This window comes from Capricornis sumatraensis, chromosome 23, assembly GCF_032405125.1.
Source record: "Capricornis sumatraensis isolate serow.1 chromosome 23, serow.2, whole genome shotgun sequence".
Lineage (NCBI taxonomy): Eukaryota > Metazoa > Chordata > Mammalia > Artiodactyla > Bovidae > Capricornis > Capricornis sumatraensis.
This window is the reverse complement of record NC_091091.1, coordinates 2,828,121-2,900,209: the sequence shown is the minus strand read 5'-3', so window position 1 is coordinate 2,900,209 and position 72,089 is coordinate 2,828,121.

The following is a 72,089-nucleotide window of genomic DNA, read 5'->3' as shown; positions in this document are numbered from 1 at the left end:
ATATACATTATAGGCTTTTCTGGTGGCTCAGTGGTAGAGTCTGCCTGCCAATGTAGGAGACATGGGTTTGATCCCTGGGTAGGAAGATCCCCTGGAGAAGGAAATGGCAACCCACTCCAGTATTCTTGCCTGGAAAATCCCATGGACAGAGGAGTCAGGTGAGCTACAGTCCATGGTGTCACAAAGTGTCAGATATGACTTAGTGATTAAACAACAAGAAGAACAAATACATATTACAGTATGTATTTTATACATCAACAAAATTTAAAATGTTTTTTTTAAATCATAACCTTTTGACTGGAGGAATTTTTTTGTAAAATAGTGATGTAATAGATATAATAGAATAGAATGATGTAATAGAATGAAAATAGAAAGAGTAGGCTTATGTAGTCTCTCTCTTTTTTTTTTTTTTTAGAAGACTCTGATCTTCATAAAGCCCTTTATCTCCCTTGATCTTGTTTCCATATTTTGAAATAAATGAACTCTTAAGTTTCTGAGCCTGATCCTCAAGCTATTCACTACAAAACCAAGTGTAAATTGGGCAAATATCAGATCAATTTTATTCAGGTGAAATGTAGTCCCAATCCCTTTACAATCAGACATGAAAAGGTTCCATATTTTCTGTTAATGCCTTCTCAGATTTTATTATTACATGAAATTCATGAATAAAATATTTCTTGTAGACAGCAATCTACACTTATGCATAAAACAAACCAATTTCTATTCTTTCAAAGGATTACATTTTTGAGAATTCCTTAAAATTATCTTACAATTTATTAGTAACTGGATATAGCAACATACGTTCTGGGATGCTTTGATTTTGCATCAGCCTTTTTTTGTTAACAGAATGTGACTATGCTGCCTTATATGATATCCAAGACAATAAGCAAATCAGAGAGGAAAGGAGACTTTGGTAAAAATTGGCATCTAATATCCCGCTCATTCACTTATTCATGTGTTTAAAGAAACTAGGAGGAGCACCAAACAGCCACAGGTAGCAAGAAAGGATCTGGAAGGCCAAAGAGTAAGATGCAGAAGTTTCCCTCAAGTAGCTCACAGTCTTAATTAATAAGTTTTAAAAACATTACAATTAATAAATGATGTAAACTCATAAGTAATAGGTAAGGGCTTCCCTGGTAGCTCAGCTAGTAAACCATCCACCTGCAATGCAGGAGACCCGGGTTGATTTCTAGATTGGGAAGACATCCTAAAGAAGGGAACGGCTGCCCATTTCGGTATTCTGGGCTGGAATTCTTGAACTATGTAGTCCATGTGGTTACAAAGAGTCAGACACAACTGATCGATTTTCACTTTGAAGGGAATATAGGAAACAATCAGTTCAGTTCAGTTCAGTTCAATCGCTCAGTCATTTCCGACTCTTTGCAACTCCATGGACTGCAGCACGCCAGGCTTTCCTGTCCATAACCAACTCCCAGAGCTTGTTCAAACTCATGTCCATTGAGTCGGTGGTGCCATCCAACCATCTCATCCAATGTCATCCCCTTCTCCTGCTTTCAGTCTTTCCTAGCATCACGGTTTCTTCCAATGAGTCAGCTCTTCACATCAGGTGGCCAAAGTATTGGAGTTCAGCTTCAGCATCAGTCCTTCCAATGAATATTCAGGACTGATTTCCTTTAGGATGGACTGACTTGATCACCTTGCAATCCAAGGGACTCTCAAGAGTCTTTTCCAACACCACAGTTTCAAAGCATCAGTTCTTCACTGCTCAGCTTTCCTTATGGTCCAACTCTCACATCCAAACATAACCACTGGAAAAAAACACAGCCTTGACTAGACAGACCTTTGCTGATAAGTAATGTCTCTGCTCTTTAATATGCTGTCTCTCATTGTTTCTCCATTTATTTGCCTTGAAGTGATGGGACCAAATGCCATGATCTTAGTTTTCTGAATGTTGAGTTTTAAGTCTAATTTTTTCACTCTCCTCTTTCACTTTCATCAAGAGGTTCTTTAGTTATTCAATTTTTGCTATAAGGGTGGTGTCATCTGCATATCTGAGGTTATTGATATTTCTCCTGGCAATCTTGAATCCAGTTTGTGCTTCTTTCAGCCTGGCATTTTGCCTGATGTACTCAGCATATAAAATAAATAAGCAAGGTGACAATATACAGCCTTGATGTACTCCTTTTCCTATTTGGGACCTGTCTGTTATTCCATGTCCACTTCTAACTGTTGCTTCTTGACCTATATACATATTTCTCAGTAGGCAAGTAAGGTGGTTTGGTATTCCCATCTCTTTCAGAATTTTCCACAGTTTTTTGTGATCTACACAGTCAAAGGCTTTGGCGTATCAATAAAACAGAAGTAGATATTTTTCTGGTATTCTCTCGCTTTTTCAGTAATCCAACGGATGTTGGCAATTTGATCTCTAGTCCCTCTGCCTTTTCTAAATCCAGCTTGAACACTGGAAGCTCACAATTCACATCCTGTTGAAGCCTGTCTTGGAGAAATTTGAACATTTATTTGCTAGCGTGTGAGATGAGTGCAATTGTGTGGTACTTTGAGCATTCTTTGGCATTGCCTTTCTTTGAGATTGTAATGAAAACTTACCTTTTTCAGTCCTGTGGCCACTGCTGAGTTTTCCAGATTTGATGGCATATTAAGTACAGCACTTTAACACCATCATCTTTTAGGGTTTGAAATAGGTCAACTGGAATTCCATCATTTCCACTAGCTTTGTTCGTGGTGATGCTTCCTAAGGCCCACTTGATTTCGTATTCCAGGATATAATAGACATACTTATTAGGCATATAGTTACAATGGTGTGTTAGTTTTAGAAATAAACCTGCCTTTTGTTATGATTTCAGAGCTTTTTGCTAAATTATAAAAATAATAATGAATGAATTATACATATTCTAATGGAACTTCTTCGTTGGTAAAATAAACTAATCATGCAAAGACTATAAGTCATGTTAGGAATAAATATATCTAAATCATATTAGAATCATCAGTCATTTAATTCAAATTATTATAAAAGTATAAAGATTTGTTAGCTCCAAATTTCATTACCAACTTCATTAGCTGGCATTTCATTTTTGATAAGAACTAGCTTTAAATTTGTATTGCATATTGAATAATTCTGTGCACTCAAGAGAACTCCTTTACAAGAGATAAAAATTCTGAAAATTACAAAGTTTTTATTGTTGCTAGGAATTTGTTAGGATAATATGTTAGGATGTCATATTAGTACAAAAGATAATAAGATCATAGTCCAGTTAAAAGTGTGTAGGGAGACGGGCATTCCTGGTAGCCAGGAAAGAAATAATCTCAGGTTTTTATGATTTAAGAGTGCTCAGTGTGTATGATGTAAAGTTTATCACTTCAGGTAAGTTTCAGATCCTGCCTTCATAGGGATCAATCCTGGGAGAGAGTCAAAGCTGAAGTGTCATAGAAATGTAATAGTCATCTGCAAATTAAATTATGATTTTAATGTAGATTTATAGAGATAATTTGTTACAACTAAAGCAAAGGGTATATAACTACCAAAGGAAGTAAATAAAATACTCATGTTTGATAGACTGATCTATCAAAAGAAAATCTACTTTGGAAAATTAGGACCTAGTCAAAAATTTAAAAAATTAAATATTTTAATATTTTTTCATTTGCTTTAATATAATTAATATAACATTTAAAATATATCATTTATATATGTAGACTCATATCTCCACCTTACTTTTGTGGATTTTCTGTCATAATGGGTTCTCAATCTTAATGTGATCTTTTCAAAGGTTTTAGATTTTATGCTAATAACCTTATCATAATTCTCTCAGATTCTAGGTATACTCCCTGGTGGCTGAAACTGTAGAGTGTCAGTCTACAATGCAGGCGACCTGGGTTTGATCCCTGGGTTGGGAAGATCCCCTGGAAAAGGAAATGGCAACCCACTCCAGTATTCTTGCCTGGAAAATCCCGTCGATGGAGGAGCCTGGTAGGCTACAGTCCATGGGGTCGCAAAAACCTGGACATGACTGAGCGACTTCATTTTTACTTTCAGGTATACTCACTGCAATTTAATATTCAGTGAGTTTTAATGTTAGACATAAGTCTCTAATTTAAAAATTAACTCCACACTATTAAATGTACATTGCTGCAATATTAATTAACATATACTTGATCAGTGCAAGTATATTGATTTCAAAAAATTATTCAACTCAAAAAATGAAATATTATTTGATTTGTTTTTCTCAGTGATACAATAAGCAATTGAAAGCTTTTATTATATTTGTAAAATAAATACATTTGTTGAATTAATAACAAAAATAAATAAATGGAATCTAAATTTTATGTATAACAAACATAAGAGTGAACATAACATGTATACATAGCTCAATTGTTTTAATAAACTGATCAACACATTATAGGACCCATATCAAGAAATAAATCATTATAAATACCCCCAGAAACTCATCTCATGTTTCATTCCAGTCAACATCCTGACCTCAATGGTAACTACAAATCAATGAAATATTAATAATCATTTTTCTTTAAAAATAACATTATAGCTTTAAGCTTCAAATCTACTATACAATTTCATGTACTCCCTCAGCATTTACCTCCTTTATTATCAGCTCATGTGTTGCTCCAAATCTGGGCATTGTTCAAACAAACTTCATAATGGAGCTGGACCTCCCTGTTATTATAAGTGCTTTAGGAGAAGATTTCAAGTTACGAGGTATCTGAAAATATTAACACCTTGCAATTTCTGGATTAGTAAAATGTGTTAGGCACCTTAATGCGCACTTTACTATGTACTATTTAAATCTTATGACAACCTTCTGAGATAAATATTATACTAAATTCTATGTGAGAGAATTGACAATCAGAGAGAATATATTACTTCCTTACAATCAAACATGTATTAGGATGTAAGGTCAAGATTCAAGGCAAAATCTACCACAAGTGTCTTAAGTGAAAGTCGCTCAGTCGTGTCCGACTCTTTGGGAATCCAGATCGTGGTTTCCTGTATTGCAAGCGGATTCTTTATCAGCTGAGCCACCAGGGAAGCCCAAGAATACTGGAGAGGGGAACCTATTCCTTTTCCAGCAGATCTTCCTGACCTTGGAATTGAAATGGGGTCTTCTGCATTGCAGGTGGATTCTTTACCAGCTGAGCTACTAGGGTCTTAAATACTATACTAACTTCCCTCCATTTAATGTTTCAAAAAATAAGAATATCACATATATAAGACTCATTGTCCCATAACAGACTTAGTTAGCACTATACTTTAATATTCTCTATTTTCTCTGATAAATTAATTTTACCTAATTGGATATAATTTAAAAATGAAAATGATGACTCACTGTAGTCTTTATTTTCCTTTCATTTGACATAGTCATTTCAATTAGCTAAAAACAAAATCTATTTTGAAGCACCCATGATATAATTTGTTTCATGTTTTTATTGTCTGAAGTGTTATTGATCAGCGTTTTCACAATTTAATTTTTCTTTGTCCTAACTATTATATGTAGGTGGAATCATATTTTATAAAAGTAAAACACACATCTTTCTCTCATCTTAAAATTTAAGACATAAAGATGGATGAGGTGAAATTAAATGTTTAGGAACTATGTATTTTAATATCATAAAAGCACTAAATCTTTCTAGACCACTTCTATCATTATTAATGATAGCATTAACTTTTTCTTGAGTACATCAGTTTTTGGAGGTTCTTTACCTTTTGTATACAGAGAAATTCATCACAGTGTGGATCTCAACAGAAATTCAGCCTACATCACAAGCTATAACAAGCAGAATAAAACAATATGTGAGAATATATGCGCTGTGCAAAACAGTTGCTCTAAAAGATTCTTCAGGCCACAGGGTCTTAGGGAGGGGAGAGCCTTGCTGGTACTAGCTATTCGGGAAGGAGCACTGAGGAGTTGGGATAAAGCTAGAATTTCTAAAGTAAAAACTTAAGGTACAGCATTCCAGAAAGAAGGAACACCGGGGTGGCTCTTTTAACAGAAAAAATGGCAATGGCTTTAGCCAAATTTTAATGTTAATCTGACAAGCATCATAAGAAACAGACTGGAAGAGGAAACACTTTAGACAAGGCATTGGTTAGAGAATTATTATCGTTACCTTGCTATGACATGAAAAGGTGAGGATATAATTACTTTTCAAAAGGATGATTTATCTGAATAAGTAATAGGTGCCCCTTGGCTCTTTTCTTTTCAAAATTCTAGTTGAATAAAATAAATAAATTTATATATATATATAAAAAAAAAACTTTCTGGAAGGCCAAACATTGTAATAGGGTAGAATAAAATAAAAATAAAAGAAACTTGGTAAAGAACTAAGAATTTGGGGGCAACATTTAAAAAAGTGTTTCAGTCTGAAATGAAAGGTAACCATAAGCAAATAATTCTGGATATTACATATATACTTGTAGCATATATGTATGCTACAAGCATAACTTGTAGCCTAAGAGTGTCCTTAATGGATGATGATGTATCTTTACAGTCCTGTTAGCACAATACCTGTCATGTTGTACATGCTGAAGAATTCTTAGTTGCTGAAATGAATTAAAACCAATGACTCCTTAAATGATGATAAAGATTTTCCTTTCATGATGGAGAGATGCAATATGTACAACAGAGTGGGTGTGTACAATTAGGGCATATAAAATGTGCTGTGGGCACCAAAGGAGATAAGGAAATGCTATGTTAGGGATCTAGGGAAGGTTAGATTAACAGTGTAGATTTTAAACTAATTCACTAAATACAAATAAGATGGAGAAATTGTAGACCTGAGTTACAGAGCAGATATTTCATGATGAGGTCTATTAATGTGAATGAAAAGTTTATTATTAATTTTCTTAATGCATTAAATGATCATCTCTCTCATTTTATAGTCCTTAACTTAAAATATAAAGACCACAGCAATGAAAAATTAGAATATGTCCTGATTTTGATATTTTTCTATCAAAAACAGTCTAGTTCATTACTAATGTTCTATTTGTGTGATAAGAAAGGGAAAATATCACTGAAGTTCAAATTAATAAAATTTACAAATGAAAATAAGGAAAGCAATTTAACAATGACTAAAGAATGACTGAAGTATATCTGGGATTCCCTTCTAATCATTTAATAAATAATGACCAATAAATTTTGTTAAGAACCACACTAAGTACTGAGGATTAATCCTTGAAGAAAAAAAAAAAAAAAGGTAAGAATGTTACAGCCATTGACCCTGACCTCCTGGTGTTTTAATTACTCTGTAATGAATCTCTACTCCTTCTATATGCATCTATTCCTCATTTTTCACATGATAGAGCTTCATACATATTTATGAATCCTCAAGCAAGATACCAGGATAGGAAGCATCTGGAGTTGAGGCATCTTATTGCTGCCATCAACATTCCGCTCATGAATTTTGAATATTGAAATTCTTAAAATGAGTGGGAATTCTTAAAAATGTATGAAAGAAAACCTTCAGTGAGAGACTGTAAGGAAAGTAGAATTAAAAAATCGAGGGATAGAATGATAGACTCAGTGTTAAGATAGTGTGCAAGAGACCTTGTTTAAACACTTAGATATGACAAAAGAGATATTGTAAATTAATTAACCTCCAATTTAAAAAATACATTTATATTAAAAAATAAATAAATAAATGAAAAAAGTTTTAATGAAAACTTAAAAAAAAATAAATAAAGGCAGAAGTACTGCTAAAAGACCAAGTTAAAAAAAAAAGAAGAAAGATACAGCACCATTCCTGAACGTTCTATTTACATGAAGCCATTAATCAATAAAGCCCCTCTGTTCTTAAACTATTATGAATTAGATTTCTACCCTCAGAGACTAAAATATCCTTGACTTATAAAATTTAGGGCTTCCCTGGTGGTAAAGAATCTGCCTGCAACGTGGGAGACCTGGGTTCAATTCCTGAGTCAGGAAGATCCCCTGGAGAATGGAAGGGCTACCGACTCCGGTATTCTTGCCTGGAGAATTCCATGGACATGGAGCCTGGTGGTTTACAGTGCATGGGGTCACAAAGAGTCAGACACAACTGAGCAACTAAAACTATAAAATCTAACATATGCTATATGCTATTCACACTTATATACAATAAGTTAACTTATTAAGTAGAATAAACTTAAGGAAACAATGAAGACTTACATGAGGAAGTGACATTTAAGCATAGAACTTGATAACATTAAAATGGTACCAATTTATTTGTTCTGACCAATCGTTGCACAACTTTTGCTTAACCTAGTTCTTGGATTTCATATGTTATGATGTGATTTCCAATAGTTTATGTTTCTATTGAATTTTCCAATGATTTTAATAGTATATACATATAAAGAGTTGATTCTGTGTATTTTTCATATATGATGTGAACATTACTAAATTAACTGTTCAGTTATAGTACTGAGATAAAACCCACTTGGTCATAAGGTTTTATCAATTTTGCTTTATCCTAGATTTAGTTTTCTAAAACTGAATTTAAGAATTCTGTATTGATCTGTAACTTTCTTTTCTTGGAATGTTTTAGCAGGTTTTGATATCGCTGGTACACTGGCCTCAGAAAATATTTATTCCTTCTCTATTTTCTAAAAAAGTTTGAGTTAGCTTGTTTTTATTACATTATTAGATGTTGTATAGAACTAAGCAATGAAACTGTCTAGTGCTAGACTTCAGTTTGTGTAAAGTGTGCAATTACAGATTCAATTTCCTTAAGAGATCATGGCCACATTTCTTAGGATTTTATTCCAATTTCATAAAATGGTGAATTTCAAAGAATTTATCCATCTGTTTATGTTGTCAGCTGATTGATTTATAATGATTCACAATCTACCTCCACAGCATGATATCTTCATGAGATATTGTGGTTTCCTTTTTCTTGTTATTAGTTATTCCTCTAGATCATTCTTGCTAGAAATTTTCTCTGACATTTTCTTTCTACATTTAACATACATTTATTGAGCCCATTATGTGCTCTGGAGTCTACAATAGGTATTGATATAGCCACACAGTAAGTGAGTGGTTGTGATTATATTATATAACTTTTTTCCATATAAGTCTTATTACCTTTTAATTATGTGAATAGTGAAACACTGAGTGTCAAGATGATATTAGAGGGTAACCAGGCAGTACTGTTTCATTTTTATAATTTCAACCTTAAAATATCTGTTATAATTTACTTTCCATATTAACACCAGATTAAAAGTATGCATTAATATAGAGAAATCTATAAAATGTTTTTTTTATCAAAAACACTTTTCAAATCATGTTTTCTTGCTGCAAATCTATTTTCATCCTATGTTTCATAGTCAGAATTCTTCAACTTTAGTTTTATTCAAATTTCTTATTCCTCACTTACCATTCCCTTCCTAAATGTATGACCTCACTAGTTCAGTTCAGTTGTTCAGTGTGTCTAACTCTTTGTGACCCCATGGGTTGCAGCATGCCAGTCTTCTCTGTCCTTCATCATCTCCTAGAACTTGCTCAAATTCATGTCCTTTGAGTAGGTAATACCAACCAACGTCTCATCCTCTGTCGTCCCCTTCTGCTCCTGCCATTTATCTTTCCCATCATCGTGGTCTTTTCCAATGTCTTGGCTCTTCTCATCAGGGTTGATTTAATTTCAAATTGATTGATTTAATCCCTTGCTATCCAAGGGACTCTCAAGAGTCTTCTCCACAAACACAGTTCAGAGGCTTCAATTCTTCGAGCTCAGCCTTCTGTATAGACTGACTCTCACATCTATACATGACTACTGAAAAATCCATATCTTTGACTAAATGGACCTTTGTCAGCCAAATGATGCTGCAATCACCATCTGCATTGATTTTAGAGCCCAAGAAAATAAAGTCTGTCATTGTTTCCATCATTTCCTCATCTATTTGCCATAAAGTGATGGGACTGAATGTCATGATCTTAGTTTTTTTAACGTTGAGTTTTAAGCCAGCTTTTTCACTCTCCTCTTTCACCTTCATCAATGGGCTTTTTAGTTATTCTTCACTTTCTGCCATAAGGGTGGTGTCATCTGTATATCTGAGGTTATTGATATTTCTCCCAGCAATCTTGATTCCAGCTTGGGCTTCATCCAGCTGCATTGTGCATGATATACTTTGCATATAGATTAAATAAGCAGGATGACGTTATGCAGCCTTGCTGTACTCCTTTCCCAATTCTGAACCAGTCCATTGTTCCATGTTCATTTCTCAATATTGTTTCTTGAACTGCATACGGGTTTCTCAGGATACTAGTAAGGTGGTCTGGTATTCCCATCTATTTAAAAATTTTCCATAGTTTATTGTGATCCACATAATCAAAGGCTTTAGCAATGTCAAAGAAGCAGAAGTTTATTTTTTTTCTGGAATTTTCTTATTTTTTCTATGATCCAATAGATGTTGGCAGTTTGATCTCTGGTTCCTCTGCTTTTTTCTAAATCTAGCTTGAAAATCTGGAAATTCTTGGTTCACATACTGCTGGAGCCTAGCTTGGAGGATTTTGAGCATTACCTTGATAGCATGTGAAATTAGAGTTATTGTGCAGTAGTTTGAACATTCTACAGCATTGCCTTTCTTAGGGATTGGAATGAAAACTGACATTTTCCAGTCCTGTGGCCACTGCTGAATTTTCCAAATTCGCTGGAATCTTGAGTGGAGCCCTTTCACAGCATTGTCTTTTAGGATTTGAAATAGCTTAATTGAAATTCCATCACCTCCACTAGCTTTGTTTGTAGTGATGCTTCCTAAGGCCCGCTTAACTTTGCACTCCAGGATATGTGGCTCTAGAGGAGTGACAGCACCATCGTGGTTATCCAGGTCTTTAATATTTTTCTATCTAGTTCTGTGTATTCTTGCCACCTTTTCTTAATATCTTTTGTTTCACTTTCTTTTCCAATGAGCTGCTTCTTCACATCAGGTGGCCATAGTATTGGAGATTCAGTTTCAGCAACAATCCTTCTAATTAATATTTAGTGTTGGTTTTCTTTAAGATTTACTGGTTTGATCTTGCAGTACAAGGGACTCTCATGAGTCTTTTCTAGCACCACAATGTGAAAGCATTAGTTCTTCTTTGCTCAGCCTTCTTTATGGTCCAATTGTCACATTCATACATGACTACTGGTCATTTATATATTTATAATGACTACTGGTCATTTACAAACCATAAATTTGATTATATGGACCTTTGTGAGTCAAGTGATGTTTATGCTTTTAATATACTGTGTAGGCTTGCCATAGCTCTCTAGGCAGGGAGCAAGTGTCTTTTAATTTCATGGCTATGGTCACCATCCATAGTGATTTTAGAAAGAAGAAAAGAAAATCTGTCATTATTTCCATTTTTTCCCCTTCTACTTGCCATGAAGTGATGGGGCCAGAATCTATGATCTTGGTTTTTTTGAAAATTGAGTTTCATGCCTGCTTTTTCACTGTCTTCTTTCACCCTCATCAAGAGACAATTTTGTTTCTCTTCACTTTCTGTCATTGGAGTGATGCCATCTGAGGTTGTTGATATTTCCCTTCTTGCATTTCTTTTCCTTTGGGATGGTTTTGACTATTGCCTCCTATACCATGTTATGAACTTCCATCCACAGTTTTTCAGACACTTGGCCTACCATACCTAATCTCTTGAATCTGTTCATCACATTCACAGATTATTGACCATCCATCTGGTGATGTCCATGTATAGAGTCATCTCTTGTGTTATTGGAAGAGGGTATTTGCTATGAGCAGTGTGTTCTCTTGGCAAAACTCTTTTAGCCTTTTCCCTCCATAGAACCATTCAATTTCAGCATCTTCAGCATCACTTAGGGCATAGACTTGGATTACTGTGATTTTAAATGCTTTGCATTGGAAATGAAACGAGATCATATTGTCTTTTTTAGGATGGAGCAAAAGTACAACATTTTGGACTCTTTTATTGCCTATGAGGGGTACTCCATATCTTTTAAGGGATTCTTGCCCACAGTAGTAGATATAATCAGTTCAGTTCAGCTCAGTCACACAGTCATGTCTGACGCTTTTCGACCCCATGGACTGCAGCACACCAGGCCTCCCTGTCCATTACCAACTCCTGGAGTTTACTCAGACTCATGTCCATTGAGTCGGTGATGGCATCCAATCATCTCATCCTCTGTCATCCACTTCTCCTGCCTTCAATCTTTCCCAGAATCAGGGTCTTTTCAAATGAGTCAGTTCTTCACATCAGGTGGCCAAAGTTTTGGAGTTTTAAATTCAGCATCAGTTCTTCCAGTGAATATTCAGAATTGATTTCCTTTCGGATGAACCGGTTAGATCTTCCTGCAGTCCAAGTGAATCTCAAGAGTCTTCTCCAACACCACAGTTCAAAAGCATCAATTTTTTGGAGCTCAGCTTTCTTTATAGTCCTACTCTCAAACTCATACATGATTACTGGAAAAACAGTAGTTTTGATGAGATGGAACTTTGTTGGCAAAGTAATGTCTCTGTTTTTTAATATGATGTCTAGGTAATAGCTTTACTTCCAAGGACCAAGTGTCTTTTAATTTCATGGCTGCAGTGATTTTGAAACCCAACAAAATAAAGTCTGTCACTGTTTCGATTGTTTCCCCATCTATCTGCCATGAAGTGGGAGATAGATGGGACCAGATGTCGTGATCTTCATTTTCTGAATGTTGAGCTTTAAGCCAACTTTTTCATTCTCCTCTTTCACTTACAACAAGAGGCTCTTTAGTTCTTCTTCACTTCCTGCTATAAGGGTGATGTCATCTGCATATCTGAGGTTGTTGATATTTCTCCCAGAAATCTTGATTCCAGCTTGTGCTTCATCCAGCCCAGCATTTCTCATGACATATTCTGCATATAAGTTAAATAAGCAGGGTCACAATATACAGCCTTGACACACTCCTTTCCCAATTTGGAACCAGTCTGTTGTTCCATGTCCAGTTCTAACTGTTGCTTCCTAACCTGCATACAGATTTCTCAAGAGGCAGGTCAGGTGGTCTGGTATTCCCATATCTTTCAGAATTTTCCACAGTTTGTTGTGATCTGCATGGTCAAAGGCTTTGGTATAGTCAATAAAGCAGAAGCAAATGTTTCCCTTGAACTCTCTTGCTTTTTCCATGATCCAACGGATGTTGGCAATTTGATCTCTGGTTCCTCTGCCTTTTCTAAAACCAGCTTGAACATCTGGAAGTTCACGATTCACATACTGTTGTAGCCTGGCTTAGATAATTTTGAGCATTAATTTGCAACCGTGTGAGATGAATGCAATTGTGTGCTAGTATGAACATTCTTTGGCATTGCCTTTCTTTGGGATTGGAAAGAAAACTGAACTTTCCCAGTCCCATGGCCACTGCTGAGTTTTCCAAATTTGCTGGCATATTGAATGCAGCACTTTCACAGCATCATCTTTCAGGATTTGAAATAGGTCAACTGGAATTCCATTACCTCCACTAGCTTTGTTCATAGTGATGCTTCCTAAGGCCCACTTGACTTCACATTCCGGGATGTCTGGCTCAAGGTCAGTGATCATACCATTGTGATTATCTGGGTCATGAAGATCTTTTGTTGAATAGTTCTTCTGTTTATCTTCTTAATATCTTCTGCTTCTATAAGGTCTATAGCATTTGTCTCCTTTACTGTGCCCATCTTTGCATGAAATATTCCCTTGGTATCTCCAATTTTCTTGAACAGATCTCTAGTATTTCCTATTCTATTGTTTTCTTCTATTATTTGTGTTGATCACAGAGGAAGACTTTAGTATATCTCCTTGCTATTGTTTGGAACTCTGCATTCAAATGAGTATATCTTTCCTTTCCTCCTTTGCCTTTCACTTGTCTTCTTTTCACAGCTATTTGTAAGACCTCTTCAGACAACTATTTTGCCTTTTTGTATTTCTTTTTCTTGGGGATGATCTTGACCACTGCCTCCTGTAATGTCATGAACTTCCATCCATAGTTTTTCAGGCACTCTTGCTATTAGATCTAATCTCTTCGATCTATTTGTCACCACCACTGTATAATTGTAAGACATTTGATTTATGCCATACCTGAATAGTCTAGTGGTTTTCCCTACTTTCTTCAATTTCTGACTGAATTTAGCAATAAGGAGTTCATGATCGAAGCCACAGTCAGCTCCCAGTCTTGTTTTTGCTGACTGTATAGAGCTTCTCCATCATTTGCTGCAAAGTATATAATCAATCTGATTTCAGTATTGACCGTCTGGTGATGTCCATGTGTAGAGTTTTCTCTTGTGTTGTTGGAAACCACTGTTTACTATGACCAGTGCATTCTCTTGGAAAAACTCTCTTAGCCTTTGTTCTGGTTCATTTTGTACTCCAAGGCCAAATTTGCCCATACTTCAGGTGTCTCTTGACTTCCCACTTTTGCATTCCATTCCCTATGATGAAAATAACATCTTTTGGGGGTGTTAATTCTAGGCCTTGTAGGTCTTCATAGAACCATTCAACTTCAGCTTCTTCAGCATTACTAGTCGGGCATAGACTTGGATTACTGTGATACTGAATGGTTTGCCTTAGAAATGAACAGAGATCATACTGTCATTTTTGACATTGCATCCAAGTACTACATTTAGAAAATAAGTGTAAGAGAAAATCTTTAAACTTAAGACAAAATGTACAGTCAATAAAAGGAAAAATTGAAAATTGGACTTTGTCAAACTTAAAATTTTGCTCTGTGAAAGACACAGATAAGTGCATAAAGAGACAAGCCATTGAGTAAAAGGTAATATTTTCAACTGTATTTCTGATAGACTGTATAAAGCACTCTCAAAACTAAATATTATAAAAGCAAACAATTCAAATTGGACATGGAAAAAACACATGAGATAATTCACCAAAGACATATGGATGTCTTATAACCATATAAAAGATGCTTGAGATCATTCAATTCAGTTCAGGCACTCAGTCGTGTCCGACTCTTTGCGACCCCATGAACCACAGCACACCAGGCCTCCCTGTCCATCACCAACTGCTGGAGTCCACCCAAATCCATGTCCATTGAGTCGGTGATGCCATCCAACCATTTCATCCTCTGTCATTCCCTTCACCTCCTGCCCTCAATCTTTCCCAGTATCAGGGTCTTTTCAAATGAGTCAGTCCTTCGAGTGAAGTGGCCAAATATTGGAGTTTCCGCTTCAGCATCAGTCCATCCAATGAACACTCAGGACTGATTACCTTTAGGATGGACTGGTTGGATCTCCTTTCAGTCCAAGGGACTCTCAATTAGCCATTAGGGAAATACAGATTTAAGCTACTTTGTTTCACTAATTTTTGAAGGTAACATATAGACATCAGTTCAGTTCAGTTCAGTTCAGTTCAGTCACTCAGTCGTGTCTGACTGTTTGCAACCCCATGAATCACAGCACACCAGGCCTCCCTGTCCATTACCAACTCCTGGAGTTCACTTAGATTCACGTCCATTGAGTCAGTGATACCATCCAGCCATTTCATCCTCTGTCGTCCCCTTCTACTCCTGCCCCCAATCCCTCCCAGCATCAGAGTCTTTTCCAATGAGTCAACTCTTCACATGAGGTGGCCAAAGTATTGGAGTTTCAGCTTTAGCATCATTCCTTTCAAAGAAATCCCAGGGCTGATCTCCTTCGGAGTGGACTGGTTGGATCTCCTTGCAGTCCAAGGGACTCTCAAGAGTCTTCTCCAACACCACAGTACATATAGACATAAAGTGTACAAATTGTAATATTACAACTCTATATATTTTTGTGTTAGTCATGTGTTAGTCACTCAGTCATGTCCAACTCTTTGTGACCCTATGAACTGTAGCCCACCAGACTCCTCTGTCCATTGGGATTCTCCAGGCAAGAATACTGGAGTGGGTTGCCATTCTCTTCTCCAGGGGATCTTTCTCACCCAGAGATTGAACCCGAGTCTCCCACATTGAAGGCAGACTCTTTACCAACTGAGCCCCTGGGGCAGACCTTGGCTTGGTAATATTCCACTATATATGTATAAATACCAAAACTTCTTTATCCATTCCTCTATTGTCAGACATTTAAGTTGCTTCCTAGTTTCGGCTATTCTGAACAGTACTGCAATGAACATTAGGGTACATGTATCTTTAGGAACTGTGGTTTTCTTCAGAAGGAAATCTTAAAAAGGTCTGAGATATGTATATATAAGGCTGATTCACTATGCTGTACAGCAGAAGCTAACACAACATAAAGCAACTATGACGTGAACTGTTAATCTCTCAGTCATGTCCGACTTTTTGTGACCCTATGGACCCTTCCCAACCCAAGGATCCAACTCTCATCTTCCGTGCCTCCGCATTGCAGGCAGATTCTTTACCCCTGAGCCACAGTGGAAGCCCCATGTATTATTATAAAATATAATGTATGCACATATGGACATCCATCAACACGTACACACATATACCATGCGTGTGTATCTAGATTAAAGAATTAATTAACAAAATTTTTCATAATGATACATAACCATACATGTGTGAAAACAAATGCATATATAATAAATTTTTATATCTGTCATCTATTTATCTTTATAAGCACAACCACTTTTCTCCCACTCTCAAACCCTATCTACATTCATTTTTTTCCATGTATCATGTGAAGCAATACCATGAAATGTGGAATAATTTATTGAAGCTTATTAGACCATGTAATCCATAGATGCTCAAGTCCCTTAGCCATTAAGTAATCTTCATAATGTCCTTAATACTTTATGAAATCATCAGTTTTTACACTATTAAAATTTTATAGATGCTTTGGATGATACAGAACTCTCTGACAAAATCTTCTCCTAGATATGCCTATACTGTGTGATTTAACACCTCTTGTCAATAGCTGAATGAACTAAGATGGATATCTGACTCAAAAAGAAGCAAATAATTAGCTCCACACATACAATGATTTAACTTTAGGGCTAGTAACATTACTGAAACATTATAAGCAGATGTGACTTGAAAAAGCTGAGATAAATAAAACAGAGATGAGAGGGAAAAAAACTGCCTGCCCTAATGTATGAGGCATGAAGAAAGTGCCTTCTTTCTATTTTCCCTGGCAGATTTTCAGTTCTCAAATTCAGTTGCATTTATTTTCTTTAAAAAAAAAAAAGTTTTATTGGAGTATAGTTGATTTACAATGTTAATTTCTGCTGTACTGTATATATATATATATATATATATATATATATATATATTCTCTTTGATGTTCCTTTCCCATAAGATCATTACACAGTATTGAGTAGATTTCCCTGTGCTATATAGTAAGCCTTTATTAGTTATATATATATATATATATATATATATGTCGATCCCAGTCTCCCAATCTATCCCCCACCCCCTTACCCCCCATAACCATAAATTTATTTGCTACATCTATAACTCTATTTCTGTTTTTTAGATAAGTTCACTTGTACCATTTTTAGTTATTCTAAATATAAGTGATATCATATATTTGTCTTTCTCTGTCTGATTTGCTTCACTCAGTATCACAGTCTCTACCAATTGTGATAGGTAATTATGATAGTGATCTACTAAACTGCATTATTTTATTATTTTTATGGCTGAGTAATAGTCCATTGTATATATATATATATATATACCACATCTTCTTTATCCATTCTTCTACATCCAATCATTTAGGTTAGTTCTAGGTCCAGGCTATTGTAAATACTCCTGCAATGAATGTTGCAGTTCTGGTATCTTTTCAAATTATGGTTTTCTCTGAATACGTGCTCGAGTGGGATTGTTAGATCATAGAACTAAAAATAGCTTTTTTTTTTTTTTTTAGGAATCTCCATACTGTATCCATTTACATTTCCACCAACAGCATAGGAAAGTTCCTTTTTTCCCACACCCCCTCCATCATTTATTGTTTGTAGATTTTTGAGGATGGCCATTCTGACTGGTGCGAGATCATATTTCATTGTAGTTTTGATTTGCATTTCTCTAATAATTAATGATGTTTAGCATCTTTTTATGTGCTTCTTGGCCATCTGTATGTCTTCAGAGAAATGTCTATTTAGATCTCTTGCAAAATTTTTGATTGGGTTGTTTGTGTTTTTTTGATATTGGGATGCATGAGCTGTTTGTGTATTTTGGAGATTAATCCTTTGTCGGTCAACTTGTTTGTAGATATTTTCTCCCATTCTGTCGGTTGTCTTCCTTTTGTTTATGGTTTCCTTTGCTGTGCAAAAGGCTTTTAAGTTTAATTAAGTCCCAATTGTTTATTTTTATTTTCACTAGTCTAGGAGATGGACCCCAAAATAACTTCCTTCAATTTATGCCAGAATGTTCTGCCTATGTTTTACTCTAAGACTTTTTTTTTTTTTTACAAAAAAACATGTTTTATTCACAATTAAGACAATGTTTAAGCAAGTTAGTACTGTAAGCATTGCAAGCCAGAAAGATAAATTCCAACCTAATTCTGTTCCAAAGAGAAGGCTTGGGGGGGCAGATCCATGCTGTGGGGTGCAGTTCTTTCTGAAGAATATGGCCTGCTGCCAGCCTCCCCTCACTTTTCAGCTGGCTCTGCTCATGTGTGCTTTCATATCTATTGCATATTTATCTTACCCACTGGACTGTGAGTAACTTGACATCAAAGGTTTGCAGCAAATCCCCTATATATGAACTTTTCAAAGATGTGAATGTGCAGGCCATCTCCTGTATGACAGCTGTTGTACTGTACTACTGTACTTCTCAAGGTATTTTACTATAATACTAAAAAATATGTATATATACATATATATATATTATTTCTATAAAAACTTTTATAAACTTATTATAGTACAGCACCATAAAGTTGATTGTGTTAGTGGGGTCCCTAAGCGAATTTTTTTGGTCTTATGAGCAAATCTGACTTACAAATATATTCTTGGATTGGAACTTGGTCATATGTTGGAGACTTGCTATATATCTGTTTTTGATTCCTCAGGTCAAATGGTTCCTGATATATTTTGAGTAGTCAAAAAAGAGGTTTGTTGAATTGAAATGGATTCAGTGTTCCCTTTAGAGTTATTTCCTTCAGACCATTCTCCAGCAATAGTGGTCAAAAAGCAAGAATATTTTTGAGAGCTGAATCTACTGCTTTCCATGTATTTGTGTGCATTTCTTTCTTGCCCTGCAGACTTCCTTCCTTCAGGGCAAGGACAGCCTTTTACTCATTTTTAGTAATTGCTGTTTTGTTTTGTTTTGTTTTGTTTTGTTCTTTTGAGGAGGGGAGTTGTGCTCTTGTGGCATGAAGGATCTTACTTCCCTGGCCAGGGATTGAACGCATGACCCCTGCAGTTCACTGGACAACCTGGGAAGTCCCTCATTCTAACACTTCTCAGTATTTCTATGTACCGACCTCTAAGAAATTAATGAATTTAGTAATGAAGCTCCAGGCTTCCCTCCACTCTACTCCGTGCCAGTTCAGGAAATGGATTCATGTGCATGCTTTTGCTGAAACAAGAACCTATTAGGTGTCTTTGACCCTTCTTTCCTCCTCATCCATTTTCCAATCGTTCATCAAGTCCTGTTCATTCCACCTTCTCAGTTGTGCTTTTTTTGCTGAGGGTAGGGGGGCAGACATCATCAGTTTTGTCATTTTTACTCCCTTATTTTTTTTTAATTGGAGTATAATTGCTTTATGTGTTAGTTTCTGTTGTATAGTAAAGTGAATCAGCTATATTATACCTATATCCCTTCCCTATTGAGTCTCCCTCCCACCCCTCCCCTCTAGGTCATCCCAGAGCCCTGAGTAGAAATTCCTTTGCTATACAGCAACTTCCCCTTAGCTGTTTCCCACATGGTAGTGTGTGTGTGTGTATAAATTCTATTCTCTCAATTCATCCCAGCTTCCCCTTCCCTCTCTGTATTCACCTGTCCATTCTCCACATCTGTGTTTCTATTTCTGCCCTCCAAATAGATTAATCTGTACTGTTTTTCTAAATTCCACAATATGTGTTAATATGCATGTTTTTCTCTTTATGACTCACTTCATCTGTATAACAGACTCTGTCTATGTCACTACAAATGACCCAATTTCATTCCTTCATGGCTGAGTATTGTTGTTATCTATGTACCATATATTCTTTATCCATTCATGTGTCAATGGACATTTAGGTTGCTTCCATGTCCTGGCTATTGTAAATAGTGCTTCAGTGAACACTGGGATACATGGAACTTTTTGAATTATGGTTTTCTCAGGGTAGGTGGGCTTCCCAGATGGCTCAATGGTAAAGAATCTGCTTGCCATTTCAAGCGCTTCAGGAAATCAGGTTTAATCCCTGGGTCAGAAAGACTCCCTGGAGGAGGAAATGGCTACTCGCTCCAGTATTCTTGCCTGGAAAATCCCATAGACAGAAGAGCCTGGTGGGCTATAGTCTACGGGATCACAAAGAGTCATACATGAGTGAATGACTGAGCATGTACACACATACCCGGAGGGTATACGCCCAGTAGTGGGATTGCTGGGTCATATGGGCTTTCCTGGTGGCTCAGACAGTAAAGAATCTGCATGCAATGCAAGAGATTCAGGCTCAATCCCTGGGGTGGGAAGAAGCCCTGCATAAGGGAATGGCTACCCACTCCAGTATTCTTGCCTGGAGAATTCTATGGACAGATGAGCCTGGCAGGCTACAGTCCATGGGGTCACAAACAGTTGGAAATGATTGAGCACCTAAGTTTCTAAGTATTTTATAGTATCCAGCCTTATATTTATATCTTTAACACATTCAGAGTTTATTTCTTTGTATGGTGTTAAGGAATGTTCTGATTTCTTTCTTTTACATGAAGCTGTCAAGTTTTCCCAACACCACTGACTGAAGACTGTCTTTCCTGCATTGTATAGTCTTGCCTTCTCTGTCATAGATTAAGTGAACATTTAGCTGTACTTCTTGTTCCTAGACTCCAAAGCATCTCCATCCAAATAATAAACAATATATTTACATAAGTTAATTTTAGAGGATTTCTATTACTTGTAACCAAAGACCTCAGTAGAGGTAAAACAAATAAACAAAAATATGTACTCTAGATCAAGGCCATTAAATATGTTGCCTAGGAAATGTGCAGTTAGAACAGTTAAATCGTTTGAATTTTCATCCCTGAATACTTTTGCAGGTGTAGTGAAGTCACCTATAGAGAAGTAATTCCATCATTATGGTGCTGGAATCAAGCTGAGTATCAGAACCACTCATGTAAAAGATTAAATAAAGGTGAGAGTAAAATTGAGGATATAAGGGCTTTCTGTAAAATTTTAAACCTGTAGGCATAGATAAGGTTCAACTCACCTGAGCACAGACTCTGCTTCCTCTTGCCTGGTAAGGCTATGGCATTGCTGATACTGAGCATGGTTGAAGATCTAGGAGAGTGTGATGGATACGAGCATTGCAAATAAATGTTGGGCCTATAGATATTATTCTGTTAAATTACTCTTGACTGATGATGATTCAGGCACTGAGTAAGAAGAGCAATGAAGTAGAAAAAAACATTTCATCGTGTGAGACCCTACCCTGCTTTGACAGCAATGCCTGACTCTCAGTGGACTTCAGTGGTCTAGAACTACAGGAATATGGGACATCTATTTCTCATCTGGGGCCTATATATATATAATTTTTACCTTTGGTTAATTAGCCCAAATGTGGTTAATTAAAAGGATATACTTAATGACTAGCCTGAAACTGGTTTAAAATTCATACTATACCTGATTTATGTCAAGGAAATTACTCAGAATGGGGGTTAGCCATGCCAGAAAGACAAACCATGTGATTTTATTTTATTTATTTATTTTTGTTAATAGTGTAGACATTCCTTTATTTATTTATTTTTTAATTGTAAATGAAACAGAAATGAAACTTTAATAAGTACAAGTAAAATTTTCAATACAAATTAAAAAGCAGATCAGATAGATTGGTATTTAAAATTAACAATGAAGTTGAAATTTAATTCATATTATTCATAAGTACTGATATCTAGACCAAAAGCAAATATTCATAAATTTCAAAACAATTCTAATATATGATTATATATATATACATCTTTTTTTTTTTCCCTTACTTAAAAGCCCTGATTTTTTTTTTTTTACTTTATTTTACTTTACAATACTTTATTGGTTTTGCCATACATCAACATGAATCCACCACAGGTGTACACGTGTTCCCAATCCTGAACTCCCCTCCCACCTCCCTCTCCATACCATCTCTCTGGGTCATCCCAGGGCCGGCCTCAGATGAAACCATGTGATTTTAAAGTGCTGGGGCATCAAATTGAGTGATATAAGCCTGACCTCTAGTTGGGAAAATTGAGTTCCATTATGTGGCCAGTGATTCAACCAATCTTGCCTAATTAATGATCCAAAAAACTCTGCAATATAATTGAATATATATGTTGGGATGGTGACATATATGTCAGGATGATGAACTGTTGTCAGGACATGAACATTTCATGTTTGGTAACCTTCTAAACCTAACCCTTTATGTCTCTTCATTTTGCTGATTCTGATTTGTATCTTTTATTTTATTTTTTATTTTTTTTTTATTTTAAAATCTTTAATTCTTACATGAGTTCCCAAACATGAACCCCCCTCCCACCTCCCTCCCCATAACATCTCTGTGGGTCATCCCCATGCACCAGCCCCAAGCATGCTGTATCCTGCGTCAGACATAGACTGGCAATTCAATTCTTACATGATAGTATACATGATAGAATGCCATTCTCCCAAATCATCCTACCCTCTCCCTCTCCCTCTGAGTCCAAAAGTCCGTTATACACAGCTGTGTCTTTTTTCCTGTCTTGCATACAGGGTCGTCATTGCCATCTTTCTAAATTCCATATATATGTGTTAGTATACTGTATTGGTGTTTTTTGTATCTTTTAAAATAAAGCTGTAATCATAAGTATGAACTTTCCTCAGTTTTGTGAGTCATTTTAGTGATTCTAGTGATTGACTCAATTTGATATCCAAATTGAAAGGGTAGTGGGAACCCATGAACTATACCAAAAAGTGAGGTAAATCTTCAGTTGAGTTCAGAAATAGCTTTAGTAGAAATCTAATTGCTGCAATTCATGGGGTCGCAAAGAGTTAGACATGACTGAGCGACTGAAATGAACTGAACTGAACTGAATTATTGTATGAAGGTATGTGTGCAAGGACTAGAGTACATAAATTTGTATGAATGTGAAATAACTTACTCAACAAGGTTTTATATTCCTTGTGAAAATTGTCAATATTAAAGAGATAAGTATGCCAGGTACTGCTCTAGGTAGAACAATAAGATTATACACAAATACTGCTATTGCTGCTGTTGCTAAGTCGCTTCAGTCGTGTTCGACTCTGTGTGACCCTATAGACGGCCTCCCACCAGGCTCCTCTGTCTCTGGGATTGTCCAGGCAAGAACGCTGGAGTGGGTTGCATTTTCCTTCTCCAATGCAAGAAAGTGAAAAGTGAAAATGAAGTCGCTTCAGTTCAGCTCAGTTCAGTCGCTCAGTGGTGTCCGACTCTTTGCGACCCCAGGAATCGCAGCAAGCCTCCCTGTCCATCACCAACTCCTGGAGTTCACCCAGACTCACGTCCATCAAGTCAGTGATGCCATCCAGCCATCTCATCCTCTGTCGTCCCCTTCTCCTCCTGCCCCCAATCCCTCCCAGCATCAGAGTCTTTTCCAATGAGTCAACTCTTCCCATCAGGTGGCCAAAGTACTGGAGTTTCAGCTTTAGCATCATTCCTTCCAAAGAAATCTCAGGGTTGATCTCCCTCAGAATGGACTGGTTGGATCTCCTTGCAGTCCAAGGGACTCTCAAGAGTCTTCTCCAACACCACAGTTCAAAAGCATCAATTCTTTGGCGTTCAGCTTTCTTCACAGTCCAACTCTCACATCCATACATGACCACTGGAAAAACCATAGCCTTGACTAGAAGGACCTTAGTCGGCAAAGTAATGTCTCTGCTTTTGAATATGCTGTCTAGGTTGGTCATAACTTTCCTTCCAAGGAGTAAGCGTCTTTTAATTTCATGGCTGCAGTCACCATCTGAAGCGATGTTGGAGCCCACAGAAATAAAGTCTGACACTATTTCCACTGTTTCCCCATCTATTTGCCATGAAGCGATGGGACTGGATGCCATGATTGTTTTCTGAATATTGAGCTTTAAGCCAACTTTTTCACTCTCCTCTTTCACTTTCATCAAGAGTCTTTTTAGCTCCTCTTCACTTTCTGCCACAAGAGTGGTGTCATCTGCATATCTGAGGTTATTGATATTTCTCCCAGCAATCTTGATTCCAGATTGTGCTTCATCCAGCCCAGCATTTTTCATGATGTACTCTGCATAGAAGTTAAATAAGCAGGGTGACAATATTCAGCCTTGATGAACTCCTTTCCGAATTTTGAACCAGTCTATTGTTAAATGTCCAGTTCTAACTGCTGTTTCTTGTCCTGTGTACTGGTTTCTCAGGAGACAGGTAAGGTGGTCTGCTATTTCCATCTTTTTAAGAATTTTCCAGTTTGTTTTATCGACTTAGTCAAAGGCTTTAGAGTAGTGAATGAAGCAGAAGTAGTTTGTTTTATTATTATTTTTTTAATCCCTTTGCTTTTTCTATCATCCAGTGGATGTTGACAATTTGATTTCTGGTTCCTCTGCCTTTTCTAAATCCAGTTTGAACATCCTGGAGTTTTTAGTTCACACTGACGAAGCCTATTCTGAAGGATTTTAAGCATGATCTTGTTAGCATATAAAATGAGTGTAATTGTGTAGTAATCTGGAAATTCTTTAACATTGTCTTTCTTCATGTTTGTAATGAAAACGGAGCTTTTCCTGAACTGTGGCCACTGCTGAGTTTTTCAGATATTGAGTGCAGAACTTTAACAGGATCATCTTTTAGGATTAGAAAGATCCAATCAAAAAAATGGGCCAAAGAACTAAATAGACATTTCTCCAAAGAAGACATACAGATGGCTAACAAACACATGAAAAGATGCTCAACATCACTCATTATCAGATAAATGCAAATCAAAACCACAATGAGGTACTATTTCATGCCAGTCAGAATGGCTTTGATCCAAAAGTCTACAAGCAATAAATGCTGGAGAGGGTGTGGAGAAAAGGGAACCCTCCTACACTGTTGGTGGGAATGCAAGCTAGTACAGCCACTATGGAGAACAGTGTGGAGATTCCTCAAAAAATTGCAAATAGAACTGCCTTATGACCCAGCAATCCCACTGCTGGGCAAACACACCAAGGAAACCAGAATTGAAAGAGACACGTGTACCCCAATGTTCATTGCAGTACCGTTTATAATAGATAGGACATGGAAGCAACCTAGATGTCCATCAGCAGATGAATGGATAAGAAGGCTGTGGTACATATACACAATGAAGTATTACTCATCCATTAAAAAGAATACATTTGAATCAGTTCTAATGAGGTGGATGAAACTGGAGCCAATTATTCAGAGTGAAGTAACCCAGAAAGAAAAACACCAATACAGTATACTAACACATATATATGGAATTTAGAAAGATGGTAATGATGACCCTATATGCGAGACAGCAAAGGAGACATAGATGTATAGAACAGTCTTCTGGACTGTGTGGGAGAGGGAGAGGGTGGGATGATTTGGGAGAATGGCATTGAAGCATGTATATCATATAAGAAAAGATTGCCAGTCTAGGTTCAATGCAGGATACAGGATGCTTGCGGCTAGTGCACTGGGATGACCTGGAGGGATGGTATGTGGAGGGAGGAGGGAGGGGGGTTCAGGACTAGGAACACGTGTTCACCCGTGGCGGATTCATGTTGATGTATGGCAAAACCACTACAAAATTGTAAAGTAATTAGCCTCTAATTAAAACAAATAAATTTAAATTAAAAAAAAATAGCTCAGTTGGAATTCCATCACTCCCACTAGCTTTGTGCATAGTAATGCTTCCTTAGGCCTACTTGACTTCACATTCCAGAATCTGGCTCTAGGTGCGTGACCACACCATCACGGTTATCCGGGTCATTAAGACCTTTTTTTGAACGGTCCTTCTGTGTCTTCTTGCTAACTCTTCTTAATCTTTTCTGCTTCTTTTAGGTCATTTCCAATTCTGTCCTTTATTTTTTCATGTCCCCTTGGTATCTCCAATATTATTGAATAAACCTCTAGTCTTTCCCATTCTATTGTTTTCCCTCTTTTTTTTTTTTTTTTTTTTTTTTGCACTGTTCACTTAAGTAGGCTTTCTTAACTTCCTTGCTCTTCTCTGGAACTCAGCATTCAGTTAGGTAAAATTTTCCCTTTCTCCTTTGACTTTTGCATCTATTCTTTTCTCAGCTATTTTTAAGGCCTCCTTGGACAACCACTTTGCCTTCTTGCATTTCTTTTTTGAAGATGGTTTTAGTCATCACCTCATCAGTTCAGTCACTCAGTCGTGTCTGATTCTTTGCGACCCCATGAATTGCAGAATGCCAGGCCTCCATCACCAACTCCCTGAGTTCACTCAAGCTCATGTCCATTGAGTCGGTCATGACATCCAGCCATCTCATCCTCTGTCATCCCTTTCTGCTTCCGCTCAGCATCAGAGTCTTTTCCAATGAGTCAACTCTTCACATGAGGTGGCCAAAGTACTGGAGTTTCAGCTTTAGCATCAGTCCTTCCGAAGAACACCCAGGACTGATCTCCTTTAGAATGGACTGGTTGGATCTCCTTGCAGTCCAAGGGACTCTCAAGAGTCTTCTCCAACACCACAATTCAAAACCATCAATTCTTCAGAGCTCACCTTTCTTCACAGTCCAACTCTCACATTCATACATGACTACTGGAAAAACCATAGCCTTGACTAGACGGGCCTTTGTTGGCAAAGTAATATCTCTGCTTTTGCATATACTATCTAGGTTTTTCATAACTTTCCTTCCAAGGAGTAAGCGTCTTTTAATTTCATGGCTGCAATCACCATCTGCAGTGATTTTGGAGCCCCCCAAAATAAAGTCTGACACTGTTCCACTGTTTCCCCATCTATTTCCCAGTAAGTGATGGGACCAGATGCCATGATCTTCGTTTTCTGAATGTTGAGGTTTAAGCCAACTTTGTCACTCTTCTCTTTCACTTTCATCAAGAGGCTTTTCAGTTCCTCTTCACTTTCTGCCATAAAGGTGGTCATCTGCATATCTGAGGTTATTGATATTTCTCCTGGCAAACTTGATTCCAGCTTGTGCTTCTTCCAGCCCAGCGTTTCTCGTACACACCTATAATTGACAAAAATGGATTTTACTGATACATTGTGATGTGAAGACTATGTAATATAGGAAGTCCAGGGGTGTGTCATGACAGACTATTAGAAAGTACTTATTTCTGGATTTGAACTTAGATATTTTTGGAGAGGAACTTCCCAGGTGTCTCAGTGGTAAAATATCTGCCTGCCAATGCAGGAGACGTGGGTTCAATTCCTGGGTCAGGAAGACCCCCTGGAGAAGGAAATGACAAACCACTCCAGTGTTCTTGCCTGGGAAATCCTATAGACAAAGACCCTGACAGGCTACAGTCCATGGAGTCACAAGTCAGACATAACTTGGCGACTGAACAATGACAATATTAGGGGATGCTTCAAGGGAGTATGTCTTTAATATGCATCTTATGCTATTAGTATATGTGGTAAGTCTATGAGTGGTTCTTAAATAAATCTTTTGCAAATAGTTGGTGAAATTAAGCAAGGATAAAGCTGCAAAAGGTATAGAAGATACAGTCACTGATATTAGTGGGTATAAGGGACTATTTGTTCATTTTTATATTTTGGACAGTGTTCTGTTTTGATTAGGCAATGCTTTCATTTTTTTTCTTGATCCATCACAGTCACAGAATAATCTTGTCTGAGTTCATGTTCTGTGAAATCTTTTATCTTCAAAAGAATATCAAGGCCTTGCAGTGGACAAGCTCTTAGCCAGTCAGGTCATTAGGGTTGCTTTTTGATTTTGCTTTTAATATTTATTTATTTGGCTGTGCCTGGTCTTAGTTGCAGTATGTGAAATCTTTTAGTTGAGGCATGTGAATTGTTAGTTGAGGTACATTGCAATCTAGTTCCCTGACCAAGGATTGAATGCAGGCCCCCTGCATTGGGAGCACAGAGTCTTAGCCATTGGGCCATCTGCAAAGTCCCCAGGGTTGCTGTTTTATTTCTCAGATTAAAGAAAGATAGCAAGAGTGTAAAAGAATAACATGAATTTTAGAGAATAAGTGAAACTTATCATGGGCAAAGTGGAGGAATGTATGTGCTTGCTAAGTATTATCAAACATTAAGGAGAATTACTTTAATAGAAGAATCAGCAACTTTACTGGTTTTGAGGTCAGGAAATATACTCTACTACCAAAAAATTGGGATGATGATTTATGGACTAACAGACGTGTAAAAATATGACTTACTAGTTTTTTGTTTTTTTTTTTAATGTTGCCAGAGTTTCTCATAATATATGACATCTAGTTGATTTTGTATCTCTGATGTGCAGCTGAGTGTAGTAGCATGGAGTAAAGGATTTCATTATGGGCTGTTTGTATGCACGCTCAGTCGTGTCCAACTCTTTGTGACCCCATGGACTGTAGTGCACTAGGCTACTGTGTCCATGGAATTCTCCAGGCAAGACTCCTGGAGTGGGTTGCCATTTCCTCCTGCAGGGGATCTTCCTGACCCGAGCAAGGATCAAACTTGTATTTCTTGTATCTCCTGCATTGGCAGGTGGATTCTTTACCACTGTGCTACCTGGAAAGCCCTCATTACATGCTAATAAGAAATGAGTTATAGTGTCAGATTTCCTGGATTCAAATTAGGACTGTCTGTATACCAATTCTGTGATCTATAACATGTTTAATTTTATGTCTCCACTATAGTATCTGTCACATCTTACTATTACTACTAACCACTTCACATAGTTGATTTCAAGAATGATATAACATTCTATACAGTTAAAAATAATTAATCTCAGCTTATGTTATTATTTCTTTGATTATGTTGCCATTTACTGATAACTGCAATATCCATTATTCCTGCTAATTTATACTTCAAAATAAAGACTCAAAGAAAAGATACTTTGAACCACATAGGAAGAATAAAGAGCAAAATAGAATAATTAGCTTATGCCTCCAACAATTTTGAAATGGTCCTTTCACTCACAAATTTCCCTGCAGTGGAAAGTGACAGCCTCTTGAGGAAGAGAGCCTTGTTAGACTCTAAGCTCTATCTACATGCAGAGACAGAAGCTGGGCTGCATACAAGTAAGGTTATATGTTATCCTTCTTCACCACAAAGATAATTATAATTTCAGTTTCTGGAAAATCTTTAAGCTGAAAAAATCATTCACATTTGTGAAAGATTAATAAAAGTGGATAACTATAGGCAATAACCTTAGATCTGTCCACCATTTCCAAATATGACAAACTAAAACAAACCTTAAGAATATTTCCAGAAGTGTCTGGGAGACTAGCAGACAATTTACAACAGTTAAAGTATTTTGATTACCAGAACATTAAAAATGCCTAATGGTTTGGTGGAGTACTAATAGTATTTGTTTAGGCATGAATAAGAATATAGATAATATATTCCCATTAGTATTCTGAATAAATAAGATGGTCCCTAGACAAAGTTTTCTTTTTTAATTTCATAAACAAAATTCATATGAATTGAATGAAATATGTAGCTTAAAAGTTTTTTTGTTTTCTTTATAAAATAAAGAAAAATTTTGAGGAGGATCAGGAAAAGCATACTAGTCAGAGCTTAAACTGGACCTTAGGCATAAGAAGCATTCTTTAACAGGGTGAGTCATTCTGCATACTTATTAGGGACATACCTGAAATAGTCTATATCCTGATTTATTGGCCTCAGAGCTACTGAATTTCCAAGCTTATTGGTTTCAATCTCTTCCCTTTTCTGTGAAGGTCACTGTAGGAAATTGTCTTAAATATACTGCATACAAATCTTGCCATGTGCAGAAATGTTAAACATCTGTCTATTCTCATCACAGTATATCTCTCAAAGTAGGCCAATATACATGCATACAATATATCAACGTATCTAGTTTCCTCTTTCCATATAATACTCAAATCCTAGTCTGACAGTTACAAAGAACTGAGCTACACATCTGCCCTGCAAACTGCTTTTCCTCCAGTGTTTGTTGCTCAGAAAATTTACCATCTTCCTGTTGCTCACTCTAGAAACACAGACATCATTCTTTAAAGGAATGCTAAAAATGACTCTGCTAAAATGTAGAGAAACGATGTCATTCCTCTTCTCAACACTGTCAAGTGAATCTTCATTTCACTTAGAATAACGTCCAGATTTCTTAGTTTGGCATATGAAGCCTTATATGAACTGGATCTTAGCTACTTCTCTGACCTTATCTCTTACATCTATCCCAGTAATTATCTTCATTTTGCCCAGGTTTCCTTCTTGATATTTCTCAGATATTCCTTAGACCCTTTGCATTTGCTGTTTCCCTTTGGCCAAATTTCTTTACCATTTGAGCTTCTCTGGTGGCTCAGATCGTAAAGAATCTGCCTATAATGCAGGAGACCCAGTTTTGATACCTGAGTCAGAAAGATATCTTGGAAAAGGGAATGGTAAGACACTCCAGTATTCTTCCCTGGAGAATTCCATAGACCGAGGAGCCTGGTGGGCTACATAGTCCATGGGGTTGCAAAGAGATGGACATGACTTATAGACTAACACTTTCATTTTCTTTATTTTGGCCAAATGGCTTGCTTCATTACTTAATTTAAATATGTCCCTTTCATAGAGGCCTTCCTTATTCTGTCTAGTACCTCCATAACCCTCTCTTCTAATTTTGAATCATTTAAATTCTAGTTGGAGAAGGAAATGGCAATCCACTCCAGTATTCTTTTATTATTATTATTATTTATTTATTTTACTTTACAATACTGTATTGGTTTTGCCATACATTGACATAAATCCGCCACAGGTGTACATGAGTTCCCAATCCTGAACCCCCCTCCCACCTCTCTCCCCATATCATCTCTCAAGAGAACTCCACGGACAGAGAGGCTGGCAGCCTATAAGGTCACAAAGAGTCAGTCACAACTGAGCATACACTCATGCACGTTCTTGTTGGAAGCAGATAAATCCCATGTGTAAATTTCCATGTTCAAACTTTACAAGATAGCTCAAGAAAGTGCTTATTAATGTAAAGTGTGCTGATAAATGTTCAGCAGTTAGCTTTCCAAAATAAGAGAAAAAAAAGTTTCAGTAACATTTTGCCATGGTTGCTTCTGTTTGCAAGCTACCAACATTATGCCACTAATCTTGAAATAGGAAGAAATGCCATAAATTGGCTGAAGGTAGACTGTCAGCTGCAGTATAAAAGAGAACTGTGCCATCAGTGCAGCCTGAAATATTGGAACAAGTTAAGGTTTTCAGCTTCTGTAGAATTTGCAGTGGTCTTTGTGGGAGTAAGAGGCAAAGTATTGTCATTACACAACTGATATTGATGGTATTTGCTACCATAAAGTAACCTAGCTCATCTTGATTTGTATAAATATGTTTGGTGATTTGGGCATCATACTGGGTCTATGATTTCTGGTTATCAGGCAAATGTCATTGTTGCATATTTCATAAGCCTTGTGATTAAAATACACAGAGTGCTCAGGAGAACCCCTGGTGGTCCAATGGTTGACTCTGTTTTTCCACTGCAGGGGGTTTGGGTTTGAACCCTGGTTGAGGAACTAACATCCCACATGCAGTGAGGCACTGTAAAAAAAAAAAAAAAAAATTATCTACGTGAATTCAAAACCAGTGGAAATTTTGAAAATCTTCAAATAAGAGGGTCATGTATGATGTAATAAAAACAATAATCGTTAACTATTCTTTGTCGCTTACTTGGTTCTGCAAACTAAGTATTTTATCTCTGAGCATATTTCATCTTATTTACCAAATAAACCCAAGATTAACGTGCTAGTATTATTTCTAATTTATAGTTATTCAATATGAGATTCAGAGTGATTAAGGATTTTTCCTATGTAGCTAGTAAGAGGTTGTGGATTTTTTTTTTTTTTAATGTCGTTCTTTTCTCTATGAGTGAGTGAAGTCACTCAGTCGTGTCCGACTCTTTCGACCCCATGAACTGTAACCCACCAGGCTCCTCCGTCCTTGGGATTCTCCAGGCAAGAATACTGGAGTGGGTTGCCATTTAAAAAAAAAAGTATACAACTTCTCTTTAATCAAGGAAAGTTAAAAATTATCAGAGTTGAGACTCTCTCATTAATCAGGGATTCAGTAATAATTAATGAAAATATAAAACAAGTCACTTGGACCTAAAATACATTGCTGTTCAGGCCATATTTTATGAAGCACTTCTTTCTGCTAAGAGAATTTAATCATAATGAATATTTATGTTCAATCTGTCAAACAATAAACCTTGTTGTTTAATCCCCAAGGTCATGTCTGAGTCTTTTGTAACCCCATGGACTATAGCCCGCCGAGCTCCTCTCTCCATGGGATCTCCCAGGTAAGAATACTGGAGTGAGTTGCCATTTCCTTCTCTAAGATATCTTCCCAATCCAGGGATCTGACTTGCGACTCTAGCATTGCAGGCGGATTCTTTAACAGAGTCACATGCTGCTGCTGCCAGGTTGCTTTAGTTGTGTCAGACTCTGTGTGACCCCATAGACCAGGCTTCCCCATCCTAGGATTATCGAGGCAAGAACACTGGAGTGGCTTGCCATTTCCTTCTCCAATGCATGAAAGTGAAAAGTGAAAGTGAAATCACTCAGTTCAGTTCAGTTCAGTCACTCAGTCGTTTCCAATTCTTTGAGACCCCATGAATCGCAGCACAACAGGCCTCTCTGTCCATCACCAACTCCTGCAGTTCACTCAGACTGACATCCATCAAATCAGCGATGCCATCCAGCCATCTCATCCTCTGTCGTCCCCTTCTCCTCCTGCCCCCAATCCTTCCCAGCATCAGAGTCTTTTCCAATGAGTCAACACTTTGCATCAGGTAGCCAAAGTACTGGAGTTTCAGCTTTAGCATCATTCCCTCCAAAGAAATCCCAGGGCTGATCTCCTTCAGAATGGACTAGTGGGACCTCCTTGCAGTCCAAGGGACTCTCAAGAACATTCTTTGGCATTCTTTGGGATTGGAGTCACAAATGCAGTCATCTCACATGGTAGTAAAGTAATCCTCAAAATTCTCCAAGCCAGACTTCAACAATATGTGAACCAGTAACTTCCAGATGTTCAAACTAGTTTAGAAAAGGCAGAGGAACCAGAGATCAAATTGCCAACATCTGCTGGATCATGCAAAAAGCAAAAGAGTTCCAGAAAAATATCTACTTCTGCTTTATTGACTAGGCCAAAGCTTTTGACTTTGTGGATCACAATAAACTGTGGAAAATTCTGAGAAAGATTGGAATACCAGATCACCTATCCTGCCTCTTGAGAAATCTGTATGCAGGCCAGAAAGCAACAGTTGGAACTGGACGTGGAAAAACAAACGGGTTCCAAATAGGAAAAGGAGTTGTCAAGGGTGTATATTGTTACCCTGCTTATTTAACTTATATGCAGTGTACATCATGAGAAACACTGGACTGGAAGAAGCACAAGCTGGAATCAAGATTGCTGGGAGAAATATCAATAACCACAGATATGCAGATGACACCACCCTTATGGCAGAAAGTGAAGAGGAACTAAAAAGCCTCTTGAGGAAAGTGAAAGAGGAGAGTGAAAAAGTTGGCTTAAACCTCAACATTCAGAAAACGAAGATCATGACATCTGGTTCCATCACTTCATGGGAAATAGATGGGGAAACAGTGGAAACAGTGTCAGACTTTATTGTTGGGAGGTCCAAAATCACTGCAGATGGTGATTGAAGCCATGAAATTAAGACGCTTACTCCTTGGAAGGAAAGTTATGACCAACATAGATAGCATATTCAAAAGCAGAGACATTAGTTTGCCAACAAAGGTCTGTCTAGTCAAGGCTATGGTTTTTCCAGTAGTCATGTATGGATGTGAGATTTACACTGTGAAGAAGGCTGAGAGCTGAAGAATTGATGCTTTTGAACTATAGTGTTGGAGAAGACTCTTGAGAGTCCCTTGGACTGCAAGGAGATCCAACCAGTCCGTTCTAAAGGAGATCAGTCCTGGGTGTTCTTGGAGGGAATGGTGCTAAAGCTGAAACTCCAGTACTTTGGCCACCTCATGCGAAGAGTTGACTCATTGGAAAAGACTCGGATGCTGAGCGGAAGCAGAAGAGGACGACAGAGGATGAGATGGCTGGATGTCATCACCGACTCAATGGACATGAGCTTGAGTGAACTCTGAGTGTTGGTGATGGACAGGGAGGCCTGGCATGCTGCAGTTCATGGGGTCCCAAAGTGTCAAGCACGACTGCGCGACTGAACTGCACTGAATGAGTACTGGGAAAGAAAGTAATGGCAACCCACTCCAGTACTCTTGCCTGGAAAATCCTGCGGTTGGAGGAACCTGGTGTGCTGCAGTTCATGGGGTCGCAAAGAGATGGACATGACTGAGCGAGTTCATTTAACTTACTTCACTCACTTTATATTTTATCACTGTAGAAGGAGATGGAAACCCACTCCAGTTTTCTAGACTGGAGAATCCAATGGATAGAGGGGCCTGGCAGGCCATGGTCCATGGGGTCACAGAGAGTCGGACAGGGCTGAAGTGACTAAGCATGGATGCACGCAATGAGTAGTGGTGCTTTTCATGTGCCTCTTGACCATCTATATGTCTTCTTCAGAGAAGTGTCTATTTAGATCTTCCCCCATTCTTTGATTTTTTAAAAATTGAGATAAATGAGTTGTTGGTACATTTTGGAGATTAATTTCTTGTCAGTTGATTCGATTACAGGTATTTTCTTGCATTCTGTGGGTTGTCTTTTTGTTTGTTTATGCTTTCCATTGCTTTGAAAATCTTTTAAATTAGGTCCTATTCATTTATTTTTATTACTCTTGGAGATGGATCCAACAAGCACTTGCTGTGATTTATATCAAAGTGTGCTTTGTGTGTGTTTTCCTCTAAGAGTTTTATAGTATTTAGGTATTTTGAGTTCATTTTTGTGTGTGGTGTTAGTTAATATTCTAATTTCATTCTTCTCCATGCAGCTGTGCTGTTTTCCCAGCATCACTTATTGAAGAGACTGTCTTTATTCTGTTGTATATTTTCACCCCCTTTTTCATAGATTAGTGACAATAGGTGTATGGGTTTACCTCTAGGCTTTCTATCCTCTTCCATTTACCTATACTTCTATTTTTGTGCCATTCCCCTACTATTTTGATTACTATAGCATTATACTATTTCTGAATTCAGAGGGCTTGATTATTTCAGCTTCATTTTTCTTTCTTAAGACTGCTTTGGCTATTCATAGTCTTTACTGTTTCCAAACAAACTATAAAAAAAATTTTGTTGTAATTCTGTGAAAGATGCCATTGGTAGTTTGATATGGATTGCATTGAATATGTAGATTGCTTTGGGTAATATAGTCATTTTTAGAATATTGATTCTTCCAATCTAAGAACATGGTAAACCTTTCCATTGTTTGTGTCATCTTTGATTTCTTTCAAAAGTATCTTATAGTTTTCTAAGTAGAGGTACTTTGTCTCCTTAAGTAGGTTTATTCCTAGGTATTTTATTCCTTTCAATTCTACAGTATGAGGCATTGTTACCTTGATTTTTTCTTTCTGATCATTCATTGTTAATAATCAGAATACAACAGATTTTAAGGTATTAATTTTGTATCCTGCAAAAAATAACTAATCACATAGATCATAGTTCAGTTCAGTTCAGTTCAATCACTCAGTCATGTCCGATGCTCTGTGACCCAATGGACTGCAGCATGCCAGGCCCCCCTGACCATCATCAACTCCTTGAGTTTACTCAAACTCATGTCCATTGAGTCAGTGATGTCATCCAACCATCTCATCCTCTGTCATCCCCTTTTTCTCCTGCTTTCAATCTCTCCAGCATTAGAATCTTTTCCAGTGAGTCAGTTCCTCGCACCAGGTGGCCAAAATATTGGAGTTTCAGCTTCAACATCAGTCCTTCCAATGATCATTCAGGACTGATTTCCTTCAGGATTGACTGGTTGGATCTCCTTGCAGTCCAAGGAAGACTCTCAAGAGTATTCTCCAGCATCACAGTTCAAAAATATCAATTATCTGACACTTTCTTTGCAGTTCAAATTTTACAGCCATATATGACTAACTATAGCCTTGACTAGATGGACCTTTGTTGGCAAAACAATGTCTCTGCTTTTCAATATGCTGTCTAGGTTGGTCATAAATTTTCTTCCAAGGAGTAAGCATCTTTTTATTTCATGCCTGCAGCACCATCCACAGTGATATTGGAGCCACCCCCAAAATAAAGGCAGCCACTCTTTCTGCATCTATTTGTCATGAAGTGATAGGACTGGATGCCATGATCTTAGTTTTCTGAATGTTGAGCTTTAAGTCAACTTTTTCACTCTCCTTTTTCATGTTTGTCAAGACACTCTTTAGTTCTTCTTCACTTTCTGCCATAAGAGTGGTATCAACTGCATATCTGAGGTTATTGATATTTTTCCCAGCAATCTTGAATCCAGCTTGTGCTTTCTCCAGCCCATTGTTTCTCATGATGTATTCTGCATAGAAGTTAAATAAGCAGAGTGACAATATGCGGCCTTGACGTACTCTTTTTCCTATTTGGAACCAGTCGGTTGTTCCATGTCCAATTCTAACTGTTTCTTCCTGACCTGCATATAGGTTTCTCAAGAGGCAAGTCAGGTGGCCTGGTATTCCCATCTGTTTCAGAATTTTCCAAAGTTTATTGTGATCCACACAGTCAAAGGCTTTGGCATAGTCAATAAGGAAGAAATAGATGTTTTTCTGGAGCTTTCTTGCTTTTTCAGTGATCCAGCAGATGTTGGCAATTTGATCTCTGGTTCCTATGCATTTTCTAAAACCGGCTTAAACATCTGGAAGTTCACAGTTCATGTATTGTTGAAGCTTGGCTTGAAGAATTGTGAACAGTACTTTACCAGTGTGTGAGATGAGTGCAATTGTGCGGTAGTTTAAGCATTCTTTGGCAATATCTTTCCTTGGGATTGGAATGAAAACTGAGCTTCTCCAGTCCTGTGGCAAATGGTGAGTTTTCCAAATGTGCTGGCATACTGAGTGCAGCACTTTCACAGCATTATCTTTTAGGATTTGAAGTAGCTCAACTGGAATCCCATCCCCTCCACTAGCTTTATTCATAGTGATGCTTCCTAAGGCCCACTTGACTTCACATTCCAGGATATCTGGCTTTAGGTGAGTGATCATACCATTGTGATTATCTAGGTCATGAAGATCTTTTTTTGTACGGTTCTTCTGTGTATTCTTGTCACCTCTTCTTTTTTTTATTTTTTTTTATTTTTTAATTAATTAATTAATTAATTAATTATTTTTATTTATTTATTTTTTAAATTTTAAAATCTTTAATTCTTACATGTGTTCCCAAACATGAACCCCCCTCCCACCTCCCTCCCCATAACATCTCTGTGGGTCATCCCCATGCACCAGCCCCAAGCATGCTGTATCCTGCGTCAGACATAGACTGGCAATTCAATTCTTACATGATAGTATACATGATAGAATGCCATTCTCCCAAATCATCCCACCCTCTCCCTCTCCCTCTGAGTCCAAAAGTCCGTTATACACAGCTGTGTCTTTTTTCCTGTCTTGCATACGGTCGTCATTGCCATCTTTCTAAATTCCATATGTATGTGTTAGTATACTGTATTGGTGTTTTTCTTTCTGGCTTACTTCACTCTGTTCACCTCTTCTTAATATCTTCTGCTTCTGTTAGGTCCAGACCATTTCTGTCCTTTATAAAGTCCATCTTTGCATGAAATGTTCCCTTGGTATCTCTTATTTACCTTAAATTGAAGAAAATAGGGAAAACCACTAGACCATTCATGTATGACCTAAATCAAATCCCTTATGATTATACAATGGAAGTGATAAACAGATTTATGGGACTAGATCTGATAGACAGAGTGTCTGATGAAATATAGATGAAAGTTTATGACATTGTACAGGAGACAGGGAGCAAGATCATAAAAGCAAAATGGCTGTCTGAGGAGGCCTTACAAATAGCTGTGAAAAGAAGAGAAGTGAAAAGCAAAAGATAAAAGGAAATTTAGTTCTTCTTTACTTTACTTTAATAAATACTTCATTTGAGTGCAGAGTTCCAAAGAATAGCAAGGAGAGATAAGAAAGCCTTCTTCAGTGGTCAGTGCAAAGAAATAGAGGAAAACAATAGAGTGGGGAAGACTAGAGATCTCTTCAAAAAAATTAGAGATACCAAAGGAACATGGATCACAGCCTTGTCTAAATCAGGGAAACTATGAGTCATGCCATGTAGGGTCACCCAAGATGGATGGGTTATTGTAGAGGATTCTGACAAAACGTGGCCTACAGAGAAGGGAATAGCAAACCATGCCAGCATTCTTGCCTGGAGAACTCCATGAATAGTAAGAAATAGCAAAATGATATGAAACTGAAAGATGAACTCCCCAGGTCAGTAGGAACCTAATATGCTCATGGAAAAGAGCAGAGAAAAACCTCCAGAAGGAATGAAGAAGCTGAGCCAAAACAGAAAAAAAAAAAAAAATGCCCAGTTGTGGATGTGTCTGGTCACAAAAGTATAGTTTGATGATGCAAATAACAATATTGCACAGGATCCAAGAATGGTATGTCCATTAATCAAGGTAAATTGGAAGTGATCAATAGGAGACGGCAAAAGTGAACTTCAACATTTTAGGAATCAGTGAACTAAAATGGACTCGAATAAGTGAACTTAATTCAGACAATTATATTTACTACTGTGGGGAATAATCCCTTTAAAAAAATGGAGTAGCCCTTACAGTCAATGAAAGAATCTGAAATGCAGTACTTGGGTGCAATTTCAAAAATGGCAGAATGATGTTGGTTCACTTCCAAGGCAAATCATTCAATATCACAGTAATCCAAGTCTATGCCCCAATCACTAATGCTGAAGAAGCTGAAGGTGAATGGTTCTATGAAGACTTACAAGGCCTTCTAGAACTAACACCACCAAATGATATCATTTTAATCATAGGGGACTGGAATGCAAAAGTAGGAAGTCAAGAGATACTAGAATAAAGGCAAGTTTGGCCTTGGAGTACAAAATTAAGCAGGAAGAAGGTTACCAGAGTTTTGCCAAGAGGACACACTGGTCATAACAAACACCCTCTTCCAACAACACAAAAGAAGACTCTGGACATGGACATTACCAGATGGTCAATTCCTAAAATCAGATTGATTATATTCTTTGCAACTGAAGATGGAGAAGCTTTATACAGTCAGCAAAAACAAGACCAGGATCTGATTGTGACTCAGATCATGAACTACTTTTTCAAAATTCAGAGTTAAAATTCCTCTTGCTTCTGTTGTGTGCTACCTGGTGGGCAAGGCTAGTCCAGAGGCTTGTGCATTTATCCTCTTGGTAGGAGATTTGACTGGGTTTGGATACGACTGAGCTATTTCACTTTCACTTTTCACTTTCATGCACTGGAGAAGGAATGGCAACCCACTCCAGTGTTCTTTCCTGGAGAATCCCAGGGATGGAGGAGACTGTGGGGTCTATTGGGTCGCAGAGTCGGACACTACTGAAGTGACTTAGCAGCAGCAGCAGTGGTGACCAGAGTCTGCCCTGGATATTAAGCAAGATCTTCTCTTTGTTCTGTGTTTGTCACTACACTGTTAGGGGTGGGATCTTCTCCCTAGTTGCTGGAATAGAGGCCCCCAGATCTGTTTCTTAGCTGTTTCTGACCTGTGGCATGAGATATGTGGGATGAGAGTACTTCCACTGGGAGAGAAGCCATTGAATATTTCTCTTTTGGAGCTCTGTTATGTCCCTTTTCACACAGAAGGCTCTCAAAGTATATTCTTGTTGGCACTGATTTAAGTTCCACCTTAACTGTGGGTATACTGGCATCTGTCCCTGATGACTCTCACCAGGCCATTTGTGCAGATCCATTGAGGTCAGGTCAGAAGTGCCATTGTCATGGCACCAACTGTGGGAGCTATGGAGGGAGATCAGATTTTGGCCTGGCCCAACGCTCACAGGTATATGTGCCCATAAACTCCACTACTGCTGCTAAAGTCATACTTGTCCCAGTTTCAGGAGTGCTTGTCCCTTTGAAGGTTTTTTCAGGGGCTGATTTTAAGAAGCCTTCAGCAAAGGTGTAGCTTTGCGTTTCACACAGCCATAAAGAGAGATTTCAGCTCTTCTTCCTTAGTCACATGGTCCTTGGGGCTTAGCTGTGGTTTCAGCCCCATCTCTGCTTCTGTTCTTCCCACTGGATTCTTCTTCAAAGAGGGCCAGAGCACCCAAGCTTATCAGGCAGGAAGGAGCTGGAACCAAGGAGGCAATCAGAGCAAGCAGGGTGCCTAGACAGGAGGGTGCTAGGGTAGTGATTGGAACACATGAGCCCTTTGGGTAACAATGAAGGGGAGCAGATTGCCCAGGTAGGGTAGAAGAGGCAATGGCAGGGCAGTCAAGACAGCTCAGGTGAGAAACCTCCCTAGTGCTGGTGGAGGCAGGGACTGGCATGTGAGGAGAAAGGCTACAATGGTGGCACATCACTGAACAATAATGCTTCACTTCTGTCACATTCTGGGCTTCCTCTGAGAGCATTATTGGCTGCAGAGCTCCTTACTCCCATCCCTCAGGCTTTCTCCTCACAGCCAACATCAGTCCTCTCTCCAGGTCTGTTCTCCAAACCTTGCATTCCAGCATCAGCCCCTCTCAGCACTGGTGGCTACACATCTCAGGCTGGGGTGCACAGGGTTGTGGCATGAACCATCTGTGTAGGTCTCACTCTGTCCTACCTGCCACAGACCAGTTATGGGCTTCTCTTCTGAGCTTCTGAAGCTCCCTGCTGGTCAGCTGATCTCCCTGCTTGTGAGGGAGTTTCCCCACATGTGATAACTTGGCTTAACCTTCATCTTCCAGTGGGGATACAGGTCTCATCCTGCTTCCATCTCCTCTTCCTTTCTCTTTTTTCTTTTATCCTATCAGGTTAGGTAGGTATCTTTCTTGTCCTTTTAGGTGTCTGGAGACCTCTGCTAGTGTTCAGCAGGTGCTCTGTGAGAACTGTTTCATTTATAGAGTTATTATTTTGTGAGTTTGCAGGAAGAGAAGAACTCCATGTCTTTCTAGTCCTCTGCATCTTGGAAAGCACTAGGCTGATTTTCTAAAAGCTTATTCATCTAAATATCAATTTCTGACTCTTAGCTACATGATCTTAATTCTGAATGATAACCTCTATGTTATCATTTTTCTAAATATCATCTGAATATATGCAAATATAAAAATTAGTAAAACATTGATTTGTATGTTGTAGTCCTAAGCACCCCAGTATTACTAGAGGCACAAGACTAATAGGGTGTACTAAATGATTTGCACTGTCTGAGTGCGCTTATGGCTAATAAGAAAACTGAACAAGATCAGAAATCAGGTTCTGAGCTCATGAAGCTCAATTTCTCCAGCTGAAGCAAACTCACTGAAACTGCAAGGATTTAGGAGGTTTTTTGTTCTCATGAATAAGAATTAAATCCAATCTGCCTTCAAACTCTTAAAACTTTGATACTTAATGTTTGTTGTTTACTGATATCAAAGAACATATTTGTTTTACATTGATAAAATTTTAAAAATTATGAAGTAAAATCTTTCTTCACTAGATGCCAATTACAAATCATGTGGTATACAGGATTCTCTCCCAGTCTTAGCAGTTCCTGATGCAATTGTCATTATTTTACAGAATGAATTATAGGCTATGGAAAAGAAAGGCTAAGACCAAACACTATCACTTTTCAGAAGTTTAACTAAAACACCAGTAGAAAATCTCCAAAGTTTCCAATTCCAAATTAGTCATTTGGCAAAAATCCCTTTGTAATCATATTTTATAACCTGTTTTTACATACAATTTAATGTTCAAGCTTCTGCTTTGTGGTTACTCCAGGGAAAACATCAACTCCTTGAAAATCAGCTCCGATTATAACTTAATGCAATGACGAATTCAGGGGAAGAAAAACAGAATTTTTCTCTTTTATAGGAGTTTGTTTTGAATAAAAATATTTAGCAAAACAGAAATGGATAAAGTAATTCAACACAAAAAGATAAGATGATGTCTTAATACTTTAGATAAGTTGTCAGAAAAATAAAGAGTTGAAACATTCGACTTTCATGCATGACACAAATAACTAGTTTAAACATTTGTGACTGGAATAGAGCTTTCATCAGACAAATGGTAAAACTATGGAAGAGTGAGTTCCATTCTACTCAATTTATCCATCAATTGGATATTCAATTTAACCATTTTTTTAAGTGAATTGTATTCTCTTGATCTTTATTCCATCAATGTTGTTGATATATTTATAACTGATAATGGCTGCTGCATAACATTTCAAACTTTGATCAAAACCTTGTAATGTATTGGCAACTTGCATTAAACTTAGTACACTGAAATATCAGTAGATCAGTCAATGTAGATATCTTTTCCAATATCTAGCCGAGAGATTATACTAAGTCAATCATAGTAATATATCTCCCTTACCAGTGATTTGTTAAGATCAAAAAGTTCACAGCTCTGTTCTCATATTCAGAGAAGTCAATAAAAATTTAAACAGATCAAATTTAAATTTCAGGCCTCAGTTTAGTTGCTCAGTCATGTCTGACTCTTTGCAACCCTATGAACTGTAGCACATAGGGCTTCGCTGTTCATCACCAACTCTCAGAGTATGCTCAAACTCATGTCCATTGAGTCAGTGATGCCATCCGACCATTTCATCCTCTGTTGTCCCCTTCTCCTCCTGCCTTCAATCTTTCCCAGCGTCAGGGTCTTTCCCAATGAGTCAGTACTTCACGTCAGTTGGCCAAAGTATTGGAGTTTCAGCTTCAGCATTAGTCCTTCCAATGAATATTCAGGACAGATAACCCCTTGCAGTCCAAGAGACTCTCAAGAATCTTCTCAAACACCACAGTTCAAAAACATCAATTCTTCAGTGCTCGGCTTTCTTTATGGTCTGAATCTCACATCCACACATGACTACTGAAAAACCATAGCTTTGAATATACAGATCTTTGTAGGCAGAGTAATGTCTCTGCTTTTTAATATGCTGTCTAGGTTGGTCATAGTGTTTTCATCCAAGGAGCAAGTGTCTTAATTCCATGGCTGCAGTCACCATCTGCAGTGATTTTAGAGCCCTAGAAAATAAAGTCTGTCACTGTTTCCATTGTTTCTCCGTCTATTTGCCATTAAGTGATGGGACCAGATGCCATGATCTTCATTTTTTGAATACTGAGTTTTAAGCCAGCTTTTTCACTCTACTCTTTCACTTTCATCAAGAGGCTCTTTAGTTCTTCTTCACTTTCTGCCATAAGGGTGGTATCATCTGTATATCTGATGTTATTTATATTTATTCCAGCAATCTTGATTCCAGCTTGTGCTTATCCAGCCCAGCATGCCTCATGATGTACTCTGCATGTAAATTAAATAAGCAGGGTGACAATATACAGCCTTGACATATTCCTTTCCCAATTTGAAACTAGTCTGTTGTCTCATATCCAGTTCTAACTTTTGCTTATTGACCTGCATACAGATTTCTCAGGAGGCAGGTAAAATGGTCTGGCATTCCCATCTCCTGAAGAATTTTCCACAGTTTGGTGTGATCCACACAGTCAAAGGCTTTAGAGTAGTCAATGAAACAGATGTTTTTTTCTGGAATTATCTTGCTTTTTATATGATTCAATGGATTTTGGCAGTTTGATATCTGGTTCCTCTGCCTTTTCCGAATCTAGCTTGAAAATCTGGATGTTCTTAGTTCACTGTTTAAATCTAGCTTGGAGAATTTTGAGCATTACTTCACTAGTGTTTGAGATGAGTGCAATTGTGCAATAGTTTGAACATTCTTTGGCATTACAACAATGCTATTTAGTTCTATCATGAACATCTCACTGAGGGAAGCTTAGAAGGTTAATAATTTTTTTTGCTGTGAAATGACAGAGAGACCAAATTCATTGAACTTTTTGTCCTGAATGACTTGTCTGTACTAATTCCTTCACAGACCCTCAGTTTCTTCAACTAGGAAGTCATTCTCTCAAGTGAATTGAAAGCTAGTGGGGAGCAACTGAGACTTCAGTGCTTGGTAGACATTAATCCAGGCAACTACTCTTCCCAAAAAACTTTTCTGAGACTGAAAATAAATGACCAAATGACCTTTGCCTAATCTTATCCAGGGAAAGAAGCTGATATATGTTTATTTTTAGAGGATATCCTGAAACATAAAATATTCCCCTACTCTGTGAAGGATAAGGCTATCTGGTTATTAGAGAAATAAAGTGCTGACAAATAGCAGATATGAGAATAGAAAAGCTGGTGCTGAAGAATTGAATGCAGAGTTTTGCTGCCACATGGGATGGATTTGAACTTCAGCTCTTTCTCTGACTAACTGGCAGTGAGGAATTATTATTATTATTATTTGAGCCTCAACTGTCTCATTCTAAAATATACTGATGTGTAAATTTCAAAGATTTGTATGACATGAGAATACATGTTAACATAGACAGCATATTGCCAGGCATATACTTTGCATGTTTTTAAACATAGGTTCCCACTTCTATGCAGAGTTGGCTTGATTCTTGACTCTTCCATGAACTCTCTTGTAAAGTCTGTTGAAGCAGAGACACTGTTATACAATGTGGCAGATTAAAAATGGCCACACATTTTAAGACACCACTCTCATTGAGAATCTTCATTTATGTCTCTCCTCCTGAATGTGAATTGACTATAGAAATGCTTTGTCCACTAGTACAGGGCAGGGTGATACTGTTCTATTTTGGGGTCCTAGACTTTGCCATTTGTGACTTGAACTTCATCTTCCTTAAAATACTCAGAGAATTGACTGAGAATTAGAGATACCACATGAAGGGGTATGATATTACAAGAAAGCAGAGAGGTGAATGACCAGGTCCCAGGTATTCCAAGCCACAGGCAATTTTGTGTTATTCTGAGGGCCCAGTTATTTGGGGGCAGCAAAGATGAGTCATTCCAAATGAAATCTGTTCAAATTTGATTATAAACAGAGGAAATAACCGATGTTGTCTAAAAACAGTAAAGCTTAATGTTTGTAAGCAGTGACTGATATATAGACAATGGGATGAGATTTTATTAAACTGCTCAAGGGGAAGGTCTAGAAGAGGAAGTTAGAGGATCAGGGGAGACTAGCCAGTGTTAATCCGTAGGTTTTGTTGGAAACAAGTTTATGTTTACAGGGGAATCTGAGAGGCATGTATTAATACTATAGCTGCCATGATGGGGTCCTGAAGGATGTTGTGGAAAGGTTTAAGGAAGACGATTGCCCCTGTGTAGTGACTGCTTCTACACCTCTGAGGATCCTCAGCCAAGTAGTTGGTGTTAGGCCTGTCAGGACCAGCCATCAGAAAGAAGTGGATGTGGAAAGAAAGAAAGCCAGAGCAAGTTGAAACCTGCTGCACATATTTGCTTGCATCAGTCCTCCACTGCTGCTGTTAGTTATTCAGCCATGTCCAGCTCTTTGCGACCCCGTGGACTGTAGCATGCCAAGCTCCTCAGTCCACGGGATTCTCCAGGCAAGAATACTGGAGTGGGTTCCCCTTCATTCTCTAGGGGATTTTCCCAACCCAAATATTGAACCCAGGTCTCTTGGATTGCAGGCAGATTCTTTACTGTCTGAGTCACCAGAGAAGCCACCAGTGGAAAGTCCTCCACTGCCTGATCATAAAAGCCTTCACATAATAATTTGTTGTTGTTCAGTCACTCAGCCCTGTACAACTCTGTGCAACCCCATGGACTGCAGCATGCCAGGCTCACCTGTCCTTCACCAACTCACAGAGTTTGCTCAAACTCATGTCCATTGAGTCTGTGATGCCATCCAACCATCTCACCCTCTGTTGTCCCCTTCTCCTGCCTTCAATCTTTCTCAGCGTCAAGGTCTTTTCCAGTGAGTCAGCTCTTCACATCAAGTGGCCGAAGTATTGGAGCTTCAGTATCAGTACTTCCAATTAATATTCACGGTCGATTTCTTTTAGGATTGACTGGTTTAATGTCCTTGCAGTCTAAGGGACTGTCAAGAGTCTTTTGCAGCACCACCATTCAAAGGCATCGATTCTTTGGCTCTCAGCCCTTTTTATTTTCCAGCTCTCATATCTGTAAATGACTACTGGCTAAAACATAGCTTTGACTCTACAGACTTTGCAGGCAGAGTAATGTCTCTACTTTTTAATATGTTGTCTCGATTTGTCATAGCTTTTCTTCCATGAAGTCTTTTAATTTCATGGCTGAAGTCCCCATCCACAGTGATTTTTGGAGCCCGAGAAAATAAAGTCTGTCACTGTTTACATTGTTTCCCCATTTATTTGCTGTGGAGTGATGGGATCAGATGCCATGATCTTAGTTTTTTGAATTTTTATTTTTAAGCCAGCTTTTTCATTCTCTTTCACTTTCATTGGGAGGCTCTTTAATTCCTCTTCTCTTTCTTCCATAAGGGTGGTGTCATCAGTGTTTTCTTTAAAACCTTTAAGTTCCTCTTTTGTCTAGCTTTTATGTGGAAAACTACTGAGAAAGGGATTCTCAAAATAGACTTATCAGCATAACAAATTTGATGAAGTAAAATCCAGCATCTATATAATATACAGCATAGTGTTAGGCATAGCAAAACATACACAGATATGTCAGATATGTCATCATTTTTCCATATTAAAGACTATATGTGATTTATCATACCTTGTTAAAGATTGAGGACTTTCTCCTGTGCCCTTTGGGATTGTTACAAATAAAAGTATATATGTAAAGAACCAAGGTCAAATAAGAAAATAAATGGTTTATAAAGGACCTCAAATTACCTAATTAATTTAAGTGAAGTTGTTTTTTTTTTTTTTTAACTGCATTCAAGGACACAGATCAGATGTGGATTTTTCAACCTTGAATTGGAGAAAAACTTGCAATAAAAGCTAACGACCTCTTGCTTACAGGTAGAGGGGAGATAGATACAGACACAGTGATAGGGAGAGAGAAAGCAAGAGAAAGTAGGACCGTTATACCACCACTGTAGGTCCTTTCCTGATCCCTCATGATAGAAATCAGAAGAGAATCTAATGAACCAGAATAACAGAGTAAAGAAGAGCCAGGAAAATGTTTCATACCACAGAGGCACAATAATTCCATATATTAACAAAGTATTAATGAATACCAATATATGAATGATCTGGATCACTCTCTTTACCTTGATGAAAAAATGGAAGCCAAAAGTTTTCACTGCAAGTCTCTATTCCCCATCCAGTTGACACAGAAGTAAAACTTACCTTATAGGTCCTATTCTTTTAAGACCTGTTTTTAATAAAGGCACATGGGTTAATTGCATATTTCCCCTTTATCTCATTCTACTATATAATAACATTTATCCAAAACACAGGAGAGAAACTTATGTAAAGCAGAAGTCTTTAGAGGATTAACTTTCAAAGTGCTTAGGCAAGAGCTCATATTAAAATAATTATTTTAAATGCAAATAACAAATAATTAAATTTGTTCATGAGGGAAAGATTACACTCAAATATAAATGTGTTAAATTTTATCCTTGAAAAATAGCTATAAAGATAACGTGATGATTAATTTATTAGGAAAAAAAAACTTTGGGTTAAAGCAAAGTTTTTCCTATATAATATAGGAAAATTAATATATTGATTTTTAAAGTATCAGGGAGCAAGGACTGTACAAATCTCTGCTAGGAAAACTTTCTATAAATAACTAGAGACAGAAAGGGTTTATATTTGGCTACATTTTATAGTAAAACTTTGCTTAGCTACAATACTTGGGAAACAAATCTTAAGGTAACTTCATAAAAGAGATTTCCTTTCTCTGAATTGTTATCATCATTATATAATTTTCATAAGTTTATGGTAGTATAAATAGTATTCAATGAGTTGTACATATTTAAAATGTACAGTTGGACAATTTTTGACATAAGGATAGATTTGAAAATCATCACAATCAAGGTAGTAACATACTCATTGCACTTAAAAGTTTCTTTGTGCCCTATTTTAATCCCTCGCTCCTAGCCCTTATCCTCATTCCCAGGTAGCCAGTGATGTGTCTGTTACTACAAATTAATTTATATTTTCTATAATTCTATTTTTGGTAAGTGAAACCTTAAAGTATGCATTTTTTTCTGGCTTCTTTGACTCAGGATAATTATTTTTAGATTCATTCACCTTGTTGACACTATCTACTTAATCTCTTTGACTTGATGTATATTATTCCACTGTACATTTAACTAGTTGCTGATGATGGTCATTTGAATTATTTATAGTCTTTGACTATTACAAATGAAGCTATTATTAAGATAAAAGTATTTGTATGAACATGTGGTTTGATTTCTTTTCAGTAAATATTTGGGAGTGAAATGAGTGAATCATGAAATACCTATGTATTTAATTTTTTAAGTAATTGCCAAACTGTTATCCAAAGTAGTAGTAACATTTTTCATTCCCAACAAGAATGAATTCCCAACAGTAGTGGATAGTGAGTCCTAGTTTCTCCTCTGGAGAAGGCAATGACACCCCACTCCAGTACTCCTGCCTGGAAAATCCCATGGACGGAGAAGCCTGGAAGGCTGCAGTCCATGGGGTCGCTGAGGGTAGGACATGATTGAGCGACTTCACTTTCACTTTTCACTTTCATGCATTGGAGAAGGAAATGTCAATCCACTTCAGTGTTCTTGCTTGGAGAATCCCAGGGATGGGGGAGCCTGGTGGGCTGCTGTCTATGGGGTCACACAGAGTCAGACACGACTGAACCAACTTAGCAGCAGCAGCAGCAGTTTCTCCTCACCTCATAAGCTTGTGATAGGGTCAAGTTTGTATTGCTTCTCTTATTTTTTCTTTCTTTTCTCTTTTACTTTCTCACTTTCTTTCATCTCTAATTTACATTTCTCTGATAACTAGCAATGCTGAATATGCTGTTATATGCCATGTGTATATCTTCTTTGATAAGGTGTCTGCTCAAAATCTTTTTCCATTTTTTTTTTTTAGGTTGTTTTCTTATTTTTGAATTGTAAGTACTTTTTATATATTCTAGATATGATTTTTATCAGATGTTTATGATTTGAAAATATTTTTTCCAAAACTGTGAATTGTCTTTTCATTGTCCAATACAAATAAACCTTTCTTTTTCTTTTCTTTTTTTTAATGAATGACACTTTGGTACCACAAGTAAAAATCTTTGCTTATCACAAGGTCACTAAGACTTTCTCCTTTTATTTTTCTATACATTAGAAAGTATAAAATTTTATGCTTTATATTTGGCTCCATGTTTCATTTTTTAGGTAATTTCATATATAATGAAATAATTGAAGTTTTTTTTTTTTTGTTTGTGTGTGTGTGTTGAGATATACAATTGTTCCAGTATCATTTCTTAAAACGATTATCTTATCTCCATTAAATTGCCTTTTACTTTGTTGAATCATGTTATTTCTATATATATGAATATTTTTGTTCTATTAATCTATTTACCTATATTTATGCCACTATAACAAATCTTGATTACTACAGCTTTTATTGTGTTGAAATCAGGCATCATGTTTCTTTTTTTATCACTTACAATTTTGGCAATTATTTTCTCTGCATTTCTAAATGAATGTTAATTATTTTTAAACTTTTTTTATTTATATTTATATTACAATGTTGAGCTAGTTTCAGGTGCGCAGGAAAGGGATTCAATCATGCCTCAGTTCAGTTCAGTTCAGTTCAGTCGCTCAGTCGTGTTCAACTCATTGTGACTCCATGAATCGCAGCACGCCAGGCCTCCCAGTCCATCACCATCTCACAGAGTTCACTCAGACTCATGTCCATCGAGTCCGTGATGCCATCCAGTCATCCATCCTCTGTCGTCCCCTTCTCCTCCTGCCTACAATCCCTCCCAGCATCAGAGTCTTTTCCAATGAGTCAACTCTTAGCAAGAGGTGGTCAAAGTACTGGAGTTTCAGCTTTAGCATCATTCCTTCCAAAGAAATCCCAGGGTTGATCTCCTTCAGAATGGACTGGTTGGGTCTCCTTGCAGTCCAAGGGACTCTCAAGAGTCTTCTCCAACACCACAGTTCATACGCACATGTAAATTCTCCCCCAAACTCCCTACTCTTCCAGGCTGCCACATAACATTGAGAATAGTTCTCTGTGTTAAACAGTAGTTCCTGATTGGTTATCCATTTTATATATAGCAGTGTGTACATGTCGATCCCAAACTCCCTAACTATTCCTTTCCTCTACCCTTCATCCATACCACATAAGTTTGTTCTCTAAGTCTGTGTGTCTTGTAAATACATTCATTTGTATCATTTCTTTTCAGACTCCACATATAAGGGACATCACATGATAGTTCTCCATCTCTGTCTGACTTACTTCACTCAGTATGACATTCTCTAGATCCATTGAGGTTGCTGCATATGGCATTATTTCATTCATTTTGATGGGTGAGTAATATTCCATTGTATATATGTATCACGTCTTCTTTATCCATTTTTCTGCCAATATACATTTAGGTTGCTTTTATCTCTTAGTTACTGTAAACAGTGCTGCAATGAACATTGGGGTGTATGTATCCTTTCATACCATGTTTTTCTCCAGAATAACACCCAGGAATGTGATTGCAGTGTCATATGGTAGCTGTACATTTATTTTTTTAAGGAAAATCCATACTGTTCTCATATTGGCTATACCAATTTATATTCCCATCAATAGTGTAGGAGGATTGATTTCCTACTCTTCATACCCTCTCCAACATTTACTATTTGTGAATTTTTTGATGATAGTCATTTTGACTGGTGTGAGGTAATATCTCATTGCAGTTTTGATTTGTATTTCTGTAATAAAAAATAATGATGTTGACATCTTTTCATGTGCCTCTTGGCCACCTGTATGTCTTCTTTGAAGAAATGTCTATTTACATCTTCTGCATATTTTTTGATTGGATTTTTTGTTTTGATGGTATTAAGCTTCATGGACTATTTATTAATTTTGGAGACTAATCCTTTGTTATTCATATCATTTTAAAATATTTTCTCCCAATCTGTAGGTTGTCTTCTCATTTTGTTTATTGTTTCCTTTGCTGTGCAGAAGCTTTTCTGTTTAATTAGATCTGCTTAGTTTATTTATTTTTGTTTTATTGCCATTATTCTGGGGGACAGTTCAAAAATGATAATGCTGAGATTTGTCAGAGTGTTCCGCCTATGTTTTTCTCTAGAAGCTTTATAGTGTCTGGTCTCACATTTAGGTTTTTAACATATTTTGAGCTTACTTTTGTGTATGATTTTAAAGAATGATCTAATTTCTTTTTTTTTTTTTACATGTAGTTTTCCAGTTTTCCCAGAACTATTTATTGAAGAGACTGTCTTTTCAACATTGTATAGTCTTGTGTCCTTTGTCATAGAGTAATTAACCATAAGTGGATGGATTTATTTCTGGGTGAAATAGGGACATGTCTGAAACTGTGAATAAAAATCTTCCAACAAACAAAGATCCAAGACCAGTTAGCTCCATAGGCAAGTTCTATTTAACATTTAGAGAAGAGTCAATACCTATCATTCTGAAACTGTTCCAAAAACTTTCCAAGGAAAGAAAACCTCCAAACTCATTCTATGAGACCACCATCACCCTTTTACCAAAATCAGGCAAAGATATCACACAAAAAATAATTACAGGCTAATATCACTGATGAACATATATGCAAAAATCCTCAACAAAATACTAGCAATCTGAAATCCAATAATAAGAATTTTTATTATCCACACATCAATCAATGTGATACACCACATCAACAAATTGAAGAATAAAAACCATATGATCATTTCAATAGATGCATAAAAAGCTTTTTGACAAAATTCAGCACCCATTTATAGTAAAAAATGTTCTAGGAAAAGGTCATAGAGGGAACATAACTCAACATAATAAAAGCCATGCACAATAAACCAATATCTAACATCTCAATCTGTGGTGAAGAGCTGAAAGCATTTCCACTAAGATCAGGAATAAGACAAGTTGTCTATGTGAGTTTTAAAACTGCTTTAAAATTTCTGCAAATACATGTCAGAATTTTAATTGGTGTTACAAAGAATTTATTGATGGATGTGAAAATAACTTAATGTCTTAACAATATTGACTTCTCTAATAAATGTACAGGTGATTCTATGCAGTGTTCATAGTTTCCCTTGCATAAGTCTCATGCATCTTTTGTCAGATATATTTTATATTTTTGATGTTATTATATGCAATAGCTTTGTAAATTTAAATGTTGATTTTTTTTTCTGAAAACAAAATACAAAATTTTATTTTTTGTTTTTGTTTTTGTTTGTTAAAGAAGTTTTAGGTTTGCAACAAAATTCATAAGGAGCTACAGAGATTTCCCAAATACTATCTCCTCTAAAACATGCATAACCTTACCCGTTATCAACATCAGTCAACTGAATAGTAATTAATTTCCAAGGATGAACCTATATTGACATGCCGGGGTCCAGTCCCAGTGGATCCAGGGAATTCAAAGCGGGGATGGAGTCAGCGTCCTAGGAAATAACTATTTAATTAGAAATATAAAGAGAGATTAGGAAAGAATAGTGTAGTAGGAAAATTAGTGGAGAAAAGAAGCTGAATAACTTGGTTTAGGCAGAGAACCAATAAAACTCCAAGACAAGGAGCTTGCACCACCTACGTAGGCCACAGGAGTCTTCCCAGTCTCCCGAAGGAGTGGGGACACAAAGTGCACCCCCCCCCCCCCCCCCCGCCGTTCGGATCTTAGAAGCCCAGGCAAAATTAGTAGGCTTGGTGAGCCTCTGTGCTGCAGATGGGAATTCAGCCAGAAAAGAAGAGAATTAGAAAAGACCACACAGGGGAAACCAGTCTTTCCAGGAACTGGTCCATTTTTTAATTTTTCAGGTCCACTTTATACTTTTAGTTATGCATAGAGATAAATGTAAGAAACAGAGTCACGCAGGGTCAGCTGCTCCGAACCTTATCAGCATGTCTTTATTCTTACAAGGGTCTTACATTTGTTTTACAATATCTTCAGGTCTGGAGACCGATTAACATTTTATGGCCCCACCTTTCTTTCTATTGATAAAGGTTAATTGATCAGAAAACTTGTCTCCCCTTAAGATCTATTTAGTCTTAAGACAGTGATAAAGTTACATTTTTACATAGCAAGGACACAATGATTTATAACAAAGAAAGAGGAGCACAGTGATCTATAACAAAAGAGAAAATTTATTAACTCAAAACTCTAGTATTGCTAATATCAAAACTACTATATTTCTTTTTCTACATTCCAATTACATTGATTAACAACTCCCAGGTGCCTAAGGATATGGAGACCTGGCAGCAATCATTAACTCAGCAATGAAACCCTTCACCAACATGATTTTTATCCTTAGAAAAACCCTATGAAAACTAAGAATTTCAAAATATTCCAAACTCTCTGTGCTGTTTATGGTTGAGAGATTGTAAACAATCATGTGCATAGTAGCAGGAGTGTGGATAATCCTGTCACACAAGCTAGTCTGCCAGCAGAGAGGTTTGGACTGAAACACCCTTGTCAGGCCCAGGAGATTTATTAACTGGATTCCTAAGTTAACTCCTTTTCAGAGAGAGGTGGTGGGGGATAGCCCCCTGTATAATGTCAGAAGAGTAGGCAAAAAGCACAATGCAGTAAGGCAGGCAGACTCTGGTTTTGGGGCAGATGCACGAGCAGATCCAGTGAGGCTCCCTTAAGGCCCGACTCGCCTTTGCCTGTCAGGCCCCTTAACCTCATGACCTTTGCCATGGGCGGGACTCGTGCTGGCTCCTGGCACAGACACATCATAATTATCCAAAATCCGTAGTTAACTTAGGGTTCACTCTTGATATAGTGCATTCTATGAGTTAGGATAAATGTATAATCATAGATAGCCCTCATTATAATATTACACAGAGTATTTTCACCAACCTGAAAATTCTCAATACCCTGCCTATTTATCTGTTCCCTTATACTCCAACCCCTGGAAACCACTGATTTTTTTTTTTTTTTTGTATCCATAATTTTGTCTTTGCCAGAATGTTATGCAGTTGGAATCATATAAAATGTATCTTTTTAACATTAGTAATACGCACTTAAGTTTCCTCCATATCTTTTCATGGCTTTATAGCATCTTTCTTTTTAGTGCTGAATAATATTCTATTTTCTGGGTATATTATGGTATATTTATGCATTTAGCTGCCCAAGGACATCTTGTGTTTTTTGTTTGTTTGTTTGTTTTTTAATTTTAGCATTTATGAATACAGTTTCCATAAACCTGTGTGGGTTTTTGTTTGAACATAAGCTTGTAACTCATTTGAGTGAATGGCAAGGAGGGCATTTGCTATATTGTATGCTAAGAATATGTTTAGTATTGTAAGAACAGTTTTCAAAAGTTACTGTTTTCCCCACCAACATATGAAAGTTCCTGAACTTCATAACCTTGCCAGCATTTGGTGTTACTAGTGTTCTGGATTTTGGCCATTCTAGTAGGTGTAGAGTGGTATCTCATTAAATTTGCCTGGGACATGTGATTTGGGGCATGTTTCCATATGCTTATCTGCCTTCAGTATATCTTCTTTGATGAGGTGTCCATTAAAGTCTTTGGTCCATTTTAATTTTTTTTTTTTTTTGAATTTTAAGAGTTCTTTATTCATTTTCGATAAAAGATGAGTCTTCTGCAAAAATTTTCTCACAATGTGTGGCCTCTTTTCTAATTCTCTTGATTTACAATTCACAGCACATATTTTTAATCTTAATGAAGTTAAATTTATCAATTATTTCTTTCATGGAGTGTAATCTTGGTATTTTATCTAAAAACATGCCACCATACCCAAGATCATTTAGGTTTTCTCCGATATTATCCTCTAGAAGTTTTATGGCTTTGCATTTTACATGTAAGTCTGTGATCAATTTTGAGTTAATTTTTGTGAAAAGGTATATAAGGTCCATGTCTAGAGTCACTGTTTTGCATGTGGACATTCAGTTGTTTCAGCATCATTTATTGAAAAGGCTGTCTTTGTTCCATTGTATTGCCTTTGCTTCTTTGTCAGAAATAATTTGACTATTTTTATAGAGTTGTATTTCTGGGCTGTTTTGCTCCATTGATCTATTTATTCGTCCATCCCTTCACCAATGCAACATTGTCTTAACTATTAGAGCTTTATAGAAAGTCTTAATGTTGGGTAGCACCAGTCCTCCATTTTTGTTCTTCTCTCTCAATATTGTGTTGGCTCTTTAGGGCCAATTGTCTCTTCATATAAACTTTAAAGTTGGTGTGCTGACATCTATAAAATGGCTTATTGGGATTTTGATTGAGAATATAACAATCATTGAGCTATTTTACATTCTTTTTGTCATGCTAAATTTTTGAAATGGTGCATGCATCACCTGCTTACAGTGCATCTCACTTCAAGCTAGCTATATGTTAGGTGCTTAAGAACCGCTAGTGACTTAGGAGAACTTGAAGAAGACTATGGACTTCTTCCTAGAAAAATTCTCATCAGCACACATTCCCTAAAAATTTTCAGGGGACTCATGAACTCTTTGAAGCTGCCTTGGACTTCCTGTCATAAACTAATCTCAAACTGTCTTACCTATATCACTAAACTTACAATTTTCTTAATGGTGTCCTTTGAAAGTTATATAAATTATTTAAAAATAAAATTTTAATCATTTCTGTAGATGAGAAATGTATCATCTGCTAAAAGATAACTGCAAAGGAGTTAACTATTTTTAATTATTTAAAAAAATTGAAATATAGTTGATTTACAATGTTTCTGATGTACAGAAAATGTGATTCAGTTGTGCGTGTGTGTATAGAATATATATATATATATATATATATACACATATTAATATACTCTTTTTGGATTATTTTGCATTATATGTGATACTGTGTATATTTTCCTGTGCTTACAGTAGGTCCTTGTTGGTTATCTATCATATATATAGTAGCATGTTAATCCCAAACTCCTGATTTATCCCTCCCCACTCCCCTTTGGTAACCATGAGTTTGTTTTCTGTGTCCGTGAGTCTTTCTGTTTTGTTAATAAGTTCATGTGTATCATTAAAAAATATTTAACTATTAAATGGTGTTAGCTATAGTTTTTTGAAGAGTCTATCAAATTGCAATGTCTCTCTCTATTCCTTGATTACTGACTATTCTTATGAATGCATGTTATATTTTGTCAGATGCTTTTTCTGTGTGTACTGATATGATCATATGATTTTTCTTTTTGCTTTTTAGGGTTATTGATTTGGTGGATTACAGTAATTAATTTTGAAGTGTTGAATCAACTTTTCACACCTGGGATAAATTTTACTTGGTCATGGTGTATAATTTTTCTATACTTTCTTGGATTTGAATTTAAAATATTTAGTTGAGGATTTCTATGTCTATGTTTATGAGAGATATTAATCTGTAGCTTTCCTGTAGCATCTTTGTCTGGTGCTGATACTGGGATAAATGCTGATCTAACAGGGTGAGTTAGAAAGTATTTACTTTGTTTCTGTCCTCTGGAAGAGATTGTAGAGAATTGATATAGCTTCTCCCTTAAATGTTTGGTAGAATTCACCATTGAACCCCTCTAGCCTTGGAGAAGGAAATGGCAACCCACTCCAGTGTTCTTGCCTGGAGAATCCCAGGGACGGTGGAGCCTGGTGGGCTGCCGTCTATGGGGTCGCACAGAGTCGGACACGACTGAAGCGACTTAGCAGCAGCAGCAGCCTAATGCCTCTTTTGGAAGATTATTATTTATTTATTCATGTAATAAATGTAATTGTATTCAGATAATTGATTTCTTCTTGTGTAAGTCTGGCAGATTATGTCTTTGAAAGTAGGACACATTTTGGGTAGGTTATCAAATATGGATTTTAGAATTGTAAGTAGTATTCATAGTATCCTTTTCATAATGCTTCTATTTCTATGGACCTGTAATGATGGTCCCTATATTATTTCTAATGTTAGTAACTGATGTCCACTTTTCCCTTGCCTAGTTAGAAGCTTATTAGTTTTGTTGATATTTTCAAAAAGACAGCTTTTGATTGTGTTGTTCTTATGTAGTTTCTGTTTACAATTTCATGATTGTGTTCTAATTCTTTTCTAAATTGAGGTATAGTTGATGTACAACATTATATAAGTATCAGATGTACAAAATAGTGATTCTCAATTTTTAAATGTTATATTTCACTTATAGTTATTATAAACTCTTGTCTCTATTATTTATTTTTTTTTTCTGGTTACTTGGGATTTCATTTGATCTACATTTTCTGGTTTCCTAATGTGGAAATTTGGATGACTGGTTTTAGATATTTTTTTTCTTTTCTAATATATTCATTCAGTGCTATAAAACTTCCTATAAGCATTGCTTTTGCTGCCTCACACAAATGGTGATGTTTGTCTCTATTTTTAACGTGTTTAAAATTATATTTTATTTATTCTTAAGACTTATTATTTGATCCATACGTCACATGGAATTATGTTATTTAATCTCCATGTATTTGGGGATTTTCCAGTTGTATGTTGTTGATTTCTATTTAATTCCTTTATGATCTGTGATCAAATATTGTATGATTTCTATTCTTTTAAATTTGTTTAGATGTGTTTTATGGTCCCAAATGTAGTGTATCTTGGTGAATGTTGCTAGTGAGCTTGAGAAGCATGTTCATGTTTTGTACACAATTATTTTGTATATTTTATTATGTTGTTGGATGAAGTAGTCTATGTTAATTATATCCTGTTAGTTGATGACATTGTTGAATTGGACTCTGTCCTTAATGATTTCTGCCTGCCAGGTGTGTCAATTTCTGAGAGAAGAGTGCTGAAGCCTCTATTCATGATAATGGATACATCTATTTCTTCTTGCATTTCTATCAGTTTTTGCTTTGTGTAGTTTGACATATAATGTCAGATTCACACACAATAAGAATTAGGTCTTCTTAGAGAACTGACCCTTTTATTAGTAAACTTCTTTATCCGTGAATCTTTATTTGGCTTGAAATCTGCTCTGTCTGAAATTTATACAACTACTCCGTTTTTGTTTTTTTTTTTTTTTCAAGCAAGGCTTTATTGAGGCCCCTACTGCAGCAGAGGGGAGGGAGCAAGAACAAACAACAGGTTCCCTTGCTTGTGCACTCACCAAGGGGGGATGAGATTGTTCCTTATATTGGATGAGTGTTGGGGTGTGTCCAGGGGGTCAGCCCAGAGGAGTGGCTTAGGTGGTTTACCCATCCTCTAGGTGATGTGTACAAGGGAGCATGCTCAGAGACTTGCTTTTCCTCTGGGCTGTTCAGAAGTTAAAGTTGGATTTTTCTGGCCTCTTTATACTTTTGTCCAGAATTTGCCCTAACTACACATGAAGTTTCCCTGTACCTCAGTCAATAAATAACACCTACAATGCAGGAGACTTGAGTTCGATCTCTGTGTTGGGAAGATCCCCTGGAGAAGGAAATCACAATCTAGTCCAGTATTCTTGACTGGAGATCCCATGGACAGAGGCACCTGGCAGGCTACAGTCCATGGGGGTCTCAAGAGTCAGACATGGTTTAGCAATTAAGCCACCACTACCACACATGGGTGCAGTTATTATTAGTCCTATATAATTTATTCTAGTTTTGTTGCTTAAGGAGAGGTGTGTCCAAGTGAAAGCACTGCAGCACTGCAGTATGGATTCCTGGTCCCAGGTGTGTCTCATTCCCCTCTGAGAGACTCTACACTCTTATTCTTAAGGAGTGTAAGGGACAGAAGGTTGGAAGGTATCTTCTGAGACTTATTCCTACTGGACAGAGGCTAAAGACCTTATGTTGCTTTAAAAGTATATAAATCTCTCACTGACTGCTTCCAAAGACCTGCAAGGACCTAGTTCACTCTACTGGAATGGACTGAATTCCTTGAGCCATCATGAAGCCTTGCTTCAAACTGTTGGAGCCTAAAAGACACATAATTGACCAAAAGGTTAAACAAACAAGGGCTAAAAAGAACAATAGCCATTAAAGGGCCTAGAAACAGAAGGAAACAGGTTAACTTTGGACTTCCAGGTTAACTGTTGACCAGATAATGGAAGCTATATCGCCTCTGCCAAAATTATGAGACTACTCTGACTGGGTGTATATTTCCTTAATATTAACTTTTACATGGCCTGTTGCATTGATCAAAGTGCAACAGGATGTTTTAGTTATCACACAAACTCTGCCTTGTTTTTCCAGAAGGTACTCAGGGGCCAGACAATTGTCAAGAACCATATCAGCCTATTAAATGAGAGGCCCTAAGTCCCATTAAAATTTCAAGTAGGAGCCAACCCAGTGCATCATTTTACTTATCTGATGATGATCCCTGTCTTTTGAATAGGTATCTCAGATCTTCCACTGTCTCACAGGTGTATTGTTCTATTGTGACTGACAGGGTTTCTGAAGATAAAAGCTTTAGTCTGGACAAATGTACCCAACTAGATATTCAACTACTAGATATTCCTTGCAGTTTGATAGCAGTGGAGGTGGTTAAAATTACTTAATTGGGGCCCTTCCATTTTGGCAATAGCTGGTCTTAAGGAGACTCCCTAGGGTTTATTTCTGAAGGAAATGCTCCCTCCTCTGTATTTTTAGTGGAAGCTGGTAGTGACTTGTGGGCATTGTCCTGGACTGACTTCTGAACTTGTCCTAAATTAATGATGTTTCTCAGGGCCTGGTTCATGTCCTCATCCAGTAGAATGTCAATAGTAAAAGAAAAGGCCTTTCAAATGGACTGTGTCCCCAGTCCTGGAGGGTAAATGGAACTTGAGGAGTGCAATAGGAAACAAGGTGGCCCAGGGTTTATCCATTTCTTGGCAGAGCTTTGCAAAGGTTTTCTGTAAAGTATGGTTCATTTTCTCTACCTTCCCTGGTGACGGAGGGTGCTAAGAGGTGAATAGGTTATAGTCCATCCTTATGTCTGTTGCAAACCCCTGTATGATTTTGACTATAAAATAGGGACTGTAACCACTCTGGTGGGACTTTGGAAGTCCAAACCAAGAAATGGTTTCTTTTAAAAGGGACTTCAGTCAATCAGTCAGTTCAGTTGCTCAGTCATGTACAACTCTTTGTGACCCCATGGACTGCAGCATGCCAGGCTTCCCTGTCCACCACCAACTCCCAGAGCATGCTCAAACTCATGTCCATTGAGTCATTGAAGCCATCCAACCATCTCATCCTCTGTCGTCCCCTTCTCCTCCCACCTTTAATCCTTCCCAGCATCAGAGTCTTTTCCAATGAGTCAGTTCTTCGCATCAGGTGGTCAAAGTATTGCTTCATCCAGCCAGCACTTTGCATGACGTAGTCTACAAAAAAGTTAAATAAACAGGGTGACAATATATAGCCTTCACATACTCCTTTCCCAATTTTAACCAGTCCATTGTCCCATATCCTGTTCTAATGTTGCTTCTTGACCTGCATACAGACTTTTCAGGAGGCAGGTAAGATGCTCTGCTATTACTATCTCTTTAAGAATTTTCCACAGTTTGTTGTGATCCACACAGTCAAAAACTTTGGCATAATCAATAAAGCAGAAGTAGGTGTTTTTCTGGAATTCTCTCATTTTTCTGATGATCCAACATATTTTGGCAATTTGTCTTCTGGTTCCTCTGCCCTGTTAAAATCCAGTTTGTATATCTGGAAGTTCATGATTCATGTACTATTGAAGCCTGGCTTGGAGAATTTTGAGTGCTACTTTGCTAGCATGTGAGATGAGTGGAATTGTGCCGTGGTTTGAACATTATTTGGCATTGTCTTTCTTTGGAATTGCCTTACTATGGAATTGGAATGAAAACTTATCTTTTCCAATCCTGTGGCCACTGCTGAGTTTTCCAGATTTGCTGGCATATTGAGTGCAGCACTTTAACAGCATCATTTTTTTAGGATTTGAGATAGCTTAACTGGAATTCTATAGTCTCTATTAGTTTTGTTCATAGTGAGACTTCCTAAGCCCCACTTGGACTTACAGACTTCCATAGCCTTTTCAGATTGGATGGAGAAGGCTTCAACCCATCCTATGAAAATATTGACCAACACCAGAAAGAAAAAAAGTGAAGTTGCTCAGTTGTGTCTGACTCTTTGTGACCCCATGGACTGTAGCCTACCAAGCTCCTCCATCCATTGGACTTTCCAGACAAGAAAACTGGAGTGGATTGCCATTTCACCAAAAGAAATGTATATCCTTATTGTAGGAGCATTTGGATAAAGTATAACTGCCTGTTTTCCCTTGTATATGTCCGTTGGCATTGAATCGACCTGAGAAATGAAGGGAATCAGATGAGTCTGTGGGCACATAAATCACAGGTACGCATTATTTGTGTTACTCTTCTTTTAATCACCTTCCCTGAAATAGCCTTTTGCATCAAGTTCCATGATGCATCCCTCCCAAAGTGGGTAGCATGATGTAAGCTCCTGGAGAGTTGCCATTGTTGGGCCTCAGGGTTAAAAATATTTTCCTTCTTTTTATACTAGCCTATGCTTCCTTTCACATAGCCCCATTTTTCAGCATTTTCTTGTTCCTGTGGGGAACACTGGGGAGTTCAGGGGAGCCAATCACTAGAGCTATAACTTGTTCAAGTTCCTGCAATCTAGTTGCTTTTTTTTTTTTTTTTTTTGCAATTTGATCAACTTTACTGTTCCCTTGGATCACAAAATATCCATTACTCTGATGGCAATGGCATCTACAGTGTACAGCTACCTGGTTTGGAGACTGCATTGCTTCTAAAAGTGCAAGAGTCAAATCTTTGTTTTATGGGAGAATTTCTAGCAATTAATATTCCTCTTTCTTTCCAAATGACAGCATGAACATGTAGCACAGAGAACCCACATTTACAGTGAATAAAAATATTTAATTTATTTTCCTTCCCTAATTGCAAAGCTCTCATTAATGCAATGAGTTCAGCCTTTGGGACAGCTGTCTAGGGTGGCAGAGCCTTGGCATATATGACTTCATCTAGAAACTAAGTATTGCCTGCTTTTTGGGTTTCCATGTCTATAAAACTGCTCCCATCAGTAAAGATTCAGCCTCAGGGCTATCAAGAGGCTCATCTAGAAGATCAGACCTGCTGGAATAAGTTTGTTCTTATTTCACTCTCAACTGCTGGAAGCAGAGTTGCTGGATTTAGGATTTGGCACACCTTTAAGATAATGTTGAGGGTATTCATTAGGAGGGTTTGATATCTTGTTAGCCTTCCTCCAGTCAACTAATGATGTCCTTTGACTACCAGCACCGATTATATCTGATGAGGGTTAACACACATAAATGTTGTCTCAGGTTGACCTTGGAAGCCTCATTAACCAAACAAGGCTGTGACTGTTACTGCCCACAGGCAGTTTGGCTATCCCAGGGCCACCAAGTCTAGTTTAGTAAAGTAAGCCACTGGTCTCTGATTGGTTCCAGCTTTAGGGTCAAGACTTCTAGTGCTATCACTGACCTCTTGTGAACACATGGAGTAAAGGGCTTGTCCAAATTTGGAAGACCCATTGCTGGTTCTCTACTCAGTCTTTAGAGTCTCAAAGGCCTGCTAGTGGTCCTTATTCTGTTGAAGGGGCTCCCTTTCTCCTCCCTTTAGAGCCTCATATAAGGCTTAGCTATAAGGTGATGATTTGGAATCCTGATACAACAGAATTCAGCCATTTTAAGAGTCTTGTAGTTCCCTCTTTGTGGCTGGAGATGGTAATGCACTAACTACTGTTTGATCTATGGCCAGGGCTCATGCTCCTGGGGTCCAAAACAAATCGTAAATATTGAACCCATTGCTTTGATATCTGAGACTTGAAGAGACTTTATATTCCCTTTTTGCCAGAAATTTAGGACCCTAACAGTATTTTGAATGGTATGGAGAGTGGATGTATAGGAATACAGAAAAATGCATCTTTGAGGTGAGGTCCCAAACAGAGAAATACTGGATATTCCCTGGCACTTGGATGAGAAGTGTGCCAGGGTTTGGCACTCATGGGTGATTGGAGATGACTGCTTCATTTACTGCTCATAAGTGTTACACAAACCAATACTCCCCAATAGTCTTCTGAACAGGGACGATTAGGGGTTGCAAAAGGATTTGCAGGGCCTAATGAATCTGTGCTTTAGGAATTTGCTGAGGAGAGTTTGGATTTTCCTCAGGACCTCAGGGTATAAAGGATATGATATCTTCCAGGGGTATTTCCCCCAGGCTTTATTTTTACTGGGGGAACACATTTTGTCCTTCCTGGTACCAAGGTATCTCAAATTTCAGGATCTACTCTAATTTGCGAGGGAAGGTCTTGGGGGAATATTTTGTTGCCCAACAAGTGACCTGGGACTACTAATGGGTGCATTCTCTGTTTGGATTCTTTATATCCTTCTATTCATCCTGTCTAAGATTGTACTAGCTCCTAACTTATTTAGCAAATCTCTCCTGATGAGGGGGACAGGGCATTCTGGTATATACAAAAAAAGAGTGAGTAATAATAGACTGGATTCCATGAGTAAGAGAGATGCAAAGCGCCGCAACTTTGGCTGTCCATCAACTTGTCACATTATAGTTACAATTGGAGAGAGAGCCACCTGGCGAATTCAGAACAAAGCAGGTGGCTCCAGTGTCTGCAAGAAATTCAGTTCTCTTCCCTCCACATCAAGGATGACCTGGGGCCCTGCTGGAGTAATGAGGAGGGACAGAGTGGAATCTGGCACCCCATTGGTCAGTGTGCAGGAGTCTCTCATCCAAGAGATTTGCAAGGAACAGGGGGCTGTTGGGGTCACCCCATGGATATCCCACAGGAGGGCATTCAGGACATTCCCCTTTCCAGTGTCCTCTTTTCTGACAAAAGACACACTGGTTCATACCCAGGTGATTTCTTGTTTTGTCCAGCCTCCTCTGCCCTCCAGGGTCCCCTCGAGGTGGTAGCTGAATCAGAGTAGCCAAAAGCTGTGTTTTTTCTTTATCCCTATTAGCCTTCTCAGTTGTTATAGACCTTGAAGTCCTCCTTTACCAAGTTTGACAATGGGGTTTGGGGCCCAGCCTGAAGCTTTCATAATTTTCTCCAAGTGTCAGAGTAGCCTGGGTGATAAAATACATGGTCAACTGTATCCTCCATTCTGTGAAGTCAGTATTGGTGTACCTCCCGAACACCTCCTGCTTTCTTCAGATTAGTATTAGAATGGTATATTTCCCCCATGCATTTACTTTTCATCTATTTTACCTTTAAAGTGAATTTCTTATCTTTATTGACTAAGCACTTCTCCATGGGACATCAGTTCTCTAGAACAAATTTCCATATCTCCTATATGTCAGTGCTAGGAAGTTTCTACAGGTGCCCCATAGACAGTCATCAGGAAGTACTAGAACCTGAAGGCTGACTAGAGTGTATCTACTCAACAGTGGTAAGACCTATGTGGAAATAAGTGCCAGAACATTACCTGGAATTGGAAATTTTCACAATAGGAAGCCAATGGAGAGGGCTTTTCCTTGCAATTAAAATGTATATTATTTAGAACCATTAATTATTCATATTTACTGAAGATTTCCTTGGTCTCACTTAGTATTTCTTCTTTCTTTACTCAGTTTTTGCTATTTTTTTTTTCACTGTAACTATTACTTTGTTGCTATATGTATTTTACTTCTGTTTTCATTTCTCTCTTCCTTGGAAGGAAATTCTGGCTGACTGAGGGTCCCCTTTTAAGTGATGCATTTGCACAATGAAGTAACATGAAAGTCACTCAGTGGTGTTCAACTCTTTGCAACCCCATGGACTATGCAGTCCATGGAATTCTCCTGGCCATAAGACTGGAGTGGGTAGCCTTTTTCTTCTACAGGGGATCTTCCCAACTCAGGGAATGAACCTAGGTCTCCCTTAAAGCAGGCAGATTCTTTACTAGCTGAGTCAAAAAAGAATCCCAAGAATACTGTTGTGGGTAGCCTATCCCTTCTCCACAGATCTTCCAGACCCAGGAATTGAACCAGGGTCTCCTGCATTGCAGGCAGATTCTTTACCAACTGAACTATCAGGGAATCCCCCCATTTGTACAATAAAATTGTTATATTAATGTATTATAAACTATTTTGAAAATAAAATTCAGATTATTTCCTAAGGAACATGTTTAATATAAGGCTGATACAGAATGTAATATCTTCCTATACAAATGAAAAAGTCATATGTAATTACCATTCTGTGGATGAAAGCTGGTTTCAATTCCCCTTCCATTTATTGGAAGAAGCACTTTTGTTTTTAGTTATCATTTAAAGGGGCTTTACTTAGTCTTGCTATAGCAGTTAAATTAGTATTACCTTCTTACTAGAGAGATGAAGTGATGGATATTCCAAAATCATTTTCTCTCTGTATCTATGAGTTGGCTCCAAGGTCCCCTACTCCCCATACCAAAATCCACAGATGCTCAAGTCCTTTATATAAAATGAAGAAGTAGAAAGAGTGGAATTTGAGACATGATTTGAAATAGCTTCTATGTTACATTTTTATTAATTTCTGTCATTTGGCTCAAAACCCAACAAAACCTTAAATCATTTTACTGTGATGAAACTTGCATCAGTCATTTCCCACTCACACTGTCAGCATGGCTTCAGTGTTCTCTACCGTCTTTGCTGGGAGATACTGATAGCATACTTTAGGAAATAAACATGCATTATAGAATTGTAGGGTACTAACTTTGACTTAGTAATGAAAATATTAGTTGCTGCTGAAGGCAGCCCGCAGGTGCAACCATATAAGGATAGGGTTGCCCTGACACTGGATAATTTATGTAAATTCCAATTAAACTTGTTGGTTGTAAACTAAGATCCCCAGGACTCATGTGCTTATTAAATCTGATTAATGTGTTTATTAAATCACACAAATCCTTTGCCAGATTTAATAATGTAATTTACTTTCTTGGTTTGGCTCTCATGCACAAATATTTATCCATGGTCAGTTTGTTTGTATCCACAATATCAGTTTTTCTATTACATTTTAATTCATTTTTATGTCACATCAGGGAATAGAACCAATATTTTCCTTACAACTAAACCCTTTATATAGAATTGTTGTCAGCAGTACTTATAAATTCAGCAGGTGTAATTTATAACTATGACTATTTGTATAATTTGCAATGTTACATTACCAATTTTTGTTTAGTTATTCATATATACGTGTTGCCATTTAGCAATATGGCTATATTATCTTTATATTGGACTGGATGTAAAGTTCAGGTTTTTCCATAGCATCCTACGGGAAAACCTGAACAAAATTTTTGCCAACTCAATAGAAAGGATATGCTGTTGTACTATGACTGAGAATGTAATTTGTAAGATCCAAAGCCCTTATAAGAGCCTTGCAAAGTCGTCCATTATTTAGCCTAGACTTCATTTCTTAAAACTTTCCTATTCACCTGTTGTGCTTCAGCACATTTGCCTCCTGTTTTCTTCAAACACAATACACCTCAAACATGAAGTAACATTAGGATCATCTAACCCGCAGATTGCAGTGCTCAATTCCAGAGCTTCTGTGTTAGTAGTTTGAGGTAGAAAACAAAAATTTACCTAACAGGTTCGTTGATGATGGTGATGTTGCTAGTTCATGGACCCCAATTTGAGAACACCTGCTCAAACAAGGGAAGCTATTTCCTACCTCAACCCTCTTCTTACTTCCTATTTCATCTCCCTGGAAAGCCCTTCTCCTAGAGACGTTTTCTTGATCCCATTCAGGTTTATACTCAGTTGTCATATCTTGGGCCATATTTCAGGAAATGTTTCTCCTGTCTAAAGTAGCACTCTTGCAACTCTAGACCCTTTATGTTCTTACAAAGTGTTTTACTCTATCCCTCTATCTGTCTCTTTCAAACACACATTAGAAAACTATGTGTTTATATAATATATAGTATACTGTTCAGGTGAAAGATTTATGATCTGCTAAAAGATTTACTCTTGGTTTTGGGTTCAGAGGATTCACTGGCAAAATATCTGCTCTACACTTAAGTGGAAGAGGAATAAGGAAGTTTATTATAGTAGTAGTATGTTACATTATGAGGACAGGTAATATAGTAAGATGCAATTATGTATACATATATACATTGCTGCAAGAAATATATGTCACCAAATTGGGGAAACATATCCAAATTCAAGCAACACTGGGAGAGTCCTTCATTGAGAGGTCCTGGACAGTATGTCCACCCCAAGGTTGAGGCATCAGACTGCCATCCAAAGGAGTCCTTCGTTTATCACCAAGCTGTAAGAGAATATCCATCAGCTTACATGCAAAGATGCACCTCTGACTATTATGTTAAATGCTTACATCTCTAGTAGTTAGGAGAAGGCAATGGCACCCCACTCCAGTACTCTTGCCTGAAAAATCCCATGGACGGAGAAGCCTGGTAAGCTGCAGTCCATGAGGGTCACTAAGTGTCGGACACAACTGAGCAAATTCACTTTCAATTTTCACTTTCATGCATTGGAAAAGGAAATGGCAACCCACTCCAGTATTCTTGCCTGGAGAATCCCAGGGATGGGGGAGCCTGGTGGGCTGCCATCTATGGGGTCACACAGAATTGGACACGACTGATGAGACAACAGCAGCAGCAGCAGTTATTAGTTAAGTCTCAGAATGTTCGCTGATCCCAAGAAATGACAGATTTCCAAGGCCCAGGGAACTTTGTGACTTACTCCCATCCTTATCTGTTGGCCCCCAAGACCTGTTAATACGTTAGCCATTTCTGCTGGTCAGAAGCTCCTCATGTAATTCCTTTCAGGGTCTCTGTTAAATTAAAGGCCTATTGTTGCATCTAAAGCCTGAACAGGACAACTTATATTAATTTTCCTAACATATATGGAATAAATAAATATAGAACTTTTAAATTCATTTATTTGAATGCAATCTGCCTTGAGATACCCTTGATGAAGAGGACTTTGTTGTTGTTGTTGTTTACTGCCAAATCCTCAACAAGTAGAACAATGCCTGTCACATAATAGACTTTCAACAAATACTCATTCACTAAATGAATACATTGTAAATCTGTCATACTCCCTTTTCCAAAAGTATGAGCAAAGCTGAAAGAGTTATGATGAGTAAAATTTGAGGCTATATAAAAAATATACTCTTTATATAGAGTAAAGAGTAAGGCATACTGAGTAAGAGTAAGGCATATTGGTCTTTATGGTTCAGTGGAATGGTACAAGGGAAAGAATATTAGACATAGAAGAGTATTTCCTGAATTTCAGCTCTGATCATGTCAAGTAAACTGTGAAACTATGAGTGAATCTCACTTTCTTCACCTAGTGACCACATGGTTATGATGATTAATTGAGACAACCTATTTAAAAATCTGTTATTCAGTAGGATCTGAAAAGACTCTATAATCTCCTTTGGCATAATCCCTTTTAGGTAACAGAGATTAACATTTCCTGATATCTCTCAGTGATTGAAAGTTAGAAAGTGAAAGTTAAGTCGCTCAGTCGTGTCCGACCCTTTGCAATCCCGTGGACTGTAGCCCACCAGGCTCCTCCATCCATGGGATTCTCCAGGCAAGAATACTGGAGTGGGTTGCCATTTCCTTCTCCAGCGGATCTTCCCAATCCAGGCATCAAACGCAGATCTCCCACACTGGAGGCAGACACTTTAATCTCTGAGCCACCAGGGAAGCCCTCTCAGTGATTACATAACTCTATAAGGAACTGCCATAGGAATCTAAGTTACACTAGAGTCTCTTTTAATACAAGGAGAAGTATTGTTACTATATCAACACAGTGTTTAAATAACTCAGATATCCATTAGAATTCATGGGAGGGCAATTCCTTTCAGGAAGATGATGAAGATTCAAAATACAACTGTGCGGATTTAATTATTACTTAGAAATATCCATCCCTTCCCTTGTTCCTGCCTCCCAACACTCCATGTACAGAGTAGTCTCTGCCCCTTAACTTTGTGTTTAGCCACGGAATATGCTTAAGCCAATATAATGTTAGTAGGCCTGATGTATTTATAAACTTGCAAAATTCTTATATCATTGTGCTTTCCTTCTTATACTTTGCCTTTGTTAAAATAATTACATATTCAGAGTGGCCTGACAGTCCCAGAAAAAATATTGCAAACATGTGGAACAGAGTCTCCTGTTGAGCCTACAAAGTGAACTTAAACTTAAAAGCTTTAACACAGCAAAGAAAATCATTAATTAAAGATAACTACTGAATGGGAGAAAATATTTGCAACTGATATGACTAATACAGGGTTACTGTCCAACATACATAAATAGCTCATAAAACTTAACATCATAAAAACAGCTCAATCTAAAAATGGGCAGAAGGCCTGAATAGACATTTTCCAAAGACTAAATGTAGATGGCCAACAGGTGCATGAAAAGATGCTCAACACCACTAGTCATCAGGGAAGTGAAAACCAGAACCACAATGAGATTATCACCTCACACATATCAGAATGGCTTTCATCAAAAGACCACAACAAATTTTGGCAAGGATTTGGAGAAGAGGGGACCTTCTGACACTGTTGGGGGGAATATAAATAGGTGCAGCCACTGTGAAAAACAGCAGGGAAGTTTCTCAAAAAACTAAAAATAGAACTATCTTATGACTCAGCAATTTCACTCCTAAGTATACGTCCAAAATATCCAAAAACAGTAATATTAAAAGATAAATGCACCCCAATGTTATAGTTTTATTATTTATAACTATCAAAGTATGAAAGCAACCTAAGTGTCCATCAACATATGAATGGATGAAAAGATGTGGGGTGTGCGTGTGTGTGTATAAATATGTGTGTATAGGTAGACGATAGAATACTAAGTATTAAAAAGAATAAAATAATGACATTTAAAACTACATGGATGGGCTCAAAGGATATTATGTTAAATAAAATAAGTCAGAGAAAGATAAATACTGTATAATATCACTCACATGTGAAATCTAAATATATATTACTACCTAGGTAATAAAACAAAAAGCAGACTTGGATCTAGATAACAAACTAGTGATTACAAGTGAGAAGAGGAAAGAGGGCAAGGATGATAATATATGTATAGGAGATTAAGAAGTTCAAACTATTATGTACAATAATTGTACAGGGATATACAGTAAAACACAGGGAATATGGCCAATATTTTATAATTATAAATGGAGTATAACTTTAAAAATTGTGAATCACTCACTATATTGTACCAGTAACATATAGTATTATACATAAACTATACTTCAATTTTTTGAAAAGTGCACCTATAGTTCCGTTGGGAAAACATATTTTCTTCACTAGGAAATATATTCTATTATTTATTTATGACTGTGTTTGGTCTTTGTTTCTGTGCAGGCTTTTCTTTAGTTGCGGAGAGTGAGGGCTACTCTAGTTGTGGTGTACTGGCTTCTCATTGTAGCGGCTTCTCTTGTTGCCAAGCACAAGCTCTTGAGCACTCAGGCTCCAGTAGTTGCGGCACATGGACTCAGCAATTGTGGCTCCTGGGCTCTAGAGCACAGACTTAGCAGTTGTGGTAGATGTTCTTAGTTGCTCAGTGTCATGTAGGATCTTCCCAGACCAGCAACTGAACTCATGTCTCCTGCACTGGCAGGTGTATACTTTACCACTGAGCCACCAGAAAAGTCCAGAAATATATTCTAAATAAGAGGTTCTTTTTTTTTTTTTTAACACAGTTGCTGTGGATTTAAAATGAGATGCTATAAGTATTAGGTAGTACTCTGTTATAATCTTATGCACTTATCAGGCACTGTGCTAAGTCCTAAAGCTCAGTTAACCATTGCAATAACATTGTAAATTAGAAACTATTGTTATTCTTACTTATCTCAAATAAGGGAACTGAGGTTTTTAGAAGTTTGGAAAATTTCCTACAAACTACTATGAATTATTAGCAGCTCTCTCGGTCCAGAGTTCATGACATTAACTACACATTTCGGCTATTATGCAACTGTAGTGATTTCTTCTCCCTACTGCCCTATTTTATAAGACTATTTAGGGAGGGGGGGAACTGCTTATGGATTTAGCATTCAGTGAGTTTTTCCTATTAGTTTTACTTTTATGATATATAAATATAAGCCATACCTATGCTCTTTTGATTATTAAAAAATTATTGAAACATTCTAAAGAATGTCTCAGTGGTTCCGTATGTAGGATTCAGGGATTTCTTCATGGATTTGAGATATTGCTGATAACATTAAGCCCATTGTTCAAACATATAAACGAAATGTTTGTGGACTGTTACATTTTATAAACCTTCATGAAATGTTATAGGCAACTTCTGCCATTTTATATACTATTCTTTAAAAGGTTTTAGCACATAACTTTCTTCAGTACCTTAGATAGCTTTATGTAGTTTTAGATTAGGCTCAAATACTTCAAAAAAATTATTTTCCCAGAAAAAGATAGTTGTTCAAAACCAATCTTTTGTTTTTATTCCCAGAAAGTACGTCTAAGCATTTTTTTGGGAAAAAGTTTTTGAAAGGAAACGATTTGTAAGTGTTTGTTTTCAAATAAATGTTTGGCAATTATGTATCCTAACTTCCTTGAAATCAGAACACACCAATGACCTGTTCTGAACCTATTTTTCTATTACTCAGATTGCCCTCTTCATAAAGCCTAATGGATCAGTCTCTCTGATTATAAATCATAAGACTTCCTTCATTCATTTCCTAGTAATTTGAACTTATCAGTTTCTTCTTATCTTGATCAGATAATGTTCAAAATATTCCTTCATACCAACAATTACATAGTTGGTAAGTACCTTCTATACTTTAAATGTTTGACTTATACTTTCCTGTTGCCATTTAAGTCTCAGAGGACGTGAATCTTCATTTTATAAAACAATTCACCTATAAATGCAGGCATGAATTGTATTAGCTAATCAAATGTCAGCCTTGGAATATATTGAATATAATTTTATAAATGCTTATCTGTGTGGGGCACTTACTTTGCAAATGTGACATTTGTCATTAGGTTATATTGCAGAAAACTTCCTTATACTCTAATCAGAAAATAGCCTTATTAATTATTATACATTATTGGAAATATCAATAGATATACAATCACAGGCTATGATTCACCTGGGACCCATAATTTCATGAAAAATAATTTAA